This window comes from Euphorbia lathyris, chromosome 7 (genome assembly GCF_963576675.1).
Source record: "Euphorbia lathyris chromosome 7, ddEupLath1.1, whole genome shotgun sequence".
Taxonomy (NCBI): domain Eukaryota; kingdom Viridiplantae; phylum Streptophyta; class Magnoliopsida; order Malpighiales; family Euphorbiaceae; genus Euphorbia; species Euphorbia lathyris.
The window spans coordinates 59,510,022-59,582,110 of record NC_088916.1 but is presented as its reverse complement, the minus strand read 5'-3'; the positions used below and the strand labels follow the sequence as shown (position 1 = coordinate 59,582,110).

The following is a 72,089-nucleotide window of genomic DNA, read 5'->3' as shown; positions in this document are numbered from 1 at the left end:
TTCGTTTTACACAAAATAAAACACGAACTCTACAGAGTTCAAAGATACAGAAAACTTCCCGATTACAATTTTCATCTCGATTACACTTTCTTCTCTGGGCAATTAATTATTTTGTTGTTCCAAAGCTTCGCCCTAGAGTGCACTAGTGCGTCGCTCGCTGTGTAAACCTTGGTTGACGATCGGACTTCCAGATTGCACCAGAGTCTGTCGTAATCGTTTTCAACGCAGTGGTTCTGTCCACGACACAGCTTTTTCATTCTGATAAGTTATTTCGATTCCCTCTTTTGTACTTACAATTTGAAAACGATTATTTCTGTCTGTCATCATGTCTGCTCTAATCTCAAAAAATATTCCCGATCTCTCAAAATTAGAGCCCTTAGACGGTCTGAACTACAAAAGATGGTCTCAGAAAATGCTTATATTTTTTGAACAATTAGACCTTCATTTGTCGTCCTGTCTGATCCCCCTGCTATGTCGCTTATCGTTCAACAATACGATAATCAGTCTGCTAAATATGAAAAAGATAACAAAACTGTCAGAGGACATCTCCTTAATCATATGTCGAACCAACTGTTCGATATATTTGTCAACAAAAAGTCTGCTAAAGAAATTTGGGTCTCTTTAAAAGATAAATATGGGTCTGATGATGCTGGAAAAAGAAAATATGTTGTTGGCAGGTGGTTACATTATCAGATGGTTGATTAGAAACCAATCATTGATCAGATACACGAATATGAGAACCTTGTTGCTGAAGTTCTCAGTGAGGGGATGAATATGTGCGATATGCTTCAAGCCAATGTTCTGTTGGAGAAGTTCCCTCCTTCCTGGAGTGACTTCAGAAACCACCTGAAGCACAAAAAGAAAGATTTCAGCCTGCAAGAGCTTGTTAGTCATATGCGAACTGAAGAAGCAAATAGAATGAAAGATAAGCAACTTTCCTCTATTTCTGTTTCTATTAATGCTAATGTGGTTGAATCTGCTGTGATTCCAAAAGACAGATCAAAAGGGCATCCAAACAAGTCCCAAAAAGGCTTCAAACAGAATAAGTCTTTCAAGCATGGAAAGGTCCAAAAGCGAAAGGTTGAATGCTTTGTGTGTGGAAAACCCGGGCACAGAGCATTTCAATGTTTCCAAAGGAAGAACCAACAGAATTCAAATCAAAATGCTCACACAAAGCCTACCGGACAATCCAATTTGGTGGAGAACGATGAAATCATTGCTGCTGTGGTGGTAGAGTCGAACTTGGTGGAAAACAAAACTGACTGGGTGCTGGATACTGGAGCTACCAGACACTTATGTTCAAACAGGGAGCTGTTTCATCATTTTGAGGATGCTTCTGATGGAGAGTGCGTCTACATGGGTAACACCGCAACTGCTGGTGTTGTTGGTAAAGGAACAGTCTTACTCAAATTAACTTCTGGAAAAAGTTTATCATTGAATAATGTTCTGTATGTGCCTTCACTTCGTAGGAATCTTATTTCTGGTAGTTTATTAAATAAGGCTGGTTTAAAAATTACTTTTGAGGCTGATAAGGTGATTCTTACTAAAAATGGGACCTTTGTAGGGAAAGGGTATCTAGGTGATGGGATTTTTATCATGAACACTGTTGATGTTAACTCTGTTGGAATTAATGCAAGTTCTTCTGGTTCTGCTTATTTATGTGAGTCTTTGGATGTTTGGCATGGTAGATTAGGACATGTGAATTATGCTTCTATTAAAAGGTTGAAAAATATGCATGTTATTGATATTGTCAATTCTGAGCATGAAAGAAAATGTTCTATTTGTGTAGAAGCTAAATTTGCCAAAAAGCCTTTTCCATCTGTTACTAAGAGAAGTACTGAATTGCTTGAATTAATTCATTCTGATCTAGCTGACTTTAAGAATTCCATAAGTAGGGGTGGTAAAAGATGGTATATGGCCTTTGTTGATGACTTTTCGAGATACACCAAAGTATATCTTTTAAGATCAAAAGATGAGGCTGAAAGTATGTTTCTAAAATATAAAATGGAAGTAGAAAATCAGCTAGATAGAAAAATAAAAAGGCTTAGATCTGATAGAGGTGGAGAATACGGAACTAATTTCTTTAAAACATTTTGTGAGGAAAATGGCATTATACATGAAACTAGTGCGCCATATACACCTCAACAAAACGGTATAGCGGAAAGGAAAAATAGAACGCTTAAGAAAATGATGAATGCCATGTTAATTAGTTCTGGTATGCCTGATAATATGTGGGGGGAAGCTGTTTTATCTGCATGCTACATTTTAAATAGAGTTCCTCATAAAAAATTAGACAAAACTCCCTATGAGCTTTGGAAGGGGTATTCGCCTAATTTAAATTTCTTGAGGGTTTGGGATTGTCTTGCCAAAGTTGCTTTTCCATCTTTTAGAAAACCCAACATAGGGCCAAAAACCTTTGATTGTGTTTTTATTGGATATGCTTCTAATAGTGCTGCCTTTAGATTCATGGCACTAAATGACTATAGCATATGTGAATCTAGAGATGCAGAATTCTTCGAAAATGATTTTCCTTTAAAGAAAAATATTGTGAGTGATGATGTTGGTCCCTCTAATACTGTATCTGCTAGTGATTCTCTTGCTTCTAGTTCTTTGGAAAAACATGATGAATGTGAACATGAACCTAGAAGAAGTAAAAGAAGGAAAATAACTAATAGTTTTGGACCCGACTTTGTTTCCTCTTTTCTGCTAGAAAATTCAGATAGAATAGATGATGTTTTTATGTCTGCCTATCTAATAGAAGAAGATCCTAAGACATATAAGGAGGCCATGACCTCTGTAGATGCTAATTTTTGGAAAGAGGCAATAAAAAATGAATTAGACTCTATTATGGTCAATCACACTTGGGATCTAGTCTCCTTGCCTAAATGGTCCAAAGGATGATATGCTTATCTTAGGCACTAATTTAGAAGCAGTGAATAACACCAAAGCCTTCTTATCATCACAATTTGACATGAAAGACATGAGAAAAGCTGATGTAATTCTTGGTGTCAAAATTACAAAAACTGAAAATGGTTTTTCTTTAGGACAATCACATTATGTTGAGAAGTTATTGAAAAAGTTTGATAGCTTTGATGTAGTGCCAGCTAGAACACCCTATGATCCTAGCATATGTCTTACTAAATATAAAGGACATAGTGTTTCACAAGAAGAATATGCTAAGATTATTAGGAGTGTTATGTTCTTAATGACTCATACTAGACCTGACATTGCATATGCTGTAAATAGATTGAGTAGATATACTCACAATCCAAATGATGGACATTGGAATGCACTTCGTCGTTTACTTAAATACTTGAGAGGTACCATGAACTTTAATTTGCATTTTAATAAATTTCCTGCTGTTTTAGAAGGATATAGTGATGCAAACTGGTCATCCAAAAATGATTTGGTGTGTTCCACTAATGGTTATGTTTTCGTTTTGGGTGGTGGTGTCGTCTCTTGGAGATCATGTAAACAAACTTGTATTGCACGTTCAACCATGGAATCAGAATTTATAGCACTAGAACTAGCTAGTCAAGAAGCAGATTGGTTGAGAAGTTTATTGGCAGATGTCCCATTGTGGGGGAGATCTAATGCACCTATCTCACTTCATTGTGATTCACAGGCAGCCATGGGTACTGCAAAAAATAGTGTCTACAACGGAAAGAAAAGACACATTCGCATTAGACATAGTGCATTAAGACAACTCTTAAAACATGGGGTAATTGCCTTAGACTTTGTGAGATCAGAGAAGAATCTAGCTGATCCGTTCACCAAAGGGTTACCTAGAAGAATGGTTCTAGAAACGTCGAGGGGAATGGGCCTAAAGCCCGCTGATTAAAGAAAATATGGTGGATACCATACGTGGTCAAACGAAACCATACTATCTTTTTATACACTATATTTTACCCATTCCTATGACTTGTGATGGATGCTCCTTTTGAGGTTGAGTTATGAGAAACTCTTAATGGTCTCTTATAGAGATCACCTACATGTGTGTGAAGGTGGGCCGCCTTCTATGAAAGACATTGGGCTGTCTTTCTAGAGCACTCATGAGATCCAAGGTGTGCGCATGGCCATTAAAACCGCTATTGTTTTTATCGCGGAATAGCAAAATTTCGTTTAAAGGTTTTCTTTACGTGTTGTGAGGGTCTCAGTTAGAGTTGTAGAAGTTCAAGAGCAATTCACTTCTAAAACTATAACATGTTGCCTCACATCACTATGTATCAATTCAATCGAAAGACATTGATGCTTAAGTTTTTAAAATCTGTAACTTATTGCCCAGAAAAGATTTATTATTGTTTTTAAACAGTTTTGCTATAAAGCCATTTGTGGGGGATTGTTGGAGATTTTGGTAAAATGGCTCTTTAGCCTTTGCTTGTCTTTTGTGACTTTAAGTATCCCACATGGGAAACTTTTGAGATAGTTGAAGAGTTTATATTGGGTTGGGCCTAAGGAGTTATTAAATTGTGTTTAGTGGGTTTTACAAAATAAACCACAGGCACGCGCTCGCTCGTTCGTTCGCGCGACGCCCGACTGGACTGGACCCGATTTTTATTTAGCCATTAAATATTTTAAACCTTTTTGACTATTTCTTAACAAGTTAAAATCCTATCTCCACTATCCCTGATTTTACTCAACCATTACGTTTCTCTCTCCTAAAACGTTGTCCACTACAACGTTCGTTTTACACAAAATAAAACACGAACTCTACAGAGTTCAGAGATACAGAAAACTTCCTGATTACAATTTTCATCTCGATTACACTTTCTTCTCTGGGCAATTAATTATTTTGCTGTTCCAAAGCTTCGCCCTAGAGTGCACTAGTGCGTCGCTCGCTGTGTAAACCTTGGTTGACGATCGGACTTCATGGGCTTCTTTTTGAAAAAAAAATTAGTATGAACCATCTCGAGTTGCACGCATTTCAGTTGGCACATGTCAAATCCTAATAATCCCACCAAATGATTTACACTATCATTTTCTTACACGTGCCCGTAGTGTTAGGTAGGGCACAGAAATCGACATCTCCCCGAATTGCCACCAACAGCTTATTAATAGAATGATGCTAAGATATTGCATTATTAAACCCTAAAAATTCTCTTATTCATTATCTTCATCCTCTCAAACTCCTACTAATTTCGGCATTGGAGTAATGACGACGGTTCTCGACCATTCCTTTGACTCCTTTTATCTTATTGCATGAGATTGCAGGAAAAACCCTATTCTAGGAGTTCCTTCTCAAGATTTCTCACATCAGTAACCTAACACAAAGAGTATGTTGGATCTCACTATAGTCATCCTCAAAGATACACTCAATCCTAAATGTGAAAGATTTGACAGAACATGAACCATCAGAATAACATTTCATTTAATTAAAGATCAGGTGGAGACGACGCATTGTGAAGCTTAGAAGCTGGGTAAATTCTTTTCCTAAATTGTTGATGAAAATTGAGTAAATTCTTTTCCCTCAATCCACAACCTTCCACGACTCCGATAAGTCTGGCCAAAACTGGATTTGCTCCTCAAATCCATGAATGGTCTCTGTTACCACTCAAGTTTTAGTGTGAGATCTAAGACATTGGTGAATAGTAAGATCTGAGATATCATCATGAAAAGAAAAAACCAAAGGGAAAAAAATAGGGTGAGAAATGCGATCTGGGTATAGGGTTGACCTTGAGGGTATGTATGAAGTGTGACGGCACATGACTTCCAAATAGTAGGACCACTATAAAGATTCTTGGGATATTAATAGTCAAGATTTAAAAATTTACGAACTATTTTATTAGAAGGGGAAAAAAATATTATTGTGATATTGAGTTCTTTCAATCATTGATTGTTTTCCAAATGTATTTATGGTTTATAGGATATTATTTTCATATATAGAAAGAAGTTTTTAAAAATTAAAGTTACTTAAATCATATTTATGATCAACCATGTTATAAAAAAAATTAAATAGATTAACGTATTATCTATTGAATATGATTTGCGGAAAGATATTGATTATATGTAATTTTGTTTCATAAAATATATAAAAACTTCTTGTACTTTATTTTTTATGATTAAAAAAAATAGATCTAGCATATTGTATTTTTCATTTTATTAATTAAACACTTTACTTTATACATAACACACAAAATTTAAAAGGTTAAAAAATCCAAAGAGAATGAAAAGAAAAACACTCAAACTAGAGGGGGAAAAAAAACCACGATGCACACCAGATCTAAATCTGGAACCCTCGTCCCGGGTCACATTAAAAACACACACAAATCCAATTAATTATTATAATTGCATATATAGAGCAATATAATCAAATAAAGTCTCCTTGTTCATTATTGCCTATCAAAATTCAATATTCAAAAAGTTCAGTAATCAATAAAATAATGTACTCGATCAATAAAAATTCACTTAATCTAAATAAAGTAATCTAGTTTAGCAATACATTAAATCCTAATAAATGTCCATAAAATTTCTAATGAGAGTGGGACGCTTGTGTTGGCCAGCCTGAATGCAGGGTAAATCTGCAAATCTAGCAATTAGGAGAACCTCTGAACCTAGCCTGAAAATTTCAACGTGGCAAGGGGTGAGCTGCCTACTCAATAAACATAATTACCTATGTTTATATAAATACATATATATATAATTAATTTCATATATCTTAACATTTAATAAATCGAACAGTCAATCATCAATCAAGAATAAGATATAAATATATCATCTCGTATGTGACTCGATTCACTTCAAACAACAAAATTATAGTTTATTATCTTTATTATTAAGGGCCCAGCTAGACTTAAGTAAAATATACTCAATGGTCTCATGGTTAACAATAGTACATTATTTTAACCTCGTAATGATTTCTTTTTTTTTCTTTTTTTTTTCAATAATAAGGTACTGCTATCGCCCCCAGTTTCAGGACACAATATAAACTCAATTAGAGTAAAATAACACCCTACCCAGGTGCCTGTGATCACAGTATCAACAAACCTTCAGACCATTGAATATACTCACCGAAGCTAGCTATTTATGTTTTGTTCTAACTCAAACATAATCCAATACAATTTCGTAATTTATAAACTTCTAAACTCATATACATTCCAATTCTATCATGGTATGATTTCACAGCTAATACCTCAATAGGTAAATACATGAGCAACATGATTTTAAAAGGAACAAAGCCTTATTCCAATAAATTCAACCATGCAGAGAACATTTGAAACTTCACGTCTCAATTCATCATATATATAAATCAAGTACCAATTAAATAATAGCCCAAATACTCAGTATTCATTCAACATACATTTAATTATTCGATGACAAAGTATTAATAGACACTCACATAAACATATAAATAAATATATATAGACATATATATATATATATAAACGTAAGCAATTAAGTTTACCTCTCATCCCAAAATGCTAATTAATTTGTTCGGGTCCTAACTGACCCGTTAATGGCTCCCCGGAGTTTCGCCGGAGCGTGGTGGTCGGCCACCGGAGCTTCGCCGGAGATTCCGGAATTGCGAACCGAGACTATCACGAGATAGCCCACGATTAGGGGAGTCCAAAAGTACGCTCCTTTCACAAATGAAACCGCCTAAAATGTCGAGATCTAACATTTTCTCGGTGAAAAATACTCGCTCCGGTCATCATATTTTTCAGTCAGAAAAATATCAATAGTGGTCTCAAAATCTTGCTCACAAAATAAGGAATCTAATGGTATAATTTTTGTTTGAAAAGGTGGTCGGAATAAGAAGTTACGAACCAAATTAAGATAAAAAAAAAAAAGAAAAGAAATTGGAAGCTGCCTGCCGAATGAGGAACTTCTGTTCTGCACCAAAAAAAGAAAACCTTTTCTTCCCAACTCTTTCTAATTATAATGATATTAATAATAATAAACTTAAATGAGATCACTCAATAATAATAAGAATAATAATATATTAATAATAATAAAATAAAATAATAATAATAATATTATTATTATTACTATTATTTTTTTTGAAATATTATTATTATTACTATTATAAAACTTAAAAACAATAGTTAAGTAGTACTAGTTTATTATTAAAATTATAATTCTAATTACATAATATAATATAAAAATTATAAAATAATCACTATAAAATTACTGATGTTACAAAATCTATATGAGATTTCTTTCTCTAAATTTTAAAGAGGAATTCTCGACCTAGTACTCGTAGAGAGAATGTCTTGCCAATTTATCTTATATGGACTTGTTTACTTAATATTAGCTAAAATTTCTAATAATAACAATAATAGTAAGATTTTATTTATTTATTTTTCTAAATAGTTATAAACAATTGTGTTTTAATTTTAATCAAATATTTGTAAGTGGTCATTTAGTTCCAATTTTGAGAAGGCCTAATACATCACTAGCTTTTTGAACTTATCTATAATAGTAGATTGACTTTCTGAATTTTACAAGTATCTCACTAGTTCTCTAAATTTGTTTATTTCGTATCACCAGCTCCCTAAACTTGCTTATTCCGTAACAACTCAATATAAAAATCATAATACTAACTCGGATTCAGGTGCAAAAATACCTCTAACGTTTTAGACCAGGAGTATTTTTACCCCTAACGTCTAAAATGGAGTATTTTTTGTCCAATTCGTACAAAACTCAGTATATTTTATTTCACATCCCAACATATGTTTGTGATTTGTTACTGATAAAATGACGCACATGTGAAGTTTAGATGACAAGATTTATGACCGATAAGACAGTTTGATGAATTATTTCTTAAATTAACCCAATTTATCAATGTTAAGGGTAAAATTGCTCTTGGATTCCAATGTAAGGGGTAAAATTGCACCATTTTAGATGTTAGGGGTAAAATTACTCCTGACCCAAAACGTTAGGAGTATTTTTGCACCTTAATTCGAGTTAGTATTATGGATTTTATATTTAGTTGTTACAGAATAAGCAAGTTTAGAGAGCTGATGATACGAAATAAGCAAGTTTAGGGAGCTGGTGAGATATATGCAAAGTTCAGGGAGTCAATCTACTATTATAGACAAGTTCAGGGAGCTGGTGATGTATTAAGCCTTTTGAGAACTATTTTTTGATTTTTAATTATAAACAGAAGATGAAAAGTATTTGAAACAACTGTTTTTAGTAGAAAAACCAATTAATATCAACTATCTTTCTGCATCAGTTAATAGCAAACAACAATATATGAACTAAATTAGCGATTAGTTTGCTATTCATGCTTTTTAGAGTGAAATACCCTAGAAGTAGGATTATAATCGAGCCGACCCAGACCGAGTTTTAGTCTGCTCATACTCGACTTGCCAAAAAATTGACGAGCTTAATATTCTATTCGTGAGCTGTTCACGAGCTTTGTTCAGAAGCAGCTCGTTAATTCAGTTCATGAATTTCGTTCGCGAACAACTTATTATGTTCATTAATTATCATGATTTGAAATTTCTTTAATATAAAACTACATAGTTTGGAACTTGTAAAACTAAAGGCCAGTTTGGTTTAGCTATCGTTTGATGTTGGAAAAACCACTTTTCCAAAAAACAGATATTTTATGCTTTGTAAAAATCTGCTTTTTTATATATAAAAGGCAAACGTGATGTTACTAACCAAACACATAAAACTCTAATTTTCGGAATGAAAATGCAAACAGGAGGTGGAAAATGAGTAAACAAACACCCCCTAAATTTTACACAAAACTACGCTTGTGTTACATTTTTCTTTTTATAGAAATAATATTGTTAATATAAAAATCGAACCAAGCTTGATCATGAATGTATGCATGAACATTAATAAAGTTTGCTCATAAACCTGTTCATGAATCTATAATCGAATCTGATTACGAGTTTTCGTGCTGAATTTCACCATACTAAAGTTCGACTCATTTATAAATCGAGTCGAAAAACGAAATGTTTATGATCAAGCGAGCGGCGCGGCTCATTCACGGGCTATCCGGAAGTAACCAAAAAAAGAAAGATATCCTAGAAAACCCAATTCTCAAGGAAGATGAAGAAACAAAATCCCCAATTTAGGAAAGGAGGTGAAATTGATGGGTTGTGTGTTAACTCGGTGGCATACCATATAAAGACAAAACTAGATACTAGAAAGGAGTGAAACATCACTGCAGTTGCTCTTCTGTACATCCTTATCCGATCTTCGCTGTCCATTTCATTATTATTATTAAAGATTCATTATGTCTACTTCTACTACTTTCTTCTCTTCACTAACTAATTTTATTCCCTTTTTATAACTCAACCCATCATTCAATCATTCATTTCTTCTTTTCCCTACCATTTTAAGTCTTTCTTAAAAAGGGCATCCTCCATGTTTCCCAATTAAATCTAAATCATTACCATATACATTTGTTCTAAACAGTTAATCCATCAAATCCAGAATCTTTGGAATGAGAATGCAGTTGTGATTTATCAAATCCAGAATCTTTGAAATGAGAATACAGTTGTGATTTATCAATCCAGAATCTTTAAAATGAAAATACAGTTGTGATTTGAAAATACAGTGTTTTGTCTCTCTAGAAGAATAAGGACTATTGGTTTAGGGTTTTGTCTCTCTATAAGAGTAAGGATTATTGATTTAGGGTTTATGATTTAGGGTTTAGAATTGACCAAAAGTGAATACTAAAATATGACAATTGAAGCAGAAACAAGTACCACCAGATATATGATCCATGCAGTTAAGATATTGTGTCAGATTAACCATCCAATCAAAATTTGAGATGAGAAGCTGTGATTAAAATATTTAGTAAAAGATCTTTACCTTCTGAAAGGGGATCTACCTGATGATTCAATCATTCATCTCTTCTTTTGCCCTACAACCAAAGTCTTTCTTAAAAAAACCTCCTTCATATTTTCCAATTAAATCTAAATCATTACCATATAAATAGTTAATCTATCAAATCCAGAATTTCAAATGAAAATACTGTTGTGATTTATCAAATCCAGATTAATACAGTTGTGATTTGAAAATACAGTATTTTGTCTCTCTAGATGAGTAAGTACCAATGAATACTAAAAGATGACATCTGAGACAGAAACAAGTACCACCAAATATATGATCCATGCAGTTAAGATATTGTGTCAGATTAACCATCCAATCAAAATTTGAGATGAGAAACTGTGATTAAAATATTTAATAAAAGATCTTTACTTTCTGAAAGGGACTTACCTGACCCGAATCTGGATAATTCTAGACGGACGGTCGGTCGGCCAAAGATAATTAGTAATATGTTTATAATATTCGTGGACACATTTTAAGATGGTGAGGTTCAAGAATTATGATTTGAGTCAAAACCGACAATATCTACACTATATTTAGGTAGATTAGACTATTATAATTGATATAAAATCCGACTATCCACTTACTCCTAAACAAAAATGAATTCAATCCCATGTCCAAAATGGAACAATAGTTTATATTTAGTAAGGTAAGCTTCCAAGTATATGTATTCGTTTTAAAGTCGCAAAACCCAATAACTTCAAAATAGACCATATTTACATGTATCGGAACACGCTGTTACGGTTAATCTAAATCCGAATCATCGAAGAAAGAGAGAGAAAACACGAAAAAGCCCTTAATTCTTGATATTTACAGAGGAGAGGTCTACATTTTGCAAGTAATTAACAAAAACAACAGAAAATTACATCAAAAAAAAACTGGTTTTGACCAAGCTCAAAACCAGATCTAAAGATCCAAACTTAACTTAAAGTTGATCATACCAAAATCACAAAGCTTCAAGCTTTTTTTCTTTGGTCTTGATTATTACCAGTAGGACCTAACTCTCTTTGAACCAGAAGATGGATTCATCTGAGGAACAGTAAAAGCATCATCTGTCCATCTTCTGCTGTTATTTTTCATGTTTGTATTCTCTTTTGTCTCCTTCAACAACACCGGCGCCACCATTTGGAACGACGGATTTACAGCTGTCGGCGCTTGAGGAACCCATAACCCCATGTTTTCCGATGACAATGGATTGATCAGATCAGTACCAAATAGAGGCGATATCTCCTCATCAACCTACAAATATTCATCACCAGAATTCTCAGATCCAAGAAGATGACATTTTGATTCCTAATCAGTGTTAGAATTCAGTTCCGAATCCAGGATTCAGTGACGGAAAAAGTGTTTCCAGTGCTCTATAGTGATTTAGGAGTGTTCAATTGATATTTCTGGATGCTTTTGTATAAATTTTTTGATATTTTGATAGGCAATCAATCCCTGGCCTTCTTTGATCCGCGCAACGGATCCAAAAAGACCTGAAATTGAGCCGTTTTAAGTGAATTTTGGATCCGTCACTGATTTTCTATTGATTATTAGCTTGATTGTGTTCATCAAACTTACTAATCAACACTAATTCCAAAAATTTCTCAAAAAGTTGGATTGAGAATGACAAAATTTGGTTGGATCATCATCAATTCAGAAATGTTCAACACTTAATTATGCTACAAGCACGATATGATCCGCGGTTTCGGGGGCTTGAGTATCCAATAGTCGCCGGAAAACATCAAATGATATATAAAAAACTAAAAAATATATCAATTTAGAGCACTTCCTCTCACTGAATCCTAGATTCATCACCAGCTAGGAGAAGGGAAGAAGAAAAAGAAAGAACAGCCACAAACCTTATAGAAACCAAAAGGAGTAGACGGAAAATCAAGAAAATCCTCCACGCGCCACCCAGGCAAGGTTTCCATCAAGTACTCAGATATAGTACTGCTACCCAAATCAACACCTTCACTTAACACCAAATTATAATCCCCTCCCTTATTGTTCATCCCTGTATCTGAACTAACCACCAAGGGTTTAACAGCCGAATTCGAATCCAAATTCGAATTCGGAGCAGTAGAAATTGAGACACCTTTCTTATTAGATTGCTGAGATTTCAAATCAGGAACAGAATCACCAGCCTTACAGGACGAAGAAGAAGACGACGATGAATAAATAGCAGAGGTCGGAGAAAGCTTAACCCCAGTAAGAAGAAACCGATTATGCTTGAGAGTATGTTCATTCACTTTATGAATAGGACCATCACAATCTCTGCATAAAATCGCTCTATCTTGTTGACAAAACAAGAAAGCTCGTTTCTCCTACAAAAAGAGGGGAAAATCAAAATCAAAAAAGTTTCAATCTTGATCACAAATTTGGAAGAGGCAAATAAACAAACACCTGGCAGATATCACAAAGGGGGAAATCTTTAGAAGAAGGATGGAGAAGTGAGAATCGCTGATGCTTAGAAGCGAGCTTGTTGGCATGGTGGACACGGTGGTCACAGGCGTCGCATAGGGCTGCCTCGTCGGCAGTACAGTATACGGAGGCCTCGTCTTTGCTACAAACGTCGCACTGGAGCTTCATTTAGGACTTTTTGATGTTTGTTTGGAAAAAAGAGCTAAATATGGAGATGAAAAGGGTAAGAGTGGAATAAATAGTAAGAAGTGAATACTAGGAGACAAGACCAGATTTTACTTTATCCTTAAACAGTATAGTACAGTTAAGTTTATTACTACTAGTTCTAGTTTCTTGATCTGTCTGTCTGTAAGAGGGGATGTAGAGGGATATGGGAGTGGGGACATATGCTCTGTTGCCTGACCATTTCCATTTTTTATGGAGTGGTTCAAGTAAACATGGGTCAACATGGCCACTCTAGAGAAATATATATTTTTTAGTTTAAAGTATTTAAAGTGAATAATTAAAGCTTAATACATCACCATTTCTCTGAACTAGGGATGACAACGGGTAGTGTACCCGCGGGTACCCGGTACTATCCGACCCTAATAGGACTACACGTATCCTGTATAAAAGGGTATGAGAAGGGTATGAGATCAAAATAATTACCTGTTAGGGTAATGGGACTGGTATGGGAATACCCCCTAAGGTACCCGGCACCCGTTACCTGTCATAATTCTTTTATATATTAAAAAAATTATTGTTTTTTAGGTGTAATATTTGAGATTTTAAACCCCAACCTTTTGTTTTTCAACCATTGACTGATACCACTAAGCTACTTCTTCTTATTAATTAAGGTTCAATTTGTTCAATGTTTAGATAAATGATTTATTAAATTTATACTTTGTTAAATTTGTAATATTTTTTATTTTATTTATTGATTTTTAACGGGTAAGGGTACCCGTGGGTACCCGCGAATTAAATGGGAAGGGTATGGGATGCAAAAATATACCCGTTAGGGTAATGGGACGGGTACGGGTAATTAAAAAATAAACGGGTAAGGGTTTGGGATTGGCACTACCCGCGGGTACCCTACCCGTTGCCATCCCTATTCTGAACCTCTCTGAACTTGTTCAAAATAGTAGATTAGTTCCCTAAAAACTTTACAAGTGTCTCACTAACTCCCTAAATTTGCTTATTTCATATCACCAGCTTCCTAAATTTATCCATAAAAATATATTAGCTCCCTGAACTTTGTAAGTGTCTCACCAACTCCCTAAACTTGTTTATTCTGTAACAAATAAATACAAAAATTTATTAAACTAAATTCTAAAAATATGGCTTCATCTATTCGAGGGGTAATTTTTCGCTTCTCCTACCTTTCAACATATTATAAGAGTTAGTATTGCAGGTTTGAGAGATTAAATGAGTGAAGATCAAGAGTTAGTATTATGGTTTTTGTATTTAGCTGTTACATAATAAGCAAGTTTGAGGAGTTGATGAGACACTTACAAAGTTCAGGGAGCTAATCTACTTTTATGGACAAGTTTAGGGAGCTGGTGATACGAAATAAACAAGTTTAGAAAGCTGGCGAGACACTTACAAAGTTTGAAGAGTCAATCTACTATTTTGGATAAGTTTAGGGAGCTGTTGGTATATTAAACCTATTTAAAAATATATCTTCCATAATTTACAGTAAAGTTTTATAGCTTTTATATAATTATACTAGATGATGTGGCAAATCAGCTTAGTAAATTCACTTTGGATCACCATGACTCATCCAAGAGTAAAAGAGAAATTATTAAAAATATTTTTTCATGTATACATATTATAAACTATTTTATTTATTAAGTAGATCATAATACACATTTCCAACTGTGAATTGGGAGTCTCCAAGTGACGTGAAAAACCAGATGCTTAATATAAGAACAAATATTAACTCTAGAGTTAGAGCATCTTCAACACTAACTAATTATTTGACTATCTAAAATAATATAAAATATTAGTTTAGTCAAATTTAACTAATCAAACTTATGTTTTACTCCAGAAATGCTAGCTATTTGTCTCTATTTGATTATTTTATTATTAAAAGTGAATAAATTTAAAGAAAAAAAAGTAGTAAAAAGAAACAAAGAAAAAAAAAGAATGAATGAATAAAAATAGAAATAGCTAGCCAAAAAGGACTAGCCGAACTTAGCTAGTGAAAATTACTAGTTATATATTTTAAAGAGTCATGTCACTTTATTAGAGTGTTCCCTCTAAATAACTAGCAAAATTTCACAATTTAGATAGCATCTCACCCCATTGGAGATGCTCTTAATGTTTTAGTCTATGCAGATTTAGAGAATGAAGTTGAGACCCTGCTGCAAATTTAATAGAGACTATCTGGAGTTTTCAAGCCTTACAATTCTAATATGCTAAGATACAGAGGTAGGTTATTAAGACTCAAAAGGTGATCCGAAAGGATGACCAAGAACTATGAGAATTCCTCTTAGTAAAGAACTCGCCCAAACAATGAGGATTACCAGTTGAACCTAGGGAAACGACATACTCCCTATTGGAGCCAAGAACTTAGATAACACGCTACAGCAAGTGCTTGGAGCTCCAAAAAAGCAATCGGTCGACCAAAACGACACATAGGAAAATAAAGTTCCAAAGGTTCCTCGACAAGAAGGCCTTAAGTGTAGATGTGGAGCACGGCTGGCACATTTTTGCTAGCTGCAAATATGCAGAGGAGTGCTGGGATAGGGCTGGTTTACTGAAGTCGGATTCGGAGTGAGACTAGATTGAAGAATAGATATTGAAAGTTATGGTGCGGCTTGATAAGGGCTATGCGAGTAGAGCAGCAATGGTTTTATAGTGCGTCTAGCAGCAACGGAATCAGCTATTATGGACGGGTTCGTGTCAGACGTTGGGGGATGCGGTGGCTGGTGCATTCGGGTTGTTAGCAGAGTGGCGGGACTTGCGGCAGCAACAGTTGGGGCAGCGGGTTGCTGATGGTGCGGGCCGACTAGCTGTTAGGTGAGGCAGACCGAGGCAAGGCGAGATGAAATGTAATGTGGATGCTGCGATTTTCGTTGAGCAGAAGCAGTTTGGGGGTAGGCGTGGTTTTACGGAGACAGGAATGCGAATTTTTGCTAGTTCACTATCAAATGGAATTATATCGACCAAACTCGCGAAAGCTTTAGCATTGAGAGAGAGAGAGTATGCAATGGTTATTTTCACTTCTCCATGTCAATATTGTGTTTGAATGTGATTCGAATGTGGTGGTTAATGCATTCCACACTAGCCGCAAAAGATTTGACGGAGTTCAGATGTGTTATGGTAGATATTTAGTTTTTCTCTAACGTTTGTTGCACGGTTAGCGAATGAGACGGCTCATGTTATGGCTCGACATTCTCATTCCACTGCTAATCCGTTTATTTTTTTAGTAGCTCCTGAGTTTTTAAACTCTATTCTTTGTAAAGACATTGTTGCGAGTAGCTAATATATGAGTTCATTGGTTTGCAAAAAAAATATTTTCTTTATAAAAAAAAATTTACTAACCTAAAATTTTCCGTTAACTTATTTTTTTTATTTAAAAAATTAAAAAAAAAAATTCCTACATAATATTTTTCAATAACAAATAAGGTCTAAATAGTTAGGATTTGTAATTTTTTATTAATGAGACTAATTATTATGAATTTGATTCATGGATGTATGAATGAGTATTTTTCTGAAATTATAAGGACATGTTTCGTAATAGGGACTTCTTTTTTAATTAATTTGCAATATAATAAACCTTTGTACTTAATTAAATCTTAAAAAAAATATGTAATATATTATGACTTGCGGCAACAGCAGCTTACGAAGCTGCTACCCAGAAGCAGCTTACGAAGCTGCTGCATAAAGCAGCTTACGAAGCTGCTGCGCTTGGGCAACAACTGTAACGTTGCTGCCCAAGCTTAATTCGGATTTTGTCTTTTAGAATTTTATATATATTGAAGTTTTAAGATAAAATAATTCACATAAAGATTGGCTTGTTAATACTATCTTTTAATATAATATAAATAAATTTGAATGGTGTATATTTGATTTCAATAAATTAAAACGATTATATATGATATAAACATATTGTATTTAATTATTTATATAAGTTATAAATATATCTCATTAATTTATGGGGAAAAATGTAAAAATAAATTTTATAGTTATATTTGTTCTTGATCGGCACCTTTATGGTTTAAAAATTTACAAACTTGTACTTTGAGATTCATTCTGTTAGCAAACACGGGCCAAATTGACTAGCGATGTTAAAAAAAAGTCAAAAGTCAAAGGGAAAAAAGTTAATTTTATCATTATATTTATTTATTTTATAAATTAACTCCCTTTATTATCTAATTATCACAAAAAAAAACTTTAAAATAAAAAATAAAAATCAATTATACCATCTTTTTCCTCTTATTAATTTTTTATTTTTCTCTTTTTTCTTTATTAATTTTTTTCTCTCAAAAATCAATTGAACAAACAAACGTGGTACTTATATATAGAATTAAATAAGAAATGAAAAGAGAAATGGTACACAAAAGATTATTAAGACTTCATGGTTTCATCAAAAAAGGTATTACCATTACCACCTCAATTAAAGAGAAAGATGGCGTTGTTCTTGTCATTTACGGTCCGAAAAGAGAAAAATAAGAACAAAAATAAGAAATTAATGAGAGAAGAAGAAGATGGTTTAATTGATTTTTATTTTTTATTTTAGGATTTGTTTGTGATAATAAAGGGGTTAATTTATAAAATAAATAAATATAAGGATAAAATTAACTCTTTTCTCTTTGACTTTTAACTTTTTTTAACACAGTTAGTCAATTTGGCCCGTGTTTACTAACGGAATGAACCTCAAGATATCGGTTTGTAAATTTTTAAACTATAAGGGTGTCGATCGAAAACAGGTGTGACCACAAGGTTTATTTTTGTACTTTTTCCTAATTTATATGTGATATAATTAATTGAGCTATATTTTTCTTAAATGATACAAATAGATTAAACATGTTTGTATTTTTTTTTAGAAAAATTATGTTTGTATTTAATTATTTACATGAATTATAAATATATGTCTAATTTATTTATATATGATATAATTAAATTAGGATAGATATCATTATGAACTGTGTAATTGGTTCTGGCATGAGGGTGCTATGGAATAGGAAACCTCTACAGTCTTCTTTTCCATCTCGGGGTCTAAGACAAGGGGATCCGCTTTTCCTCTATCTTTTTGTTTTATGTTTGAAAAAACCTAGTCATCTAATCACGCATGCTGTCTGTGGGGGTGGCTAGACACCAGTTCGACTTTCTAAAGGAGGGCATGCGTTATCACATATTTTTTTCGCGGATGATATTGTGCTCTTGGTGGAAGCTTCAGTAGAGCAGGTTGTGCTTATTTGTCAGATTTTGGGTGATTTTTTTGACAGATCTAGGCAGCGGGCAAGCCTCACAAAATCAAGAGTTTTCTATTCAAGTAATGTTTCTGAAAATGTTAAACAATATGTTTGCCACACGCTAGGGATTTCTAGGATCGAGAACCTGGGAAACTATTTAGGAATGCAAGTTATTCATCAGAGAGTTAACAAGGAAATGTATGGTTCGGTTTTGGATAGGGTCCATACAAAGCTTGCGGGGTGGAAATCGAAATCTCTGAGTTTGGCAGGTCGACTAACACTTGTTAAATGTGTGATGATTGCAGTGTCGAGCTATGCGATGCAAACTATGATGCTACCCAGGGGTATTTATGATCACATTGATAAATACAATAGGGGTTTCCTTTCGGGGTTGGTTGGCCATGAGAGAAAGATTCACCTGATAAACTGAAAGATGGTTTGTAGAACAAAGAATGAGGGAGGGCTAGGCATTCGCAGCATGCAGAATTTTAATCTAGCAATGATTGCTCGGTTGAGTTGGGCAATTCTTACTGAACCTGATTCTCTTTGGGTGAAAGTGCTTCTGGAAAAATATGGAGGCAATCGAAATGGAATGGACGTCTTGCAATATAAACCTTTCCATTCGGTTACTTGGAGGAGTATTATGGAAGGGCGAGCAATTATGAATAAAGGGGCGGCAAAGCTGATTTTTAATGGTCGCGATACGATATTTTGGAAGGATATCTAGTGTGGTCCAAATTTATTGGTGCCGAGAAGTGCTATGGATATGGGAAATGAGGATTTGGAAAAATCAGTAAATGATTATTGGGATGAGGAGCGAAATTGTTGGGATTGGCAGAGCTTAAATGGTCGTCTAAACTCTTTGGAGCTACTCAAAATTACCACGTATGCGGTCTGTCCGTCTAGTTCAGTTGTAGATACATCTATTTAACATTGTTTCTATCTAATCGCAAATTTTCACGTGAAATTACAAATTCAACCCCATCAATAACTAATATTTCAAACTCTGGGGGCTATATTTCGGACTTACTTTGGCATGGAAAAAAAGGTACATAAGGGTTCAAGTGGAGCTGGACTCATAGACTGTCCTAGCAATGATGAATGGAGAGACTGACAGGTACCACCCACTAGTATGGCTGCTACTAAGGTGTCAGAAGTTGTTTCACCCATTTTTTAATTTAGGACAATTTCATAATTAATCTACTTAATTTGGCCCAAATAAAAATAATTAATGGAGTTGGGGGGTAATTAGGCAACTTTAATTTGGTTTGGATTTAGTATTATTTTGTCAATTGTATCTTTTTCATCAAAATGTGTGAGAAATTAGAAGTATTGGGCCGATTTGATAATTTACCAATTATTCTGGCTGAATTGGATAATTATCAACTGCTACAAATTTATGGAAGTTGGAAAGTGGAGATAGTGGGGAGTAGTGGAGCTGAAACGTGAGTTAGTTGGGGAAAGCAGTTATGGAACTTTCTTGCTGAGCAGTTACAGAACTTCTTTGCTGAAACGTGAAACTTTCTTGCTGGGCAGTTTCCAACATATTTTTTACAGCAGAAAAGTATAATTCGGCAGCAAAAAACAGTTAGTGGATGAGAGCAATTACAGAACTTATTGAAACTTCCTTGCTGAAACGTAGAACTTACTTGATGGACAGTTGCCTACTTCGTTCTACAGTATAAATACAAGTTTTGGCAATAGGAAACGAGATCCAACTCAATCAACAACCAAAACAATCAACAAAACAATGACTGAAAAGTCTTAGAAAAATCTCTACAACAATTGTTGTCAATCTCTTTCAATTTTCAATTGTCTTAGTTCTACACTTTCTTTCAATTGTTAATTCCAAGTTCTTTCAATTCAATTCCTATATCTGTAATCATTTCAATTTCAGAATCTCAATTCCAATTATTCAAGCATTCCTTTTTATTTTCAATTTCAAATTCGACATCTTTTCCTTCAATTAATCTCGATATCCGTAGATATAATTGACGAATTTTAAGCTTTTTTTATGTTCTTTAAGCTTTCACACAATCTTTTGACTTAGAAGTCAGATTTCCAACTTTTGTAAGTTTTCAACAAACTTCTTGGCACGCTCGCAATCCAATTCACTCAAAAAAGGCGTCAAATAGGAGTATAAAGATCGGGACTGGGAGCTGAGACTGGAGCACTCGTTTCGAGAAGGGAATCAGGCCGCTGACTGGATGACGAACTTCGTAGTAGACCTGTTCAAAAGCCCACTGGCCCGCCCAGCCCATTCAAGCCCGCTCTTCAAAGACTGGACTTCGACGTATATGTTTTGTAATAGGCCCGATCCGGTCCAAGCCCGCTTAGGCCCGTATATATAGTAGGTTGGGCTTGGGATTTGTCTCAAAACCCAAGCCCAGCCCGAAATTTTAATAATAATTTTAATTTAATAACTTTTATAGTTTAATAAACTTTATATTCCAAAAATAAAATTTTAAATTTCTTCAACATAAAAATTTCCAAACCGTATATTTTTTAGAATTGGTGAACATGTACAAATTTTGTTACTATTTTATTTATTACGATAAAAAAAAGTATTTTTTTATTTAGGATTGCATTAATTGATTTTTATTGAAATAATCCTCTAAAATTTAGTTTATTGTATTTTATTATTTATATTTATAGTATAATTTTTTAGTTTAATTTTAATTTTAAAAAATACAACGATATTAGTTGGGTCGGCCGGGTTGGGCTTGGGAATTAGTTCTTTTAGCTTGGTCCAGCCCGGCCCGAGCCCGATGTAAATATAGTGCGGGCTTGGTTGGGTTTGGACAAAGTAATTATGTGACAAGCCCGGTTAGACCCGGCCCAAGCCCAACCCGTCCCAGCCCATGAACAAGTCTACTTCGTAGTGTCATTTTTTTTGTCATTATGAGTGTGATGTGTTATCTGACCTCCAATCTATTCTTCACGAGGATCATTTAGGCCAACACTCGCATAGAATGAGCCGTTAATTTAGTTTGTTTTTGTGTCCTGGGTTTACACCCTCCTCTGATTAAAAAAAAAAAAAAAATTTAAGATTTTTATTATAGTATATTATTTGCAGATACCGAGACTAAGTATATTAATAAAAATTAAAATATATATATATTATTTATCGTGTAATTATTACTACTAATATTTAACATTATCAATATTTTCAAAATTTAATTTTGGCATACTTTATATTATTGATGCATCGGAAGATCTGGTAGCAGTCACTATCAATATACTACGAATTTTATATTGACTCAACTTGGCCATGCTTTATTCTTGGTAAAGCCTCCTCCACTCAAACTAACTCATTTGCCATTTACTTGCAACACAATTAATTAGGATAAAAGTAAGAAAAAATATACAATTAGTTAAACTTAAAATGTTTAAAAAAAAAGTTAAACTTAAAATATTAAATTATATTAAAGGGTTAATTTCAAATAAATGTTACGTGATTTCATATTTTTCAGATTGATATATACAGTTTTCTTTTACAAACCGAATCATTTTTTAATTAAAAGCGAGGTGGCGAAAAGAAGGAAACGAGACATCCCAACAAACACCCCTCACAACCCAAAAACCACGACCCAGAAGAGAATAAAAAATCATACAAAAAAAGCAAGGAAAAAAGAAATTAAGTGAATCGATATAAGATTCGACCACAGACATTATCACAAAGGAAACTAGAACAAAAATCTAGATGTAAATTCCATCATTGTTCAATGGGACCAGTGTGGCCAAAACAAGTAAGAGCATCTGCGGCCGACCTGATTTCCTTCACGAAAGACGTGGGAGATCACAGATTGCATACCAAGGAACCATGGGCGTAGATAGGAGGCCTGGGGGCTCGGGCCCCTCCGACCACCGGAATCACATTGACCCCGAGTAGTTTCGGCTCCCTGTCTTAAATTTTTTTATCGGAGTGTTGAATTAACCCCACCAAGATGGCCCATTAAAAGTTAGGCTTGTTCAATTTTTTTTTTTTTTTAATATTATGGGTCTATTAGGTATACTCCCTAAATCCAAATTTCTAATTTTTTTTAACCTGTTTGGTCCTCCATAAATCCAATTTTTTTTTTACATGTTAGAAATCTTAAACAAAATCTAGCTTAATTTTGAGAAATTGTATATTAATACTCAAAAGTTGGTTCTTGACCACTCAAATTATCACACGCATATATACAAAAAAAAAAATTGAGCAAATTCAATTTAGCAAAAAAAAAATCTCAACTGAGTAATCATGTATTCGCCACTGCAAGAAGCAGCATTAGACAATCTAGCCAATCCATTCTAAGTTGCCAAGGTACTAATCGTGTTTTCGAGCAGAAAACTATGACGAACAGCCGCAATGATATCTATTAGCTCATCCATGTGAGCAAACAACAGATGAGCAGGGAAATGAGAAATTTAATTTTGAGTAACTCTCATTAACAAATATTTGTACGAGTATACTTATGGTTAGGGGGTGTTTGATCACTAACAATAGTAAACTTGTTATTACAGCAAAAAAAAAAAAAAAAAAAAAAAAAAAAAAAAATATAACAATCACAGTAACAAAGATCAATAATTGAAGAAATCCTTTTCTTCTTGAAAAGGTGAAACACGAAAAATTCGAAAACGTTTTTTTCTTTTTTGTCTGAAAAATGGGGGCCATGGCGTCTAAATGGCTGGGGAGCATGGAAAAGTCTTACAATAAGTCAAACAATTATTAAGTTAATTAAGCAAATTGTTTGAAACTTTTTTTTTTTTTAAATTTCATTTCCCAAAATACTACTCCCTCCATTCTCAAATAAGTGTCGTTTTAGAGTTTTTCATACAAATTAAGAAACACAATTAATATACATTTAAATTAATAAATTTACATGGATTAACTAAATAAAAATTCTCTCTCCTATAATGGTTGGAGAAAAAACTTTGAAAGCTTAAAAAACACATAAATCAAGACAAAATTTAAATGCTTAGATCAAAAAATTATACTAAATTTTATTGAAAAACGAAAACGACACTTAAAAAAGAACAAAAACAATTATCTAAAACGACACTTATTTGAGAATGGAGGGAGTAACTCATAACTCATATCTCATTTCTTTCTTTTTTTTTAATTCTCAGCAAGGTTTGTTTCTTTGGGGGTTTTCGAACACTAAATTTAGCATGGTTGATCCTTTGATTGCGGAAAGCTTTAACGTTGAAGGAGGTTTTCTCTTGGATCATTTTTAAGCAATGTTCAAATGTTTTAATTGAGTCTGATTCTAGGCTCGTGGTGGAGGCTATGGCGAGCGATGAGGAGGGGTTTTCGGAGTTCGAGTTAGTGATCTCACATTGTAGGCTATTGATCCAACAGATTCCTGTTGCTAGTCTTTCTTTCATTTTTAGGCAAGCGAACAGTGTCGCTCATGCTTTGGCACGGGGTCACGTTCTTATGCTAGCCCTTATTCTTTTGTTCTTTCTCCGGATTTTATTCGGCCATTGTTGCGTTCTGATTGTTTGGTTTCTAATCCTTAATAAAGTGTTTCCTTTGCTTCAAAAAAAAAAAATAACAAATTAAATAATCTATTAAAAAGTTATTTTGATTACTATAAATATTCATTTAATCATTTCTTTCATCAAATTTCATTTGTGAATACCATTTAATTTATTATAGGTTTAGTTACAAATATTTCTATTTCTATTTATATTTATTTCATTAAAAGAACTTGAAAAGTTTATCCTTGCATTCACTCCTTCATTAATTCACCTAATTCTTTCTAAATAACTAGATATAATTTGAGAAGTAGATTAATCCCGGCTTTTAGGGGGTATTTGGTTGCTCATTTTCATGTTCTTATTTATATTTCCACTTCAAAATGGAGAGTGTTAGGTGTTTGGTTAGTTCTTTCTGTTTGTCTTTAACACTTGAAAAATGATCTTTTACAAAAAAAACAGAGAATCACTGTTTTTTGAAAAAACAGTTTTTTCCAACAGTAAATAGCAAACAGTAGGTAACACAAACAAGTCCTTAGAATTTTTAATGGTTTCCAAATTAATTAATCATTCAAGTACTCCAAAAAAATTTCATAATCTCATTTCAAAACTGTTTAGGATTTTAAAGGTTTATTTTGCAAGATTAGTCTTGCAGCTTAATAGACTAGTCCAAAAACATAAATAAAACAGGAATAAAATGCAATAAATCAGAAAAAAAATATTATTAATCTAAAATTACTTAAAAATTCAAATGAAATTATATAATTTTCTTAAACCTTTAAACGAATCGGAAGTCAAACGGAGTATTGTGGGGATTGATAATATCAGCTTTCTTAAGAGTGGTTTTTATTTTTATTTTTTTGATAAAGATGCCTTATTTCATTCCATGGAATCACAAAGTACAAATACAGCACGATAAAACTTCTCACCCATACAGGCAATAGCCAGTACAAGATCCATAATGGGAAGAAAATAGACTACAAAGAGCAAGAAAAAGACTACAAAGAGCAGTAAAAAGACTACAAAGAGCATATAAAAACCATAAAAAGTACAAATACAACAAAATAGAAATCATATACTCCTCGTAAGTCGAATCCCATTGAAAAACAGTTGTAATCCATTCTTCATCATTTAGTCTCTTCCGGACACTCGGATCTGATTCCTTTCTTTTTTTTTCTTTTTTTTTTGCAAAAAACAACAAGTAGTTGTGTGTAGAAATCATCAGCGAAATAAAAACACACATTGAACAGATGGGCAAATCAAAATTGCAATGCCTTATTATTTAATTGAACTTAAAGAATATTATAAAAAAATTTTAAAAAAATTGGTTCCATATCCATAACCCACCTAAAAGGAATGACGCATTTGGCTACTTGTTGTTTTTTTGCGAATACTTAAAACTCTGCCTTTTAAAATGAAAAGACAAACATGAGGTGAAAAGTAGGTAACCAAACACCCCCGAAATCCAAAAAACCAATTACATATGCAAAGTCAACGTTTCTAGAGTGTTGCAACATTTGGGATTAACTTCCAAATAAAGGCAACGGTTCTAAAGGTTTGTAACCGCTAGATTCCAACTTCCAAATAATGAACTCCTAAACAGAAAATGCAACGTGTTTTCAGACGAAGGCGGCACTTCTATAGTGTTGCAACTAATTGGATTCCAACTTCTAAGTAACTAACTCTGAAATCGGTTTTTGAATTTTGCTTTTAATAAAAAAATTGAAGTTAAAACAATTTTTATTTATATTTTTTCCAATATTTTGGCAAGAGACCGCTCCTAAAACTCAAACCCGTGACCTCTCAGTCACATGACAACATAGTTTACCGTTGCGCCAAAGCCCACCCCCTTATTTGAAAGATTTTAAATTATGTTTATAATTTCGTATTTATCAATCCATATTGTGTTATCATCTTAGTAATTATCTAGGATTGAAAATAGAAGTTGGAAATGATGAAAAAACCGATTAAATGATCTTTAATATATAAGTAGATGAGTGTTCTTGAACTCGTTTTTTGAATAGTATAATGGTTTCCTCTATGGCGTTTGTTGTATCGATTATTTCTGAAAACATCTGATGATTACTTTTATTACTCATCGAAAATGGACGTTCCAAAATCACCCCATTTTGTTCCAATACGCACCTATTTATCATTTTTTGTACGATGGTACAACTATCTATTTATGTCCTTTGAAATTAAGACAAACTCTAACTATGGATCCGACTCATCCAAATTACGGGCGGATAATACTTGACTGCATTGCTTAAAGTTTTGCTAATCTTAAAGATCTCGAATCTCCTTAAAGAAAGCAAAACATGTGTACTAGAATTATAATTTTATGCTAACATATAATAAAATTATATTTTATTAATTATTTAACTAGCAATTACCATCAAAAAGATATGAGGAGATTCTCAACTTGTTATTAGCTGGCCTCCCTAATTATATGGTTATTAAAAAATTAGAAGCATCTAAAAGTGTCACTTTCACACAACTAATAAAGATAAAGAATAAGGCAAATAATTTGTTCATCTCTCAGTTTTTTATTATTATTATTACTTACACTTACACATATCACTTTTTTTTTTAATTTAAAAAATACTGTACATTATAGAATCTGATTTTTGAAAATCAACTATCTAATCTTTTCGTATAAAATTAAATTATGGTAGGATTGAGGTGCAAAAATATCCTAACGTTTTGGATCAGAAGTAATTTTATCTTTAACATTTAAAATGGTATAATTTTACTCATAATGTTTATAGCCAAGAGCAATTTTATCCTAATGTTGGTAATTTGGGTCAATTTTAGATACTATTATAAAACACTGATATTTTTGTTCCTTATTTTGCACCAATTGAATATCAATTCGTTCTAAAAAAAGATTTCATATTATAATTTAATAATAGAATTGGAGATTAATATTTATAAATTCGTGAATTTTTTGGATTTTTTTTTGTCTGATTCGTACAAAAGACAATATATTTTTTTTCACATCTCAACATATGTTTGTGATTTATTATTAATAAAATGACGCACATGTGAAGTGTAAATGATAAGATTCATGACTGATAAGACAGTTTGATAAATTATTTCTCAAATTGACTCAATTTATCAATATTAGGGGTAAAATTGCTCTTGGCTTCCAACTTTAAGGCTACAATTGTACCATTTTAGACGTTATGGGTAAAATTACTCCTGACCCAAAACATTACGGTACTTTTGCACCTTAACCCATGATAGTACTATTAATCAAGTTAAGTTTTATATAAAATAAGAAATTCAGTTATTTATCATAAATTATTTTAATTGGGTAAATATTTGTAGAATCAAAATGTTTAGTATGTGGCCCAATAATAATAGACATCCTAAATAGAGGATGAGAGCATATCTAGTGGACTAGATATGGTGCAATTAATAATGTGAGGGGGGACAATCAAGAAACATAAATACACACATAAGCACCATGTTACACACATTATAAAGTAGTAGAAGCTCATTAAATTAAGGGGAAAATGTATCATTGGTCCTTTAATTTTTCCATTTCTATATATTGAGTCTCTGATCCTTTAGTTTAATAATATATTTAGGGAAAAGTACGAAAAAAAAATACATGTGATTTGTTCAATTTGCAAATAAAGACATGTGATTTAAAAGTTTACAAATAAAAGTCTGTAGTATATTCTATTTACAAAACAAAAAGTATTATAATTATACATTTAAGTTCTAATTACAACCAAAGATATTTTTATGTTAAAAAATTATTCTTACATATCAGTAAAACACAACCTCCGAAAAAAAATAACTTCCTAAATCGAAACAATAAATAATATGGTGGCATTTTAAGTTTTTTACTAATCTGAAAGTTTATGAACTAAATTGGTATTTAAATCCATTTTATACAGTTGCAATTTGATTTATAGATCTATGTTTTGTCAATATAAATGTACTTGGGAAAAAAATTTAAACATGCTTATTATTGTCATCAATTACTTAAAAGTTTAATTTTAAATACTTTGTTTTGTAAAAAAAGCATATAACATATCTCTATTTGTAAATTTTTAAACCACGAGTCTCTATTTGCAAATAAGACAAACTACGAGCATTTTTTTCGTACTTTGTCCATATATTTATCCCTCCCCATTTATTATGTGGAATTCAGTTCCTTCATATGCCTCATTATCATTTTTTAAGACCGATTTTTACTCACTCCTTCTATCTTAGCACCACTCACTTCATACTGAATCCTATAATCCAATACCATATAGATATTATCTTAGAGCTCATTTTAAAACTCATTTACACGTATTAGACACACATATTACTAATATATCATAATATTTCTTTCAGGATCGGTCCTAATATTTTATGGGCCCCAGACAATATAAGAGGTAAGGGACTCTTAATAAATAAAAAAATGTACTTAAAAGTTTAAAATATAAATTTGATCCCATTTTATGCTTAAAATATTATGTATTTGATTCCCTTTTAAACCTGAATTTATAATAAAAAAATTACTATATATATAAAAAAAAATTGGGTTCATTTTAGGCCAAAAATATTATATTATTTGGTCCATTTTAGAATTGAACGGGTATTATAACTACAATTATAATAAAAAAAATTAATATATATATATATATATATAGTATAAAAAAGGGACCCTTTTTGATTCTAGAAGGTCACACTTCGGGCCTATACCTAGGACCGACCCTTATTTCTCTACATTTCTTATGTGAGATTTAGTTTATTCTCTCCAATACCACCGTCCTTCAAGATCACTTCTTACTCAAGCCTTTCAGCCCAGTGCCACCTCCTGGGTCTAGATCATTATAGGCCCACCAGATTCTGCCTCATTCAATCTTGAAACAACACATCGTATGTGGAGAGTCGGCTTTAATATCAATTATGACATACCGATTCAATACCATGTAGATATTATGTGTTTTTATCCAACCTCATTCAATCTTGAAACAACACATCGTACGTGGAGAGTCAGCTTTAATATCAATTATGACAGACCGATTCAATACCATGTAGATATTATGTGTTTTGATCCAATCTCATTCCTTAGGTCTCATAGCTTTAAAAAAACGTCTACATATATTAGAAACGGACTCTATTAATAACACACAAGCACTTCCATTTCATTTCCAATTTGAGATTCAGTTCATTTTTTTTCTTTTTCCTCGTACTTTTTACCTAAGTGCCACCTACTCTAGCCTATTATAATAGTATTGTCGTCCAATACTACACACACACACACACATATATATATATATATATATATATATTGTTCTTTTTAGTCCCAGTCCTAATAATTTACGGGCCCTAAGCGGAATAATAAATAAGAGTCCTTTTAATTAAAACATTGTACGTAAAAGAATTTAAAACATATTTGAATACACGATAAACAAAAAATATATTTCATTAATAATTATACGGTATGTATTATTACTTTCACTAAATATCATTGTTTATCCAAAATCAAAAAGATGTTTCACAATTTCTTTAAATTAAGGATTAACCCCCTATTTTGTCATGTGGTATCCAAAATTTTATCATTTAGCTAATGTGGTATTATTTGATAATATTTGTCTCTTGGAGTATTTCCATTGGTGACATTTCACTCATTTTGAATAAAAAAAACCAACGATTTGTTAAATTTTTTGCCAATAATTTTTTTTTTCTATATAAAATTAATACGTGGATAAATAAGAAAAAAATTTAATTTTTTATTTATCTACATATTAAATCTATACGGTAAAAAATTAAATCAATTGTCATGTGTATATACCACGTGTCAAAAATTGTGTCGTGTGACAAAAAAAAAACTAACAAATTGATTAATTTTCCATCATGAATGGATTAAATGTCACGTATGGAAATACTTCAAACGGTAAATGACAAAATTTTGGATACCACATGAGTCAAATATGAGTTTAATTCTTAATTTAGCCCTCAACCAGATAGTTTTTTAAAGTGAATTTGTATGTAAATTTTTCTTTAAAAATATTAATTATTTGAACCATTTAAAACCTAAATAATATTAATATTTATATTATTTTTTTACTTTATATATACACATCTAATAAAAAAAAATTGAGATCTCTCCAACCTTGGATCCTAGGAAGAATACTCCTGGCCTAGATCCAAGGTCGACCTGTGTATGCAAGAATACTGACTTATAAAAACTGTACACGTATTTTTAATCAAGTTTGATTTCTACAATAAAACATCTATATAAGAATAACCTCTATTTTGTTATAAAAAAACTTGATCCCAACTTGGACTAATTATAAATAGGAATAGTCTCCCAAATGTTATTTGTTATACACTTTTGAAGTCTCACCTTTAGAAACTATGCCTCTATATAGTAATATATATATATATATATATATATATATATATATATATATATATATATATATATGTTAAGAATTCAAGTGAGCAACAAGTTACATATATTTTAAGTGAAGAAGAAATTGTTGGTGCAATTAGATAAAATGAGCAAGAAGATAATCATGCAGATGATGATAGTGTAGAAATAGAAAAGGTTATATGCCAAGAAGCTTTCAATATTCTTGAAATGTTAGAAACATTTTGGATTCAACAAAAAGGTGTTCATGCAAGTGAGTTACTAAGTACTCGCAAGTTCAAAGATTTAGTCGCAAATATAAAAACAAAATTAATGTGTCAAACAACTTTACATAAATATTTTTTGAATAATAATAATTAGAGAGTTCTTGTTATTGTTAAAAATTTAAAAATTTATGTGTTGAGAAATTTTATTATACAAAACTTTGTTTAGTAATAACCTTCCAATTGTTATACAAATAGTCTGATCCCAAATATATATTCCTATAGAGAGGTTTTACTGTATAAAGACTCAATAAATAGCAACTGATTAAAATGAGAGAAATCTCTTACCGACCTCTGGTCTAGTCCACCACATTAATTGTTCATTAAAAAAAACAATATCTTGAATAGTCCACTTTAGAATTTAGAGTTTATAAATTACTTATAAAATTTTATATAAATAATTTTTAAAATTATATAATTTATTAATTACATAAAATAAATATTTTGTTAATTGACATGTAACATGTGGTATAATATTATTGAATTCTATCATTTATTTCAATTGTCTAACAAAAATTTCTCACGCCTAAAAGTAGACGCTTATGTTGACTGATGTGATTTGGAGAGGTTTGAGCATGAGCCACCTTAATTTATTGTCTGGTTTGACTAATCATCATCATAACATAAGCTCATGGATAATAATGGTTGCTGCAAATGAGACCGATTCCGCTTTCGGTTTTCATCACATGGACTTTAATAATTATGTGGTATTTTGTCATTTACTGTTAGATCCAGGTTTATTAGAATCTTAGGGTGGAGATTCAGAACTGTTTTCAACCTTTCAAGACAGATGAAACTTTTGGAAGTCCTTATTTTCTTTTGACGAATGAAACACCTCCTATTTCACTGGTACCACACATTCTTACTAGACCTAATTATCACTAATGGTCAAGACCGGTGAATGTTGTATTGATGTCTAAAAATAAATTCTCTTTTGTTTATAGATGGCACGATAACAACATATGTCATTGATGGTCCCATCTATATGCAACTTTGGGTGAGATGCAATACAATGACGATCTCATGGTTACTTCATGTTGTTTCACAACCAATAGTGATACGGATTAATGACGTGTGAGTTAGTTTTGATTGTAAACTAACAAAGAGTTTCTTTTCTAACTAAATTAGAAGGAGTGAATCCCAAGATTTACGAGTTAAAACCCGTAGGTATCAAAGATCTTCACTGATAAAAGGGATGGATCTTAATACTTCTCAAAGAGAAATGGGCAAATGTATATAACTAAATACATAAAGTTTAAAGGGGTAAAATGTGGTAGAGATAAATGGATGGCATAGGTTATAAATAAGGGGTGATAAAGTTGTAATTGGAAGGGAGTTGAAGCGAGGGTCAAATCTGATCTATAAGGCTTTTTAAATAGCCTACACGGCGTGTGGATTATATTTTGAAAGTCCACGACGTGTGAGTTTGGTGTTGAGTCTCTAATGCTGAATCTTAACATCCACACGGCGTGTGGAATATATAATAGTCTTTTTTTTTTTTTTTGCTTTGTGATGCCCTTTTAATCCGGTTTCTTCTACCACTCGTCCTCTCTCGTCTAATCGACTAAATGCCCGCATCAAATAGCATAAAGCATCATTGGGTTGACAAATCATGTGATGTATGGACGGATGTACATGATTATTTTTTATAAGGAGATTCACTTAAAAACTCGGAGCTCAAAAAGGAGTTCCATAACTTCAAACAAGGTGAACTTGGAGTAACAAACTATTATACAAAATTGAAGATCACATATGATTGGGTAATTAATTTATTAGTCCCTATATTTAGACAAAACACACTGTTTAGTCCCTGTATTTTAAAAAACAAATGGTAAAGTCCCTGACCTTTTTCTCAATTAACTGTTTAGTCTCTAACGTTTTTCTCGGTGAATTGTTTAGTCCCTGTTATTAGACTCTCATGAAGATTCTGTTAGTCAATTTGGATTTGCGTTCTCCTTTTCCTTTATTTTCCTTTCCTTTAAACTCTACTGCATCTGAAATCAACTTTGAGTATTCTTCTTCTTGATTTTCTTCTTAATCGTTCAAATTCGTAAGCATTGGGTCTGTTCTTTTTCTTGTTCTCCATACAAATAGTTTCTTCTTCTAAATTGGATTTCCTCTTCTGAAATTCGAAGGTAAATAGTGAAGGGTAATTTAATCATTTCCGAATTCATAAACGGTAAAAAATCTAACAAACAGACGGAATTACTAAACAGTTCACTGAGAAAAAGTTAGGGACCTTACCATGTGTGTTGGAAAATACAGGGACTAAACAATGTGTTTTGTCAAAATATAGGGACTAATAAATTAATTACCCCATATGATTAATTGCTCAATCTTAAACCCACGCCCAAATGTAGCTATGATCCAGCTTGTAGATGTGGATCATTTAATACATTCCGGGATCAATTTAAAGTCCACACTGCGTGTGAGTTTTATTCTTAAAAAAAGCTTGTGAGTTTAAAGTCCACACAACATGCACCTCTGTTTTTCACATGAATAGTTTTCTCTTTTCCTTGATGTGTCGCTCCTTTGGCTTGGCTTCTCCAATCACTCATTTCCATACATTTAGTCACCTTGACGCCCTCATCAAATTTACTAACCTTCTAAGTTTGCTAAAACCCATACACACTTCAACTTGTAAGTAGATTTTTTTTTTTTTTGAAGCCTTAAGTAGATTTCTTGAACTTTCTTAAGATGATTTATTAACCGCTAAACTATCTTATAATAGTCTATTAACTTTTAAGTTAGCTAAAAGTGATACACACTTCAATTTATCCAAATCTAGATTTAGAGGATAAATTGGAAGTTGAACTTTAATATATAAAAATAAAATAACTCAATTTGTTTATTTTTATAAAGTTAAGGATAATAATTATTATAATATGTTTGTAAATATGAAAACAAATGAAGAATGGTAAGGTGGGGTGGGATTGATTAAACAATAATAATGGCCGAAATGATTGACAACTTCTTAATTAATAAAAATTAGCAACTTATTAATTGCAAATTAGACACCTGGAAAGTGTCACATACAATACAACAATAATTTATCACATATTTTTATCATGTGATTTGGTTCCTGACCTAAGCTAATTGTCATTCCATTGTTTTTTTATTAGGCAAAAAACACTAATTTTTGTTTAATTAATGGGTAAATTACATTTATGACCTCTTAACTTTGCTCTTATTTTTATTATAGTCCATGAACATCAAAACATAATATTATAACTCATGAACATTGCACTTTAATAACAAAATAACTCTTTTTATCGTTGATAAAGATGATCACTCTAATAGTATGTGATCATCTATTGTAAAAGTTGATGAAAATGTCATTTAAATGTTATTTGATCATAGAAAAAATAATTATTTAAAGTGAGAAAGTTCTGAAAATTGTGGGATAGAAAATTCTAAATTATTTTAATTTTTAAACTTTTTCATTTTTAAGATCGTTATCGATTATTTTAACATGGTCAACCGTAAAATGAGTCATAATGTTAGTAAAGTGAAAAGTTCAAAGTTAAAAAACATGATGAAAGTAAAAGTAAACTTGAAGGACCATGAATATAATTTACCTTATTTGAAACATTTCTTTTTTTCCTATATTAAGTTTTTTGTTATCCTATATTAAATTGGTATGAGTTCTCTCATAATCTTTTTGAGAAGTAAAAATCTACACACCGTTTTTTCTATCATACTAAACTTTTCATTTCAAACAAGTTCATTGTTTCTTATATTTTAATATGTTACTTATAACTGTATTAATAATGTGGTAAATATTTTGGACAGTGTTCTATAACTGTATTAATAATGTGACAAATTTAATTGTTGATTAGCAATTTTTGTTTGTAACAGTTAATATTTTATTCATAATACATGTTTCAAAGTATCAAAACTATAGAATTGAATTGAATCCAATCTTCACTACTCCAACTTGAGGGGGCAATAGGTTGAATCTAAGCAAAATGCACGGTTTCGCTAATTATAGGATGAAGTCAAACGCGTGGTCAATGTAACGACTAATTGAGAATTAGTTTAGATTGGACCTTTATAGGTTGAAGATAGAGAGTGTAGGTTATTATTGTTAATTTTTGAATTTTTTTTGTTTTGAGATCATATAGGTGTTGTTTGGTTAGGAAAAAGTCAATTCAACATTAATTCTTACATATCTTCATTTTGAGAGTTGTTAACGATCATTTTGAAAAGTTAGTTGAGTGACTTTTATGTCAAATTTTGAAGTTCAGTGACAATACCGTTAAAAAAAGCAAAGTCTAGCGGTCATGGATGTAATTTACCCTATCTATACGAGATAAGTAATCAAGAGTTTGAATCCGAACAAAACAATCTCATTTGTCGACTAAATTACATATAATATGACTCTATATTAAGCACGCTAAGCTTCGATCTCTGTGAACATTCACATGATATTTATATATATAAAAAAAAATTACATTGGACCAAAAATTGAGCAGCTGAGGTGGTCCCACAGCCACAGCCACACCACAAACCCCAAAATTTGCATCAAAGTTTTCAGCCCACAACATCTCTGACGGGAAAAGATGGGTTTGATTGGGAGAACACTTAATTTTACCATTGATAAATTGGATCAATTTGAAAAATAATTCATCAAATTATCTTCTCGGTCATAAATCTGTCATTTATATTTCACACGTGCATCATTTTATCAGTAACAAATCACAAACATATGTTGGGATGTGAAAAAATAAAAACAATAAAAAAAAAATATATTGAATCTCCAATTTTATTATTAAATTACAAAAAAAACCATGAAACATTCAGTAGTGTTCACATGGACCCTGATGACTAAATGAATTGTGATCATTCACGTTAGATTTAGGCTGACTAAATATGAGCTTTAGGATCCTTTGAATCTCAATCCCATATTTTTTATCAGCCTAGATCCAACAGTGAATGACCACAATTCATTTGGTCATCAGTGTCCATGTGAACACTACTGGTGTCGGAAATTGACCCAAATTATCAACGTTAGGGACACTTGAATATGAATAAAAATAATAACATAAACGTCTTAAATTTTGTGGTTTTACAAATGAAGATAATGAACATATTTATACTAATAGACTACGATCAATATATGATTCTAAATATGTTTATCTTTATAATTACATGTGTAGGATGCATCATAAATACATATATGTTAATGTGTGGACAATCCAGGAGGAGCTAGGGACACTTGAACATTCACCGGCTGCCGGAAAACACTGAAAATTCCATCGAAACTGTGTACAATACTTTAATTTTTTTTATATAAAAACACCTAAAAAAACATATTACCAAAGGAACTCATAAATATCGAGACTGCCACAAACACCCTCTATCAGTGACTCATGTATTCATCACTGTAGGTGGATATTCATTAAACAAAACTTATATTACATAATAATATATATTTTAATAATCTTAACATAATAATAATAATGGGGAAAAAGAAAAGTACCACAAAGTCCAACCCAACAAAATAGCGAGAGAATATAATGGGCCCGTATGATTCACTATTGTGCAACTTATCCAATATAACTTTTAGCAATTCAACCCAAACTAAATTAAGGATATGAATTTGTTCTTTAGCAATGAATGGAAAATCTGTACTTCTTTTCTTACTGTGTTTGTAGATCGGAGCTGAAAATTTCGAACCTATTCCTTTAGTTACCATTAGGTAAGGTTAGGTATGTTAGTTTGGGTCGAATTGCTAATTTTTGTTTAGTTTAGGGACTCAATTGTTGATTTTAGTAGTATAGAGTTGTAATTGACTTTGGACATTAGTTTGAAGGCCAAAATGGGTGTTATGCAACCTAAATAAGTAATTAATTGCATCCTTAACTAATATTTAAAATATAATATATTTGATAAAACTGATGCATGAATAAAAAAGAATTTATAGGAGTATTAAAGATTTATGAAGCCATCAAATAAAGTCAGGACAGAAGTTTTTATATTGAATCGATTTCCAAATCGTTGACCACCGAGACTCAGAATTTAATTAATTTTTTATTCAAAGAGAATCATAATCACTGCATCAAAGTTGGGAATTGAATTCAGTTGAATATTCTTTTTATTGGATCTATCTAACCTAATTTTTTATGCATGCAAATCTCTATACACATTAATCAAATCAAATCAAATCTTCAATCTCAACATTATCACAACCTCTGCTTTCTTTCACTAATTATACTAATAATAAGACTAATTTCCCTTTAAAGTAACACTAATTATACTAATAATAAGACTAATTTACCATTAATACTTTAAAGAAAGTAAGATGATCATGTTCGTTAAGGATGTGCAGGCCAAAAGCTCTTACAATCCACTAACGACTTCTGATCTCCACCTTGGCAAAAGAAATAGCTATCAGGGCATCTATATAAACAATTATCCACCAGGCTCACATTAGCACTACCTTGCTTCATAACCATTAGAGGACCCGGTATCGGTCCGAACAGGTAGTTCCCACCTAATAACAGTCTCTCGAACGACGACGTTTTACGCCTTCGAACTGCAGCTCTTAGTGCATACTGGGCCGGTATCATCCCTGTGAACCTGTTGTGCTCCAAGTTTAAAGAGGACAACTTTGGCATTGATCCTAGGAAAGACGGTAACAGTCCGCCTAGATTATTATAGCTCAGGTCAAGAGCTATTAGTTTACTGGTTAAACCCTGCGTTGCACCGGGAACTTGCAGGAATGACAAATTGTTGTAAGATAGAGTGAGTTGTTCAAGAGAAGGATGATCAAAGAGAACCGATAATACAGGGCCCGATAACAGGTTATGACTAAGATCCAAAACCTGTAAGTACTCTAAATCCCCAAAATTATGAGGTAAATTTCCCTCTAATTTGTTGTTTCGAATCGAAAGCTCGATGAGCGAGACTGGCATTTTTGACGGAAGTTGCCTAGAGAACTTGTTATCGTTGCCATTAATGAAGTACAAGTGTTTCAGTGAACTCAGATCAGGAAACTCCCCGGAAATATTGTTCTGCTGGATTTCGAGTCTTTCCAAGCTTAAAAGAGAAGTGAAGCTTGATGGTAGATGTCCATGAAGATAGTTATTGTCAAGGTAGAGTTCTTGGAGGCGAAATAGAGAACCTAAAGAAAATGGAATCTCTCCGGAGAGTGAATTCTGGGAAAGGCTAAGGCGACGAAGGCGGATAAGCTTGGCTAGAGAATTAGGAAGAGAGCCAGAGAAGGAGTTATCAGAAACGTCAAGGGTTTGTAAGTAAGGGAGGTCCCAAGTGATAGACGAAAGAGAACCAGAATAACCCACAGGGTCAAGGGTGATTTCAGTGACTCGGAATTCATCGGAAACAGCTCGGTCGCACCTGAAGCCACAGGTGAATCTATCACTGAAAATGTGATCACACGGGTCAAATGAGAAATCCCAGGAGCTAAGGCAAGATCCTGGAGGAACAGAATTTGAGTGAAGCCCATTCTTTAGATCCTCAAGCACTTGTACGTCACCCGGATACGTCTTTGAATCCACAACTCCAAGTCCGACCAGTACTTCTAGGAACGAAAATGTAAGCATAAAAGGCAGAGAAACATTGAAAATGCTTTGTTTTGACATTTTTCAGAAGGAAATATTGGATCTTGAAAAGAAAGAGGTTGCTTCCCAAGTAAGATGCTTAGATTGTCCCATACCATTAGGTTTATATATAAAAATCTGATAAAAAGCTCCATAAGGAGCATGTACTGAGAGACCCACGTGAGTTCAGAGACTCACAGATAAATACTGACAACTAAGTTCACTCTAATAATTTTTTATTCAAGTGCAGCACTAAAATATTAGAATCCTATCCAAGCCATTTAGTCACTAACTCTATGTTTTTTGATAAGTCTATCCTTATTAAGGTAACTTTCATGTTATTAAATTGGGCACCCAAAAAAAAAAATTGGAAAACGAGAACATATTCGATTACGAAGAATGCTAATTAGGTTTTGTATGGAAAAGGAAGATTTCATTAACCACCGATGATACAATTGCTTCTACAAACCCTAATTGCAAAGTGATGAAAATGCTTTCTGAGATGAGAAAACTTCACTTTCTAACTTCATAGCAGTCACATTTAACATTTTAACATGGGTTAAAAAGAAAGATAATAATATAGTAAAAAGACCCAGAAAGTGCAAGAAAAAATTTGAGCACCTTCTGATGGCATTGGGATTTTACGAAATTTACGAGACACTTCAAAATTGATGCTCCTAGGTTTGGTTCTGCTGTGTTATGCTATTAAGATACTGCTTCACACGAATATGGTTTGTCTCAAATATGAATGGCATCCCTCTGATCTGCAAAATGATCAATTCAACCTGAGTCATTAAGAAATTGCAGACTATTGCAGTAAAATACATTACTTCTTTTTCCCCGCTAAAACGGGTATTAGCACTACACCAAGAAGATTGAAGAGAACTTGACCAGGTTTAATAGCATGTGAAAACATCTGCTAGAAAATGCATGAAAAAACAAATGCTTAAGAAAGATCTACAGGAACAAACCTCAATTAAACAACTGGAAGGAAGGCTTAGACTCTGTCCATGGACTATCTCTTTGTCATTCACCAATATAGGACATTTGCCAAGATTTCTCAGATGGAAAGATCCACTTTTGTCCAAATTTATAGTTGCCTAATCAAATTGAAAAATAATAAATAAATAAATAAAGATGCACCTGAAATTAGAGGTGACAATTGCGTGTTATCGTGTTAAAATCATGTTATGTTATCTATATGTTTCATATGATTATAATATGATATGATTAAATGCAAGCAAAATGATACTCGTGTTGATTGTCTCTGTAATTCTTGTTATCATGTCAGAATACCCCTACCTGAAATCGCTCCATGATTTGTTTTGGATCTAGTCAGTGTCATACACCAACAAATAAAAGAAACACAAACAAAATAATAATTTAAGGCTCTGTTTGTTTCACGGAAAATACTCATCCCAAAAACATTTTTCCTCTTTTCTAACGTTTGGAATGCAAAAGGAAAATAAATAAGTCAATGGAAAACAAATTCCTAGTCAGAGGAAATTCTTCACAAAATAAAGGAAAACAACTTATAACAGTAAAAATAAAGAACAACTAATTAAAGAGAGAGAAAGCAAAAAATGAAGTATGCAGCCATCTTTAGTTCCTATTTTTTAACTCATTTTTCATGTAATAACCATTAATTTAAAGAGAGAGAAAGCAAAAAATTGAACCATACAGCCATCTTTATTTCCTATTTTTAACTCATTTTTCATGTAATAACCAAACAAGTGAAAATATTTTATTCTTCGAGAAATCAAGGGAAATGTTTTTTTGTGAAACAAACAAAGTCTTGGAGAGAAATGACAGAATAATGAACTGAAAAAATAGGATCAAAAGATACATGAAACACAACTAACAAATCCATGAAACTTCCAAAAGAGAAAATAATGTGAAATTAAAAATTAATCCTTGCAGTCCCCGAGTTTTATTTTGGTCAACTCGTGTAATATGTAAATCGGGACTAGTAAATTATTTAACCAAATAATAACAGTAAAAATGAAGAACAATTGATAGCACCACAGAGCAAGTAAACTGATGTGACCAAAACAAACCTCACCTGCCGACGAGATACTTTATTTCCACGCCCTTCCCTCCACAAGTCAACGTCAACAACTACATCTTCTGTTCCTCTACCAAGCAAAACCTGCATCCAAGAGATGTTACTTCAGATATTAAGCTCTGAAAGCAAAAGGAAAACACAGGAAATAACATCATAATCAGAAACTTCAAGAGTAACTAAAAATTAGCAGGGGCTACACGTTCTAATTAGATGTGCACTTAATCCAAATACTTGAAAGGAAACCAGGAAACCAGGTGAGGAGTAGAGAATTAAAATCCTCTATACCCAATTGGAAATAGATTAAACAATTATGTACATTTGTTGTCCTCATATACCTCAGGTTTCTTAATGTAATGCTTCGAATGTCTACCATATAGAACAGCAAACGCTCCTTGAGATCCAATGGCTCTTTGCATATAAGAATTAGCACCCTGCTCCAGCCTCATAATTACCCTCTTAGTATCCTCTTGCTGATATCTTAAGACTGCATTTATTTACTTAAAAGATTCACACAGATTTCGATGTGCTGAACTGTTGAAGTGCGTGTGAAAATTCATACCCACAGCTGGTATAATAATAAATAGACACTTACCTTCATCGCTGGAATATAAATCCTGGTCTTCTGGATCTAAGTCCATATCAAGAATCTAAGAAAAAGAACAAAAAAGTCAAGAGGAAAGGAACTGCAAAAAGAAAAATAATCTTCTTAAGAACACTAGAAGAATGTTTACCATTGCTTCAATATCTGAGAAATATGGCACATCATTATCACTCTCTAGAGGTGGCTCTTCTGCATCTGATACTTGATCATTTGGAATGTTCTCTGAGGCAGCAACATCTACAGACCCCAATTCTGCATGTGATGCCTGATATTGTAGAATTTGTTTAGCAGCATCAAGATCCTGTTTGACATCACTGGCATTTGTCTGAGACCATTTCTGGCCATCCAGACCAACAGCTGGCTTCTGCTTTGAACAATCAACTACATTATGACTAAAATGCTTCATAGCCACAACTTCTGGAGTTTCTTCCTTCATTTTAGGAGGTACAAGAGCTTCTGCATTAACATCTTTGGATGCATTACCCACACTCCTGTGATTAGATCTACTGGTGGGCAGGTCTACTTTAATCCCATTCCCATCAGCTGGACGAAGCGAGCCAGTTTCTGGAATTACCTGTGATTTTATAATCTGAGAGTATGCAGGAGGTTCTCGCTCTCTCTGTGTCAATGTCAGAACCCTTTCATTAGTGTTTAGATTGCTAGAAAATTCTTTAACTGTTGAAGGATTTAGTTTAGGAACATCATGGAAATTGCGACGTGCTACAGAGGAAAATGGCTTTGGACGCAAGTGGTTGGTAAAGACAACATCATCATTGCATGGGATTTCCGGATCTTCAGTGTTCAAGGTGCATATCATAAATTCACTCTCAATGCTCATTTCAGGAAGTTGAGTGTTTGAAGCTGAAGTAGTTGAAAGGAGCTGGACTTCTGAATTGACATCATTGCTGTGATGAGGTCCCTCATCTTGATCTATGCCTCCATGACTTACACCAGCTTGATCTTTGAGATGATCTAGATTTATATCTGGCTGAGTTATATCTACCATGTGATCTTGATTGGCATCTATTGGTGAACTCAATAATAGTGAACTAAGACCATCATAGTAAGACTTATCAATTGTATCTTTTCCGTCATCTGTGAATAGGAGTTCTTCCTCATTTGTGAAATTCAAAAGAGAATTGGAAAGTTCAGCCAGGTAAACTTCAGTGCTGTCAGCTACAGTTTTCATGTCCTCACTTGGTATATCTAGTTCTAAGTTGGAGTCTCCATGCATATCAAATTCTGACAGACATGTATTCTTTGTATCACCATCACAAGGAAGTGAATATGTGTCCCCTGCGTGCATATTAAGTGGAATAGTTGGTGGTGAAACACCCTCATCTGTCCTCCATATTGGCATCTCAGGGAGTGGAGATAAGTACTCTAAGTTATGAAATGACACATCACATCCAGACATTGGAGAACTGAAGTCATGTCCATCAAACTTAGAGCATCCATTTACTTGGTCAGCATTTGGTGGCAAGTCTTTCGGTGCCCCAAATTCCTCAATCGCAGTTCCATTTGCAGCTTGAGAGATATTCCCTTCACATATTTGTTGCATCTCTGTATGTACATTATCTTGCTCTACTGAATAATCCTGGACACAATTCTGAAATTCTGCATGAAAACCATTGGTATTAATATCATCCCTAATTTCTGGAAAAGCATGTTGCATGATATCCGCATTAGATTCCTGAAGCCCATATTGATCTGAAACCGGATCTCCAAGAATGCAATGCTCATTTCCCATGTAATTATCATCGGTGGGTGCAATGAGAAAAGTCAGATCCATGGAGTTAAATGGCTCGTTACGAATTCTTTTACGCAAGGCATAATAACAATTACGCACACTTTCAAGCTTCCTTTTCCCAGAACCATATTTATTTTCTTTTGAATTCCCAGCTCTACTAGCTTTTGATGGAAGGGCAGAACGCTCAAATTCAATCATGTGAAAAGAAGCCTCAGCAGATATAATTGGATCATACAGGAGAGAGCGCCACCGATCATGTAGTTCTTCAACAGTGAATTTTTGAGAAAATTGAACGGCACCTTTAGCAAGTGATTCCAATGAAGCACCAGCCTGACAACGGAAGAAAGAAAATTGTCAGCAGCAAACATTAAAACAAAAATTTAAATCAACAGCCTCCATACAACTAAACTGTTTTAGCTTTAATAGTTATCATTACTACAGTGATAGCAAACCACCCCCTTCCTCACAAAAAGGTCAAGAAGGAAAACAAAATAAAAGACATATTCTGCACCAATTATATTTAATTCACATATGGGAGTGGGCTAAATTCCATTTGCTAATAACTCTTAAAAGTTCATTAACCACAGAAATCGGTAAAAATTATAAAATCAGATACAGGAATTATATTGCCATGTAAACTAATTAGTTTTCAGCTGCCAATACACAAGTCATTTCAAGCTTCATTCACAAATTCCTATCTGTATACAGCCAATAGAACCATTGTGGATTCTCATTTAAATCGCTGATTCTGATGAGATAATGTAGTAGTAGAAAAACTCAAGAAGAAGAAATTGAGAGTACATCTACAAGTTTGGCAAAATGTCCTAGGCTGAATCCACCTATTTTCAACCAAGACAAAAATTACGAAATAGTCAGCTCTAGTCTACTATTATTATAGCATTCAAAACAACCTATTTTTCTCCATATTTTGCTGATAGCTTAAGCCAGTGGAAACTCATTAAATGATCTTTTTTTCCAATATTGTTGATATACAAGCACATGCCTATATCCATGTGACTAGAAAGGGATGCAAGCAACCTAATTTGTCCAGCATCCCTTGCTAAATTAAGATATCAAATGTAAGTTCGTGTTCACCCTACATCATCCTTCACTAAATCAAGTTGCTACATCATTTTCAGTTCAGCTCTCAAATATGAAATTCAGTGAATAAATAGGAAAAGAAAATTGTTAAAGTACTCAGTCAAGATGTTGAAACCATAGTTGTTAAATCAAGATTCGAGTCGTGCCTCAAAATCCTCATTTTGTGAATTGGGATCGTGAATCGAACCGAATCAAATTCAAAATATTACAAAAAATAAAACATTAACCATATTTAACTTTAAATATTAGTCTAAAAATGCAATTTTAATATCCAAATAGAAATTACCAAAAAAAAAAATCCAAATAGAAATTATATCAAGTTATCAACCAAGCACTTAAATTAAAATTCAAATCTAATGCAATCCTAATAAAACTAAGGGTAAATTTCAAATAAAACCCCTGTGGTTTCACTAATTTTCAGATAAAGGACTGTGGTTTACTTTTTGTCAAAACGAGGATTGAGGTTTTCAACTTTAGCAAAATAAGGACTTTTTCGATTCATACTATTAAAATCACCCTTGACGACTTCAAAAATGACATATTTTAAGAACTACTAATATTCTAAGAAACTTTAATTCTTCAATTTTTTTATTTTGAGATTATTTAGATGATGTTTGGTAAAGAGAGAGAAAGTTAATGTTTAGAGAGAGAAAGTTCCAAAAAAGATGATTTTCGAAAATCGAAAATGTAGTTCCATAGAAAATATGACATTGAACGACTTTAATTCTTGAAAATTTTCATTTTCAGGTCGTTAAAGATGGTTTTAATAACATTAATCCAAGTGCGAAACCTCAATCCTCGTTTTGACAAAAAGTAAACCACAATCCTTTATCTGAAAATTAGTGAAACCACAGGGATTTTATTTGAAATTTACCCTAAAACTAATTGCCAAAGAATTCTTAGAATGAGTCAAGGAAGAGAATGAGAAAAATAGAGTAGGAGGATTTTTTGTTGCAGAAAACCAAAAGAAAACAGAGAAAGCAAGTTTCCATAACTTTTTAAGTAGTTTCAGTTCTGCACACGTTTTTTATTCTTGTTAAATGAAAAACAGTCTCTTTTTCCTAATGGAGTTCATGAGTCGACTGAATCGGTGGACTCGGCCGATTCGGCCAATTCACCACCGATTCGGCCGATTCATGTCCGATTCGAATCGAAGACATATTCTTCGAGTGTGTTAACACACCGTACAACTGCACAACGACTATCCAATCCAATGGTTGCTAATGGAAAAAAAACAAAATCTTATTCTGAACCATAACGGAAAGACTCTTTTGCATTTAATCCACATTAACTCAAATGTGATATTAACACTTAAAATGCAGTGTACATCTGAGGGGGGGAAAGCCAGCAGTTCTTTTATGCTTCAACACAGCACAGGAGACCCAACATAAAACAATAATCAAGGCAGAAACAGATACAGTAAGCACCAAAGCTATAAAATTATACTCTGCATGTCCAGAAATTCGAATGCAGAAAAAAAAAAAAAAATCCCTAATTTTTCGGTGACCAAAGATAGAAGCAGGTGAGTAATAAGCCTAAGATTCTTTCCACATTAAAGCTTTACATAAAAAAATTAAATTAGAAAAAATGATGCAAAACCCTAATTTCATTCAGAAACTGGAATAAACAAAAGCAAGTCGGAGTGAAGTTAAGTTAGCTCAACAGCATTCTTTAACAAAAGATCATCCTCAGGTATCCAAGAAGAGAGAGGAGCAAGAGCTACCATGACTAGAAACTCAGCAACTTCACTCTCTCTCTATATTCACTCTCTCTCGAGTGTAATTTTCTCTGTTTACAACAAGAAGAAAAAGAAAGGAACAGAATGGGGTTGAAGGACAAGCAGGAAGAAAGAGAGGTTTTTAATAGGTAACGCGAAGAGGGAAGAGTACTGTGGCGGTCTGTACTAGCCTTAGGCTGAGTTATTTTTAGTATAAGCCCATTGAGCTCGATCGATGAACAAGTCTAATTGCTATCATACGAGGAAAGTCGCTATTACTTAGCAATATATAAAATAATTCAGCTCTGTTATCTTTTTGAACGGCCCAAAAAGTTAAGGGAGTTTTTCTCAATGGTTCAGGGATTTCAACAATGAAAATTAAGAATCAAATTCAGGTAAGAATGTCATAAGAGTTATTTCTTATTGTTGAACTCACCAAGGCATTTTGGAAGTATTACCAATTGATTCCGAAATCCGAAAATTTGAAATAGTTTGCGACCTATAAGAAACTGCATATATTATTAAGGCTTAATACATATGTTGTCATCTATACTTGGCCTACAACTCCAACTGCTCCCTTTGAACTTTTAAAAATCTTAAATGACTCATATTCTTGTCCAAATACATTTAATAACTTCTTATTCTTATCTAATTTCATTTAGTAACTCCATATTCTTGTCCAGTTGAATTCAATACCCCCTATTTTTATCAAATTGCATTGAATAACCCCATATTTTTATCAAATTGCATTGAATAACCCCATATTTTTGTCCAATTGCATTCAATAACTCCTATTCTTATTAATTTGCATTGATAAAAAAATAAATCAATACTTATTTATTCCTCTGATATTTTACTTATTATGTGTAATACACATAAAAGACAAAGTAACCATAGTCTCTACCTACCTCTTCCCATATATATTAATATACGTGCTAGATATGGTTAATTATTCTTTTTTTATATATCAAAATATGGTAAATTATTCTAATTTCAGTAAATCATGCATTCTAATTAATTAGACAATATCTGTATCCTTAACTCACAATAATTTCCTTATTCTCTTTAGCAAAAATCTCGACAAATTATTTATTCCCATTCTCTCTTCTTTCTATAAATCATTAGATCTTTGTCCGATAGAAGAGCATTTCCTTACTTCATCTTCATTCCCATTCTCTTCTCTTCTCTCTATATAGTTTCCTTACTTTTCTTCTCTGGATATGACTCTTGATGACATGATAAAGAAGAGCAGAAAGAGAGGTAGAGGCCGTGGTAGAGGACGTGATCTTCCAATGGTGGAAGAATGGCAGGAGCTATGCGTAACAAAGGTCCTCTTTCAGTGAATCCTGAGCCATCACAATACAAAACAGCCGAGCCTCCTCACAGAGATAGTATTGTTGATATACAAGCACATGCCTATATCCATGTGACTAGAAAGGGATGCAAGTAACCTAATTTGTCCAGCATCCCTTTTTAAATTAAAATATCAAATGTAAGTTCATCTTCACCCTACATCATCCTTCACTAAATCAAGTTGCTACATCATTTTCAGCTCTCTCAAATATGAAATTCAGTGAATAAATAGGAAAAGGAAATTGTTTAAGTACTCACTCAAGATGCTGAAACTAACAAAAAGTAATTCCAACCATAATCTTCAAGTGTGTTAACACACCATTAATGTGGATAACATTTCAGGAATATTTTCAGTGATATAATGCCATAATCGTACAACTGTACAACAACAACTATCCAACGGTTGCTAATGAAAAAAAAAAAATCTTATTCTGAACCGTAATGGCAAGAATCTGTTGCATTTAATCCACATTAACTCAAATGTGATATTAACAATTAAAATGCAGTCTACATTTCAGGAAAAAAAATAAAAGCCAGTAGTTCTTTTATGCTTCAACACAGGAGAACCAAATATAAAACGATAATCAAGCAAACAGCAGAAACAGATAAAGTAAGCACCAAAGCTATAAAAATACACTCTGCATGTCCAGAAATTCGAATGCAAAAGAAATGCAGAAAAACAAAAAAAGAAATCCCTAATTCTTCGGTTACCAAAGATTGAGTAATAAGCCTACGATACTTAACACATTAAACTAAACTAGAAAAAAAAATGATGCAAAACCACAATTTCATCAGAAACAGGAAAGAAGAAAAGCAAGTCGGAGTGAAGTTAAGTTACCTCAACAGCATTCTTTAACAAAAGATCATCCTCAGGTATCCAAGAAGAGAGAGGAGCAAGCGCTCCCATGACTAGATACTCAACAACTTCACTCTCTATATTCCCTCTCACTGAAGTAAAAGAAAGGAACAGAGTGGGGTTGAAGGACACGCAAGAAGAAAATGAGGTTTAACGCGGAGAGGGAAGAAGACGGTTGCGGTCTGAGAAAGGTGGCCAATGATTTCACGGCATGAAATTAGGGCACGTAGTGTAACTTAAACCCCAACTTGGAGTCCCTGATTTTCTCAGGTGAACTCTTGCTAGGTGTCGCAACCGGCTTCTTCTATTTTGACTGAAGAGTCCTTATCAAAATTGAACTTTCTTTTTCGAATTTCTATTTTCAGAGAATTAAAAAATCTAAAAATCACGTTTTCAAAAAAAAAAAAAAATCTAAAAATCATTCTATTTTCCTTTTCTTACGTTAAAAATATCCAAAATCTAAATTTTTTTCCATTTTCTTTTTTTAAGAAAATTCAAATCTATGTAATTTTTTCTGTTATGTTATTATTTTGGCCTAATACATCAGTTCCTTGAATTTATTCAAAATGGTAGGTTGGTTCCTGAACTTTGTAAATGTGTCATCAGCTCCCTAAACTTGCTTATTTCATATCACCAGTTCCTTAAACTTATCCATAAAAGTAGATTAATTCCCTCAACTTTGCAAGTGTCTCACCAACTCTCCAAACTTGCTTATTCTGTAACAACTAAATACAAAAACCATAATATTAACTCCCGATTCTCATTCATTCAATCTTTCAAACTTGCAACACTAACTCTTATAATAGGTTGAAAGATAGGAGAAGCGAAAAAATTACCTCTCGAATAGATAAAAACGTATTTTTAGAATTTAGATTTAATAAGTTTTTGTATTTAGTTGTTACTGAATAAGCAAGATTAGAGAATTAGTGAGACACTTGCAAAGTTCAGGGAGCTAATCTACTTTTATTGACAAGTTTAAGAAGTCGGTGCTACGAAATAAGCAAGTTTAGAGAGCTGGTGAAACACTTACAAAGTTCAGGGAACCAAACTACAATTTTAGACAAGTTCAGGGAGCTAGTAACGTATTAAACCTATTATTTTATTTATTGTAAATTACAGGTATTATATAATCCTTGAATTTTAGATTTATTTTAGAATTAACGCGTAGATAATTTAAGTAATTAATCTTGGGTAAATTACACTCATGGTCATTGAACTTCACCCATTTCAATATTATCGCCACTGAACTTTAATTCTTAACGGTATACTCACTTAATTTTAGGGTATTGCTATATACCACAATATGTTTTTCCAACCACCGCACTATTTTGACAATTATGCCCTCCTCATAATTTAAACTCAAAAACCAAAACTTTTTTTTCCTCTCTTTCTCTCCCAAGCCTAAAAACTCTAATTGGACGAAAATGGACCCGAGCATTCCCGAAGACCATGATTTCGTACACGAGGTAATCCTACGATATAAATGTAAATTAAAATTTCGTTTATTAAATTTTGAATTTCTTTTTAAATGGATTTGGCCTAAACGGGCAGCGCGCACCGTTCCACCGTAAGGTGGAACGGATGCTCTGCTCGTTCCACCGTACGGTGGAACGAGCATACCGTTCGTTCCACCGTACGGTGGAACGAGAGCGCCCTTCGTTCCACCGTACGGTGGAACGAACGGCGCGTGTCGTTTCCACCACGGGTGGAACGGGCAGTTCGTCCGTTCCACCCGTGGTGGAAACGGCACGGCCCGTCCGTTTAGGCTAAATTCATACGGGTTCCGCCTCCGATTCGGAGGCGGAACCCGTGATTTCGGAGTAATTTTTTAAAAAAAAACCTTACCGGAGCATTCATGAAGCCTTTACCCGGTCCTGCCTTTGGCGGCATGTCGTTTTAGGTCGGGTTTTTTGAAAATCCAAAAAGCTAGAGAGGATTTGAGATTTTTGATTTTTTGAGTTTAAATTATGAGGAGGGCATAATTGTCAAAATAGTGCGGTAGGTGGAAAAATATTGCGGTAAATAGCAGCCCACTAATTTTAATACCAATGGCCACCCAATTTTAACTCACTCCTTAAAATGACCGTTAACGATCTCAAAATAAAAATATTGAGAAATTAAAGTTGTTCAGAACGATATTTAACATGAAATGAAACCACATTTTTTATTTTTCAAATTACATTTTTTGGAGTTTTCCCTCTCTAAAAATTCACTCTCCCTCTTCTAACCAAACAACACCTAAATGATCTCAAAATGAAAATTTTCAAGAATTAAATATTATTAACTCTTCGAATTTTTTATTTTGAGACTGTCAACAGTCGTTTTAAGGCGTTGAATGGTCACCGATATTAAAATGTATAAAGTTCAATAAACATACCGTTAAAAATTAAAATTTAATGATCATAATGTTAAAATGAGTAAAGCTCAGTGGCCATAGGTGTAATTACCCAATTAATCTTCGTAGCATTAATAGACGACATTCCTTTCAATCAAATAATTAAAACCTCAAAAAAAAAAAACTTATTGTCAACCGACCGCGTCAATGAATATTGACTAAAATAATTATCAACCACTATGTTAGTTATGTTGAAATTAATTTAAATTTTAATAGACACCTCATTTCATGAATAGTCGTCTTTGTTTATTCATGAACAGTCGTATATGTTCGTGAACAGACATGTCCATTCGAGTTCTATTTATACAGAATCGAACTGTCAATTTTTATACTGAGAAAAAGAAAACACTGTGAAATTTTTATGATTATGTGCGTTCATATTGTTCTTGTCTTTTTTTCGATGATAACGAATTTACACACGGTAAGAATTCGTTTACGTAATTTATTGCGTTCGTTAATAACGACGAAATCTGTTTTAAAAAACCTGCTAATACATGGCTTAGATTCTCGCATCGCATTCTTCAAACTTTGACATTATAAGACAAAAAACGACGAAATCTGTTTTAAAATCTGTTTTATTATATTTCTCGAAAAACCTGCTAATAACTTAATTTCTGTTAGTCGAGTTTTATGATTTTTTATATATTTATATTTTCGTTTTATTTTTTTTATTAACCACTTCTAACATTCATAAGACATAGATTAATGCTTTCTGATTTTTTTCGAGAAATAAACCAATATATGACATTATGTTATTTTGTTTCAAGTAAGTTTCTCTTTTATTTTGGATTCTAAACTTTTTTATTATTATTTTCAAATAAGAGCCTCTCGAAGAGAGGTCAATTGATAGTATTTTTTTTTATAATGAACGAGTTTGGCCAAAGATATGATTTGTTTGATAAATTTGTCAAGAATATAAGATGAAGATAGAGATTTAAGGTAATTACACTTTTTATTTGATGATGTTTGAAGATGAGAGTTTGAGCGTAAAGAGTGAGAAAGAGAAAATTTAATTCGAGATAGCAATAGTAATTAACTAGGTTTATACGTGTGCTTTGCACGGTTTTTTGATTTCGTCACTATTATGTAGATGTCAAAAAATTCATTGATTAAAGTTACTTTAATGAATATATAAATATTAAAATTTAGTTTAATAACCTGAGCATGTCATGTCATGCACGGGATTTTTTTTTCACACAACTTGGAAACAATAAAACAGTCAATATATTAAAAATATTATTATGTCTAAATATATTTGAAATAAATAATGAAATAAAACAATTTAAATTTAATTTATTAAAAGTATATTACCATGTTAAGTGCATTTTAATTTGTCAAAACTTCTAACAACAAATATATATTTTATTTTTGATATAGCAAACATCAATTTGAAAACACAATTTTCAGCAACAGATATATATATACATATAATAGCTGTTTAAAGCAAACAACCTTGAAAATTGTTATTGTTATATATAATAAGACAACATATAATATTTTTTATGTTTTTAAATTTAATTATATTTCTGTTTTTCCAGTATAGTTTATAAATAGTATACAAATATATTTCACAATTGATAGATTGAAGAATAATTTAAATTGACAAATTATCCAAAAAGTTATTGCACATTCCATATAATGCAGAGCATTCACGCTTTTTTTTTTTTTTTTTTTTTGAAACATGCATTCACGCTAATACAATAATAAAACATAGTTGATTAACATTACTAAAATAATCAATTCAATACTATTGAATGAAAATGGTTGACAACGTCGAAGGTTTTCACTTTTTCTGCTCCCATCAATTGTCTTGAAGTCATCTTATGTTGAAATATGTCTACAACGGAAAAAAAAAAAAAAATCTGTTATCTCCTTTTATCGGTCTCCTTCTCTGTACCCCATTCATTTTTTGACACGTGTAAATTTAATCATAATTAATTTTAATTGATTTAAACTCTCCTAACTTTAGTTAACCTCTAAATAACTCTTCTGATTAAACAAATCTTCTTCTTCCGATTATCATTTTCTGGTTAAACGATTCTTCTTCGATAATTGTTTTCTGGTTAAACAACGATTCTTCTTTTACCATTAGCTTTCTCTTCCATTTCTCTTATGTCTCTGTTTGCTATCCACCTCTATTTTATTCCATTTTTTGCAATGATTCATGTATCTTCCATCTGGTCAGCCTCCTTCAGCAACAAAAATTAGTTGTTTCTCCAACAATCACTGACCCAAAAGCAAAGATATCGTCAAGTTCTATACAGAGGATTTGTATCGGAAATGTTCGTGTCGTACATGGACTTGAGCAACGATTGGTACTTTAGGGCTTTTTCTGATGCCGGTGAATTTGGGTATGATATGTGCGGTGTCGCATTGGAACCAAATAGGGGCTGTCCAGAAAATGATGTATATTCCTGGACGCTTATCTTGCTGCAGAAAATGGGATGCCTAATACTTTTTGTGTTTTTGAAAAGTATGGTGGAGATATTATGTGGCAACATACCGAAACTTCATTTCCCGGGCAACCGGTACTTGAAATAAATTTGTTTACTTTTGATATTGTTGATGTAGTTGTGGGTGGCAACTGAATTGGCATTTATGAATTTGCAGATAAGGGAGGTTAGGCCAGAAATCAAAAGCTTTCTAAGAACAAGATAATGCAATTTGTAATTGGATCTCGATTGTGTCACTTTCATTCTTCAGGTAATCAACACATTTGGTAAAAAAAATATACACAATTCTTATCTTTATAATTTGATCTTCTGTTCTGGCATCTTGAATTCATATAATTTTTGTTAGCTGTGTTTAAGTTTAATTTTTTTTGTAGCCTGAGCTGTTTTTACTTTACGATTCTAATTAATTATTTTAGAATCCTTGTTTTAACTAATAGTAAAAAGAGAATTTATATGAACAGATTCTAGAAGCGAATAAAATTGAGAATAAGATCATCAATTAAATGAAACTATGCTCTTACGGTATATTGATGATCTGGTTTATACAGATGAACACCAAAACTGGCCCGATTTATCATATTGAATAAAAGTTAATGATGAGAATTTGTTAGCAAGGTACTTAAATTCTCATAGGAAGATTGGACAAGTGTGTGATGCTTGATTAGAGATGGAGGAAGATCTGGGTTTTTTAACAGTGTTGAATTTTATTTAGAGCAGATCAGAAATTGCACTATTATTTATCATATTTGATAATAATAATAATAGCATTTATGAGAAATGCAATTGTTATATATTACTTGATATATAAGCCTCTCCATTCCATGTGATCATAATTGAAAATTAAAAGTCAAATAGTGTTAAGAAAATAAGAAATTAAGTAAAGGTATAAATTGAAATTCAAATTCAAATTCTTCAGAATTAAGTATGGAAATATATGGCTTAAATATATATTCAAAATAGAAAAATGACTAACTTTTAATGCAACTAAAATATGCCTTATAAAATTGCATAGGATGGCTTTTCTAGTCAAAATAGAAATGGCTTTTTTGGTCACATGGAAAAGCAGATCAGAAATAGTGTGATGTTTGATTTATTGTATTTGATATATATCATATATGACTAGCAGATACTTGGAATACTTTATGTCCTCACCATTTAATGTTAATTGCTCCAGATTTATCAAAATAACTAAAACTACTATTCTTTCGTTACAGCTAGCCTAGTATCTGAAGCCCAGTTACTAATTTCTTAGAGTTGTTGCCAGCTATGTCTTTCCTTGTTGGCTGATATGTTAGTTTTGCTGTAAATTACACCCGATACGATACGTTTATCAGTTGTAAATTATTTTGTTTACTGAAGTTGCTGAGAGAGGGCGAGCCTTGGCGCAACGGTAAAAACGTTGTTGCCGTGTGACCAGAGGTCACGGGTTCGAGTCTTAGGAGCGGCCTCTTGCCAATTAAATTGGCAAGGGAAGGCTTGCCCCCAATACACCCTTGTGGTGGGACCCCTCCCCGGACCCTCGCTCAGCGGGGACGCGTAATGCGACCGGGCCGCCCTTTACTGAAGTTGCTGAGAGGAAGATGTACTGAAGAACAAGAAAATGATCACTTCTGACTCAATATTTTAGTTTCTTTTTACATTTTATAGTTCAGTCAGTCACGTTTTACAACTAACTAATATCAGTAAATTCATATTGTGACTGCATGATTTGGCTTGTTGCAGTATTAATTAACATTGAAGCATCATCCCAAGGAGCATATCCAGGTGGAAGGGTATTCATTGAAGATGGGTAAGTCATGTTTGCTGCAAGTGGCACCAAGATTGCAAATATTGTTGCACCTAGTTCATTCCTTTTTACTTGTTGCTGATTTTTTATTTATTAATTTGTGTTAAAATTCTTATGATGGTGGTTAGACTTAGGAACTTCATTGAATGAGTTCATTTAGAAAAGTTTGAATAAATTAGTCATATATGATAAATTGAATCATTTTGTTTGTTTTGTTCCCATTTTAGTGGCTGTGTAATTAATTGAACTTCTCATGCTCTATGCTGTAAAAATTGGTCAATTTGCACACTACACTTGCAAGCTATTGCAGAACAACCAGTTAAAGAATTCTATCCCAGCAGAGATTGGAAAACTTTTAGAGTTTGAGAATCTTGACCTCTCACATAACCACTTACATGTCTTTTCAGAAGGCTTAGCATAAAACTTTATCAGGACAAATTTCATCATGCATTTTAGCTTATTAAAATTATTATTTAGTTTAAGCATGCAGTATAAGTGAAATTTCACTTTGGAACTTAATCTAACAGATAAGAAGGTAAAAAGGAAAAGCATACTTAATATAAGGGATTAAGTTCTTAAAACTTTCTTAAGAATGTCCTTTAAAAAAAACAATCTTAAAAATGCAAGAACTCTAGCATACTTCAACGCTCATTGTTAAAAAATGCAAACATTCATAGGAAAGTTTAAATTGGTGTCCTCTCGAGTATCTCTCCCTCACAATTCATCTTGCGTTATGTTCATCAAATCATGTTCTTCAGTAGAAATTGTGCCTGAATTCAAATTCCTTGAGAGAACTTGAAAATGTTGATAGGGTGAAGCGAATTGCATATTTGGGTCCAAAAAATGTGATGTAAATTGCGAAGGTGCCTTCTATGCTTACTTTGTTTTTGACAAAATAAGATTTACTTTGTTTTTTCTACCATTGGATGAGCTTACTTTGTCAAAGTTCATCACCATCCAATGGTGGAAAAAACAAAGTAAGACTTACTTTGTCAAAAACAAAGTAAGCGTAGCCTAACCCAATTGCGAATGTGGAGAGAAAACAACACAATTGAATTGTGGGTGCAAAGGTAAATCATTTGGCATTTAAATTCCATTCTGCAAGGTATATCGAGGTATCTGTTGAAATGGTGTAGCAAAACAAAAATAATTAAGCAAGTTAGCTATAAACAAGAAAAAAAGAACATAAAACCGAAACACTTTAATTAAGCAAGTTAACAAAATATAAATAAAAAAACTTCGGACCTAAAAAATGGTGTACCTATTCATTAATTGGATTTTGTGAAGCAGAAATCTTTATGGAATCATCACTTTGAGATGTCACCTTAATATATTTCTTAGATCTTTTGCTCATAGTAAGTTTCTCCAGTGCATTCTTTGGTCTTATAAAATCCTCTTTGCGAACAATTCTTTCTTTAACCTTGATTCCTCTCACTGTGTGATCACCAATCTCATCAGTCACAACCTCATATGTAGTATTATTAATCACTGAGATGTCTTCAGGAGGATTTTGATGGGTTCTTAAACATGTCTTTACATCAACTAATGTCTTGTGAAGAGCATTTGAAGCAATTTCATAAGCCTCGTCAGATTCAGCAGCAATTGTTGCCAGTTCTGTGTGTAATCGGGCTAAGTCTCTATAACGCCTTGCTATTTTACCCTTTCGATCATCGTTATCATTTCCATTTGGATAAGACACCTTTGGTCCTTGATCTCTAATATCTTTTCTCCATCTCTTTGAAATATACTAGCTAGGGATAGTCTTCACATCATTAGCTGAAAAAACCTTCAAAGCATGTGAACACAAAATTCCAGCAAATTCAAATTTATTGCAACTACATGTGACAGTATTATCAATTGAATCAAATGTGACAATATGATGAAAACACTTTCCATGATCGGTCACTTCATATATCTACATAGTTCTAATGTCGCTAAACAACTTAGAGGTGCAATCATGAGCTTTACATAACTCATTTTGGAACCATTTAAATATTGTAGGTGTATATACCTTCACTACATCCTTTAATGTCTGACAAGGGAATGATAATGCAGGGGTAGTATGACTTGCTTTAAAATCAGCTACTAACTCTTTATAACGACGATCATCTACTAACCGCTGAAAGTGGCGAAAAAATCGCAATAAATCATACTTGTAGCTCACATACTTCTTGATAGCATTATTCATGCTTTCTCTCTGTTGAGTAGTAGTAATATCTGCACTGAATGATTTACGCCTGTAGACTAAAGCCCATTTCTCCTTCACATAAAATAATCGTCTCAACCATATGTTATCTTCGAGTTTGTACTTTTCAAGCATCTTTTGCCAAGCTATTAAGAAGTCTTCAACATCTTCATAATCATATATTATACTGCTAAAGTCCTTAGCGAAATCCTTAAACTTCTCAAAGACACATTTAAGATGCTTAGCAGCATTTTGATATATGTGCCAAATGCATAACCGATGATGTGAATCCGGCCATTGAATGGCTAAAGCTTTAGCCATTGCAAGATCTTGGTCGATCAATATGCTTTTTGGTTTCTTCCCTGACATTGTATTCACAAAAGTGTCAAACAACCACACAAAAGTTTCAGCAGTCTCGTCATATAACAATGCAGCTCCAAAAATAAGTGTTTGCTTGTGATTATTAACACCAACAAACATTGCGAATGGTCTTCCTTCCTTGTTTTTTCTATAAGTGGTGTCAAAACACATTACATCACCAAAGTAATCATAATCTACCTTCATCTTTGTATCAACCTAGAAAATATTAGTTATCAAATCATCTGCATCAACTTGTATAGCATAGGTAAAACTAGGATCATTTGATTGCATTTTTTGTAGATATTCTAACACACCACCTATATCACCTGACTTCATCTCTCTTGTTCTCTTTGAACGTAAATAGTTCCTATAATCTTCTGCAATAAATCCAAGATTCTCACGTCCACCAGCTTGTCCACTCAATAACTCAATAGTTTCTTTTGGATCTAGTCCTGAGTCATCAGCCATATCAGCCATAACATTATGTGCTAGAGATATTTTTCTATGAGACCAAAACTGATGTGTCTTACTAGGAGTTGAAGTCAAATGAGTATGATTAGCAACAAATTTTGAAACAACATACTTTTTAGACAAAGAATCATACCTAATCTTCATTCTTGCTCCACAATCAAATATTGTCTCTGCAAGATGAATTTTTACATAGATGCTTCTTTTGTCTTTTCCACGTTTACCTTTAGCTGAGCAAACAAATATTCTGTCTCTCACAAAGCCATTGGATGATTTATGCGCTTTACTTAATCTAGTACCGAAACCGAATTTATATGCATATCGATTATAAAAATCATGTGCATTTTTTTCAGTTTCAAACTCCATACCAACAACGGGGGTTAATTCTTGAAGCATTCTTGAATGAATAGAATCAGTATCTTCTAGTCTGTCACCTTTATGTGATTCTTCTTCACTAGATATTGCATTGTCATTAGTATACGTAGCTTCAACTTTCTTTAAGAAATATAAAACTAACGTGTACTTTTTCCTCTTTAAATGATAAGCTATATATTCTGTACAAGTAATCAATAAAATTTTTAGCACTACAATTTAGCAAATTATACAACAAAGTAGAATGAGGAGTGATAATTAGATAAACAACATAATGATCAATCTATATATTTAGTCATTTTTTACATAATGAAATTTAAAAGAATCTTCAAATTAATATATATGCAAAGTGGTGTGAAATACTATAATATAATATGTAGAAACAAGCAAGAATCAGAAGAAGAAAAAAACTAGCATGAATGATAATAATAATAACACATAAATAGAGAAATGTTTGCATTAATAACTTCAAGCATTGTCTGTAACATTTCCTCTAAAATTTGATTACTGCTTTTTCTTTTATAATTTACCTATCCAATTAGCTACCTTCACAAACCATAATATTCTACTTGTTTTTTTAACAATGAAGGAATAGCCATAAGTTAACACGTTTTCTATGTGTAAAGGAAGCTAACAAGTTAACACCAATATTTAGTGCAAATCCTTAAATGGGAAAAGGTATGATTTGAACATGTAACTAGTCTATTAAAAACACCATTATTTAATGTAAATTTTGATATAATGAAATGAAGCCATTTGTTTACATGCTTGACCCAAAAATCTATATATCTCCTTATTCTCTTTCACATATTTAACCAATTTGAACTGCCAATATTATAATTACACAGTATCAATTTACACTAGAACATATTTTCTATTGTTTTAGATGGTGTCAATGATATAATTACACAGTGTCAGTTTACACTAGAACATATTTTCTAAATGTTGTCAATGATATAATTACATAGTATCATTTATACCAAACTATCTTTCTATTAAATCAAATGATGGATCCATTTCCTTGTGTAATGGTGAATTGAAGTTTTTAAATACTGTTTGTCAAATTATATTTTCAAGAGAGCAAGCTAAATCATCTTCAAACATATCTTATCCTTACTAATGGAAGATGATATTATGTTTTTTTTATTGTGGCAGGGGCCAAATTGATAATGGAAGATCATATTATTTGCAAACCTCAAATGTGTTGTATGGATAATCTAAAGAAGATACTTTTGCTTAATATAGAATACATGGGACTGCTGTTTTACAAGTCAAATTGAGTTAACTTGTAATAAATTTGAAATTCAAGCTTAAGTTTCTAATCAATGTTTATCAAGGGACTGTTGTTTTACAAGATTTGACGAAATAAATCAAAAAATTGATGTATTGTCATCTTTATAAGTACAAATTAAATGATATTTGTGAAGCCTAAACATATAATTATAGGATTAAGATATATGTACTGTTAAGATTTAATAGGAAATGACAGAGGAAAAAAAATGATATAAAGTAAGTTAATAGAGTTTGGGCAAAGTTGCCTTGTAAATACCTCCATTGATATTGGTTCATTGCTTGAATTTAATGACAGATAACTTTCACCTCCCATGAATTCTAAATTGTCTTTTTCACACCTCTCCATTAATAGAAAACAGCTGGTTCGAAACAATCGTCGCTTCCAATCTTGCTATTTCAGTAGAATTCAATTGGTCGGGTGAAATTAAAATAAAGGAAGAATGAAATTGGATTTGATGATTAGAAGAGAAAGAAAATTAGAATTGATACATCAATTATGGGAAGAGATTTTTATTTTTGATAAGATTGGATGAGAAAGAAATTGGATGAGGTTGAGGATTTGAAGAGAATCTCACTGACAGAGAAAACGATGATTGAGAGAAACTTGGTTGAAGAGAATTACATGAACAAATCCTTAAATTAGTAATTGAGATTGAAGAGAAAACCGTGAAACTTGCTACTTGAGGTTGAAATCGTGATTCTGTCCGTTGTGGAAGAAATTAAGTTAACAAAAAATAATCCCGTTAGCAGAGATTACGTTCTGTTAAAATGATTAGTGCGTTAACAAGAAGACATTCAAGTTAACTAGAGTTCTATTTAGTTAGAGTTAATTAAGGTTAACAGTTTTAAGTTCATTAAAATTAATTAGGATTAAATTTACATGTGTCAAAAAATGAATGGGGTACAGAGAAGGAGACAGATAAAAGGAGACAACAGATTTTTTTAGACACCTTTAAAAATGAAAAAGGAAAATATAAGAAAAGAAAAACCTTACAAAATTAAAAGATGATAATCTAATGAAAAACCCTTTGATCTAATAAAAACTTAGGGGAAAACCAACACAGAAAAAATTTCCATACAAACTGATAACAGAGTAAAACACAAATCATTTACATAACAGAATGAAATAAGCAAGTGAATTTGCATTTTCGATTTATACTTCAAAATTGGATATTCAAGAGATTCCAACGATTTAAGAGCAAGTTAATAATTAGGCCTAATACATTTCCAGCCTTCCAAATTGTCCAAAAACTATAACTTATCCTTGAATTTCAAAATATTACAACTAATCTCGTCAATTTTCTTATTTGAAACAAATAAACTCTCAAATACCACGTGGCAGTGTGTAATAGTAGAGAGTTAGTTATAATGTTTTGAAGTTCAAGGATCGGTTGTAACATCTCAATTTTGTGCATTCATGACATTTAGACACATGCATTACACGATATTAATTAGCAAATTTAGAAATAATTTTACATCTTACATATCATTCACCCCATGATAGATTCAAATAGATAGTAAAATCGGGATAACGTGTAAATGTAGAAAATAAAGATAAATGTGTATTCAAAGCACATAAACTAGGTGAATAGTTAATAAATACACAATTAGAATGATAAGTGATTAAATAGAGTCTTAGTTAACACTAATAAGAAGTGTAACAATAAAAGGGGATGTAGTTGGAAATACGAAAATTGGTTTGGGTAAATTTGTAACAATGGTAACCTAGATGGATAAACATAATGATTTAATAAATATAATAAAAAAACAAAGGATATAGTTCAGATTTATCCTGAACCTTTTGGGTAAGAACTCCTTGAAGAAACAAAAAGAGAAAAGGTAAGAGAAGAAGAAGGATAAGAAGAAGAGTTAGAAGAAGAAGAAGGTATGTTGTTCACTTGTTTTGTAAAATCAAGTTCGTGTCTTTAGATTCCGATTTTGAGAATCTTAAAGAAAAGAAAGTTGTAAGTTTATGTCTTAGTTAAATTCCAAAATTTGTTTCATGCTATTTGGGTAAGTATACTAGGATATATGATAGTATCAATTAGACTAGGTCTAATCTGCAATCTGTACTTGATTTGTTTCTTTTTGTATAGTTTGGGACATCTTAGGGTCCGAATTTGAGGAAGGTATAAAATTAAAATTGATCCTTTATATGTTGAGTAAGTCTCTGTGAAGTTTGTTTAGTATTGGATAAGTAAGTAGTGAGAAAATCACTAAGGAAGTGTAGGTGTGTTGTGTTGCATAGGTACTGAAACAGGGTCAGCTTGTAAATTTTACTGGCAATTATGTAGAGCTCCTAAAATTCTGATATTTGGATATGTTATACCTATGTATGTCTAGTTTTCTTACCAAAAAGAATCAGAGCAATAGAAGTTATACGTTTTAAGTTATGAGTAAATTAGCAAAACTGGTACAAGCGAGTTGATGCTGAGATAGGGCTTCAAAAGAAAGTGTGCCATAAATCGGGTGGTTCTGAAAAAATTATAAAATTTTAATATGATCTTCATAACTAAGTCAGGAGTACAGCAAAATAATAATTAGGTCAGTTGGTTTAGTACAGAGCGAGTTACAAGGTTTTTGGTGTTGACGGGTTATTGAGAAATATTATGTGATCTTGAAGTTTACGGAATAAAAGAAGAATAAGAAAATGAAATTTGGTAAATAAAGAATGATGTCTCTTTAATCATATGTTAAACTATACTTATAGGTACTCAAAACTTTGAAGACATTCCGGAGGAAGGTACAAGTCGCCGTCAAGGAAGCTAGCGGCTTAGTTGTGAGTATAAACATGATATGAATAATTTTGGTTTATGAAGTTGTGATTGAAATGTTGATATGAAATAATAATTTGTGATATTGTGAATTGTTTGGCTATGTTTGATGTGAATTGATACTTGATTGAATTACTTGTGATGGAATGACTTAAATGCAAAGTATGTGTACATGTTGCATAAAACGTAAATGGTGTTGTGGCATACCAGTTTAGGCACTTATGACTACTTGATTATATGGACTACTTGGACCTATATGGTCAAATATATGGACTACTTGAACCTATATGGTCACTTACATGGACTACTTGATTACATGGGCCGAAAGGTCGAATTATGAAATTACAAGGTTGTACAGCAATACGTGTTACTGTTTACCTGCTACTTGATCCCGGGAAGTGTCTAGCTGGTGGTGTCACAACAAAATTAATAAAAGGCTTATCATTTGCATATGCATGAATTTGTACATGTGTATGTGTATGTGCTTTATAATTTATTGATTGTTTATATTCACTGAGTGGCGACTCATATAAATCGCTAAATTTTTCAGTTGGTTGATGAAGTAGATGAACAAAAGTTTCTAGAAGGTTCAGATATTGTAGATAGCATAGATGAAAGGTCGGTTGGCTGTGTTCCATCTCGCGCTCTCTCCTCTCATTCCTAGCATGTAGAATATTTGAAGTTTGGGTGAAATACAAACATAGTCTGTAATATATGTAATCATAAATAAAGTCTGTAATATAAATGGTTACATATATGTATGTGTTTTTGAATGTTTTGAATGACTATGAGATATAGAATCAATATTGTCTGATATGTGTTAAAACTAAGTGATATACGGCTAGGGTGTTACATCGGTTGCAGTTTTTGGATAACCTAAATGTTGGTCCCTTATAACGTTACACGTATAGTTCCAAGGGGGGGTTAGGAACTATTTAAAAAATTTATGTTAGGGCAGACTTCTTTTTCGTGAGAAAAAGATTTCAACAGCGGCGCTGAGTGAATAGCAAGATACTGGCTTAGTCAACTAGTGACTAGGTCAGTTTCTTTACTTGAGTCAGGAGATAGCACTAAGAGTCTATTCTTGAGCTCAGATGCGCACAACTCAGCTTGACCTCTTTACTTGGTCAGTTTTTGTTTAAGCAAGCAATAAATATATAAAGGAGTTTAAGGTTAGAAATATGTTACTCAGCAGATTTATCCAGGTTCGGCCTCTAAGCCTACGTCCTGTCCCCGGAACACGTTCCGAGATTTCGAATTCTCTACTGAGCTCTTTAACGGTAAAGCATCAAACCTTTTACAATCTTAGCAACTGAGTATAACAAGAGTACCTTCCTCTATACCTCTACTCAATCCTAATCTCTCGCTGAGTACTATAACCGAGTACTCAGCCTCTCCTTTCTAATCTCTATAAATGATAAGTGTTTGTCCTAAACAATGATTGCTAAGACACCTTAGATGATTGAATAATCACTCTAGACTTTTACACAAAAGATATGAAATTTAGTGTAAGATTGCTTTGCTTCTTCTTGCAGAACTTTGCGTAGAGATTTGGTCAGCGTAATGGCTTGATCAAGTTCTGTGTCGAATGAAGCAACTGATGGCACTATTTATAGAGATGTCTGAGGTGTCGGTCATTTCGAATTTCGAAATAACCGTTGGAGGGAAACGGCTTCCTGTCGTTGTCATCCTGACTTGCTCAGAGCTCTCGGCCAATCAGATTTGAGTATCTTCTGTCCTCGATCAGCTTTTGGTCAGCTCGGCAGAGTGTCTCTCCATTTATGGTAAGGTCAACTGGACAGCATACTATGTCGTCTGAACTTTACCCAAAGTAGAAACACTTTGTCTGGAAGTTGTTCTTCGCCAGCTGCTGTCTTGTACGCTTTGTCGGATCAACTCAACAGCTTCGTCCCGAAGTTGTTCCACGAAGGTCTTCTAGATCCTTCTTCCGCTGAGTTGCGTTTTGTACATAACGACAGCGTTTTGACATACGCGGGCCGAGTTGCCTTAAGCTGTTTGACTTGGGCTTCGACTTCCGTATTGGGCTTGGGCCTTTTAAACTTTGTATCTTATAAACAATTTAACTCAACATTGAACAAACACATTAGTAGTATAAATCAAAGCATTTAAACTTAGTGTGTTTAGAATATGTTTTTAATTATACTTAAACAATTTTGTCAAATCAAAATTATGTGGAAAGGTGTTTCAACAAACTCCCCCATTTTGATGTTGGCAAAACTATTCAGCGAAGAACTCAGTATTGAGCTCCCCCATGATAGTTGACCTAATATGACTTAGCAAACTCCCCCGTCAGGGTTGAGCCACTGACTTAGTTTTACTCTAAACAGTTGAAGGTTTAATCGAATAATTCTAAGGTCAGTTTTCAGATATAGGTCAGCTCATGGAACATATTCTATTTTACTCAGTGTTTAAGCGGAAGTTATAGCATTCAGAGGGCGCTGAGTAATTTTTTGTTCAATGAGTCTTATAAGACAGTGTTATAAAAACATACAAGTCAATGTCAAACATGTTATCAGCATTAGGTTCAATCAATAAATTTTATAAGCATTAACCATAGCTGATGTAATTGAAGATACATAATAACTTAATACTCAGCATCGTATAAAATAACTCATAACTCAGTTTTAGGATAAAAAGATGCAAGTATTGATATTACTAGAAGTAGTCAGCATGTACAACAAAAGATAAGCATAAACATATAGACTACAAACTTAGCATAACAACTGAGCTAGCCTAATTTCTATTTCTTTTTCTTTTGCTTGGACTGACTATGCTCATGTTGTGTTCTAGCTTGTTCTTTCTCCCCCGTTTTGTCAGCATCGGGAGGAGGAATCCTAAAGGCGTCGGTTAAGACGGCTGTGGTCAGTTCCGTGGACAGCGCCTTAAGTCTATTGGCGCTTTCATTGACACCATAAAAAATAGCAACTCCGTCATCTGATACCTCGGCAGGTATATTAAGTTCAGCGGCGCTGATCATGCTTACTATGAAAGCCTGAGATTTTCTTATCCAGGTAAGTGCATCGGTCAGACCAGCAACGACTTGATGGAATGTCTTGAGTAAGGATGTGTCGTAGTATTGACGCTGAATATTGCTGTGACGTATGTGGTTGAAGGTTTGTCTGGTGATAGACAACATTTCATTTTGTTTCATAGCGTCAGTATCCATCTCCTGCTTGTTCAAGTTCAGCAATCGAACGGCCTCACCAATTTGCTCTACTGAGCACTGAGAATAGGAGACCATTTGCTCGTTGGTTTTGATTTGCTCAGTGTGAAGCTGAGCAAAAAGCATTTTGACTTCATCAGAAGTTGCATAGCGCGTGTTTGCAGCTGACAAAGTCTAAACTTGTTCTTGAAGAGTGTTGAGATGTTGAACTATTGTCAGCTGGATCTCAGCCAGCTTTGCGATAGAATCCTGCTTAGCTTGCTGTGCTTGAAAGGTAACGATGACACTCAGCAAGTCCTTGAATCCCTTGACTTCATTAAGAAGCTGAGTTACATGGGAGAGCTGAGTTGTCTCGGCAGTAGAAGACCCAACAGCAGGTTGAGTGGTTTGATGAAGGTCTTTGATTAGTGTTTGCACCGAGTCGATGATTCTTTTTCCAGACTCGGTGGCATGCAAGTAGCTAAGAGAGCCTTCATTAACTTGCCTTGTTTCCTTAGTATGACCGGTTGGAAGAGGAGTCAGAGGAATAACGTGGTCAGTGACTGGAAGTGTGCCTTCAATCTGCACTTGAGGTTCTGGTAGAACTGATTGATCGGCAGATGTGTTGATTGGAGAAGAGGTAATTTTAATGTTGTCTATGCTGACTGGAGCGGGAATGTCCTTAGTCAGCACAATGCTTGTAGTAGCAGCATTGACAGGAATTGACTCAACTTGACTTGTTGAGTTGGCGGAAGCATTCAAGTCGGCGTGTTCCTTTGGTGAAGAAACAGAGGCTTGCTTTTCAAGGGAAGCCGATGGAGTAGTAGATGGTTGTTTTCTAAAAAATTTCAGCTTGAGTTTAGAAGGGTCTTGGGTCGGCTTCTGAATGACAAAGTCAGGAACAGTTGGTATTTGGGCAGGAGGTTCAATGACCGACTTCTGACTTGCCTTGATTAATCTTCTTCTTCGAGGAGGTGTGTCAGCTTGGATAGATTCTCCTGAGTGAGAGGGAGAAGTTTCCTCTTGATCAGCATTAAGCTGGTCAGCTTGTTCTTGTACATTGCCAGCAGCTAACTCAGTATTTGTTGGCTCAGCTCCAACCTCACTAGTTGTCTCCTCTGTGTCCTCGGCGTCATCCTGACCGCTGGCTTCTTTTTGTTCTTCATCTTCTTCACTATCGCCATCTAACTCTTCCTCAACTTGTGCAATGAACTGATCATCCAGATGCACCTCATCTTTTTTATGCTCAGCTACAGTTCCTAGACACTGTGTGTAGTGAGAATCACCAGGCACAACGATGTCAGTAGGGATAGCATCAATAGGAGTCAGTGTAGAAGACTTCTGCTTCTTTTGAGGTTGCTCATCAGCATCTGTTCTTTCCTCAATTTCAGGCTCTTCTTGCCTGCTCCTTTTCTCAGCTGACATAGGTCTCTCCTGACCTGGTTCAGCAGCTGACTTAGGCTTCTTGGTCTGAGGCTCAGCCTTCTTTGAAGGAGTCCCAACAGCTTTCCTCTTGCGGTCAGCTGGAGCCTTTGTCCTTTTGCTTTGCTTTGGAGCTATTTCCTCAGCTTGTTGTTCAACAACAACTTTTCCTTTCTTTAGTGGCTGATTGAACTTCAAAGCCCTCAGCGAAGCTGCGGTTATCTCAGATCCTCTAGCTTTAACTTCATCAGTTAGGTCTATTTGATGATCAATGAGGATCCTGGTGATGAGCGAGCCCAGCCTGAGAGTTCCAGTGCTTCTTAGAAACCCAGCAATCAAGAATACTGGCATGTTGATAGGCGTGTATGTCATAAATCATTGCTCGAAATTTGTCGCTGAGCTGGTGCAGTTTATCTTTGGGTAAATAAAATAGGTCAGCAGGTAATAAGCCATCTTTTGGTGCTGACCCATGGATGAACTTGAGATTTCTCCAGAATGACCAGGGGGCTTGCAAAAGTTGACTTCGTAGTTAGTGTCATCCTGATCTCCAGTTCTTCTCAGTTTTGCTCCCTCATTTTTCAACTTTAGCAAATTCGCCAAGTAGGTGGGAATGATGAAAATCGTTTTCTCCTTTACCACTATTGTTAAGTAGTCCTGGTTATCGTCAGCGACTAGAAGATTGTGGTAGAACTCCCTGACTAGGTCAGGATAGGTGTGGTCTCTAATGGAGAACAGCTCTGTCCAACCATTCTTCGATATCCATTCGCAGAAGGGTTGTTCGGATGTCACGAAGGCCTCAGAAACCCATCGTGAGAAGTCTACTTTCCATTCGCTAATGTTATCAAATACCTTGGTATAGGTTCTGATTTTGGTCGGTTTTCCTTTGGAGGAGGTAGCTTGCCCAGTTTTGCCCTTGCTCGGCGTTGTGTTCTTGGTGGTTTCAGGCATAGTAGTTTGCCTGGAGGGTTCATCGGAGCTGGTTTTAGGGTGACCGGCACCGGAGATGTTGACGGAAACTCTTGTCATTGTCTCAGAAAAAGGTTGGGAAGCTTTGGGAGTTTTTAGAGAGAGAATGCTTTGCCAAAGAATTCGGTAAGTGTAAAGAAAATAAAAATGGGGATTTACCCATTATTTATAGCGGTGAAGAGTGGATCTTATCAAATCCATGTGTCAGTTTTGCCTTGGGATTGTCAACCGACAAAGATCCTGGCCTTTTATGACACATTCGGTGCATACGTCATTCTAGGTGGCTATTTGCGTGCTTTTGCATTTAATGCAACGGATCTAACACTCAGCGTTTAGAATACTAAGCGTTTTTATATTCTGAGTGGTCAGTAGCATATGAAAGGATGATTTTCTCAGTTTGAGATTACTACTCGGTGTGCATATTAACTCAGTATTGATATTTATTTTGCGTTAAGTACTCAACATAACAATCACTCAGCATGCATTTGCATAAATCATTCAGCACAGAAATTCACTCAGCATAAATTTTCATTTTAGAATAGGAATTTACTGAAGAGGATTAAACATACCAATGGCTTCTCTCAGTATGCTGAACTGTTCACGAGCCAGTGGCTTTGTGAAGATATCCGCAAGCTGCTCATCCGTTGGGACGTAGGTCAGCTTTATCTGACCCTTGAGTACATGGTCTCTAATGATGTGATGCCTTATGCTGACATGCTTCATTCTGCTGTGTTGAATTGAGTTCTTTGATAGATCAATTGCACTTTTGTTGTCGCATTTGACCTCAATTATCTTTGTTTGAACACCATAGTCTTCAAGCTGTTGCTTAATCCATAGGACTTGAGCAACACAGTGACCAGCAGCAATGTACTCAGCTTCAGTGGTAGACAAGGCTACTGACGCCTGCTTCTTGCTGAACCAGGATACAAGACAGCTTCCTAAGAAATGACATCCTCCAGAGGTGCTTTTCCTTTCTAGCTTGTCTCGACCATAGTCAGCGTCAGTGTATCCAACGAGTGTAAAGCCATGAGTGTTGGGATACCATAAACCTGCGTTCACTGAGCTTTGCAAATATCTAAGGATTCTTTTTACAGCTATGTAATGAGATTCCTTAGGGTTAGATTGATATCTAGCACAGTAGCATACTAAGAACTGAATGTCCGGTCTACTGGCTGTTAAGTAGAGTAGAGAGCCTATCATACCTCGATACAATTTGCTGTCTACTGACTTACCATTCTCGTCAGCGCAGAGGACAGTGTCAGTGCCCATAGGAGTGGATATTGACTTGCAATTTTCAAGATCATATTTCTTCAATATCTCCTTGGCATATTTAGCTTGACTGATGAAGATGCCATTCTTTCCTTGTTTGATTTGAAGTCCAAGGAAGAAGTTGAGTTCTCCCATCATAGACATTTCAAACTCAGTCTGCATTTGCTTGCTAAATTCCTTGCACATTGACTCATTAGTAGCATCGAAAATAATATCATCAACATATATTTGAGCCAGCAGGATATCTTTACCCTTTCTCTTAATGAATAAGGTTGTATCAGCTTTGCCCATGACATAGTTTCTAGTCAGCAGGAAACTGGTCAGCCTCTCATACCAAGCATGTGGTGCTTGCTTGAGGCCGTACAGAGCCTTTTTGAGTTTATAAACGTGGTTTGGGAATTTAGGATCCTCAAACCCTGGAGGTTGATTAACATAAACTTCCTCGTTTATAACTCCATTAAGAAATGCACTCTTAACATCCATTTGAAATAGTTTAAAGTTCATGTAAGATGCATATGCACATAAAATCCTAATAGCCTCTAGCCTTGCCACTGGGGCAAAGGTCTCACCATAGTCAATACCTTCTTGCTGACTGTAGCCCTGAGCTACAAGCCTTGCTTTGTTCCTGACTACGTTTCCTTGCTCATCCAGCTTGTTGCGGAAGACCCATCTTGTTCCAATGGTCTTCTGACTCCTTGGATGTGGCACTAGCTCCCATACATCGTTTCTTCTGAATTGGTCAAGTTCCTCTTGCATTGCGCTCATCCAGAATTCATCTTCCTCAGCATCAGCGAAGTTCTTAGGTTCCTGAACTGAGACGAAGGCTACATTGCTGAGGTACCTCCTGAGTTGGTTTCTTGTCATCAGGGTATTCTCAGCGGCATCAAGGATTGCACTCTCTGAGTGCCCTCTTGGAATCCTTATCTCTTTGGGTAGATTGATGTATTGTGCTCTCTGTGTTTCAACAATCTCTGCAGGTGAAGACTGGTCAGTGAAAACAATATTTGGTTCACTTTTACCTTTAGTCAGCCCTTGAGGGTATGACTCAGTGGCTGTATCTTGATCAGCGGGTGCTGAGTGTGGATCATCCTTGGTCAGCGGCAGATATCTTCCTGCAGGGTTAGTGTCGTCGAACTCAACATGTACTGACTCTTCTAAAACTTGAGTTCGTTTATTGAAAACTCTGTATGCTTTGCTGTTTGTTGAGTAGCCTAAAAAGATAGCTTCATCAGCTTTTGAGTCAATTTTAGCTAGGCTATCTTTAGTGTTTAAAATAAAACATTTACAGCCAAAGGCACGAAAGTATCCAATGTTGGGCTTTTGTCCTTTCCAAAGTTCGTAAGGGTTTTCTTTAGTATAGGTCTAACAAGAGCCCTATTAAGAATATAGCACGCTGTGTTAACAGCCTCTCCCCAAAAATACTTTGGAAGCCTATGCTCACTCAGCATTGTTTTGGCTATTTCAACCAATGTTCTGTTCTTCCTTTCAACAACCCCATTTTGTTGAGGCGTCCTAGGAGCAGAAAAATTATGGTTAATGTCGCTGGCTTCACAGAATTCAACAAACTGTTGGTTTTTGAATTCTCCACCATTATCACTTCGGATGTGAGCCAATTTTAGGTCTTTGTCATTTTCAAGTTTTCTAACCAAATTTGAAAATGTCTCAAAGGTCTCATCCTTGCTACTCAGCAAGATGACCCAAGTGTACCGAGAGAAGTCATCTACAATGACCAAGGAAAATCTTCTTCCACCCAGACTCAGCGGTTGGACTGGACCGAAGAGATCCAAGTGTAGTAATTCTAATGGACGCTTAGTTGAGACAATGTTTTTGCTATGAAAAGATTGTTTGGTTTGTTTTCCAGCTTGGCAAGCGTGGCATAATTGATCTTTTTCAAATCTAAGTTCAGGGAGTCCCTCAACCAATTGCTTTCTTGCTAATTTGGCCAGGAGGTCCATGCTTACATGACCAAGTCTCCTGTGCCATAGCCAAGAATTTTCTTCCTTTGAAACTAAGCATACAGTTTTTGAAAACTTTTTCTCTAAGTCTAGCATAAAGACATTATCAATCCGAGGGGCAGTTAAAATTAACTCATTTGTTTTTCCCTCGTATATTTTACATCCAGTAGCATCAAATATAACTTTTCTCCCATTATCACATAGCTGAGCTACGCTGAGTAAGTTATATTTGAGTCCGCTGACTAGGGAGACTGGCTCAATAGTAGGATTACCTCCGATGGTTCCCGACCCTACTATCTTACCCTTTTTGTTGTCTCCAAAACTTACGCTTCCTCCTCGTTTACGCTCGAATGTGATGAACTGAGTTTCATCACCAGTCATGTGCCTCGAGCATGCGCTGTCAATATACCACATCTTTGACTTCTCAGCACACCTCAGGCTTACCTGCATTGTAACTAGTTACTTTTAGGTACCCAATTCTTTTTGGGTCCTTGCTTGTTAGGTTCAACAGGTAAAGCATCATATTTTATTTTATGGCGGCATACTTGGACAGTATGGCCATTCTTTCCACAGAAGTCACAGCTGACCTTCCGTTTAGGATTTTTCACTGACTGTCAGCACCCCAGTGCTGAGCGTGCCAGCACACCTTAGTGGTGTGTCCTTTCTTCCCATAGAAGTCACACTAGACATTCCGCTGGGGATTCCATCTCTGCTGACCAGTACTTCGGTACTGAGCAATCAGAGGAATATTCCTTTTGTTTTGAACCTTTAGTTGGTTCTGGATATTTGTGACGTCCTTTCTCAGTTTCTTTGAATCTGATTGGACTTCAGAGACAGACTCATATATGATCTTCATGTTATCATGCAAAGTTGAGTTGTCCTGAAGAAGGTATCTGAGGTCACTTAGCTTGACCTCTTCAACCTCGTCACAGCGCATGCTGAGTGCTCTAATTTTCTTTTTACACTTTTTGACAAGTGTATAGAGATCACTCAGGGCATTACCCATTTCGTTTCTGAGTTGGGAAAGTGATATTACCTCATTTGATTGCTCCTCATCGTCAGATGCAACGGAGGGGTCAGCATGCTCAGAGACGCACGACTCAGCAAGTTCGTCAGCCATGAAGCATATCTTCGCTGACTCGGTGGCCTCAGCTTCTGTTGATGAAGACTCATCACTGTCGCTCCATGTAGCCACTATTGCCTTTTTGCCGTTCTTCTTATCTTTCCTCAGCGTGGGGCAGCTTGACTTTATATGGCCAGTTTGATGACATTCAAAGCATGTAATGGTCTTTGAGTTGTCTTTCTTGTATTTGCTGTTGCTGGACTCAGCTTTATACTTATCAAACTTTCTGTAAGGCTTCTTAGAATATTTGTCATTTTTCCTGAACAGCCTTTTCATCTTCCTTGTGAACATAGCCATCTCTTCATCATCTGTTGAGCTCCCATCAGTGGAGTCAGCTTTCATGACAAGAGATTTCTGCTTCTTGTCTTCAGACTTTTCCTTCACCTCGAAGTTTTT

General features: G+C 33.7%; 3 protein-coding genes and 1 long non-coding RNA gene across 7 annotated transcripts; 1 reads left to right on the top strand and 3 right to left on the bottom strand.

The window, feature by feature from the left end:
* Positions 1-11,569: 11,569 nt before the first annotated feature.
* On the bottom strand, positions 11,570-13,540 carry LOC136201471 (B-box zinc finger protein 21). The gene is made up of 3 exons (XM_065992150.1): positions 13,180-13,540; positions 12,636-13,100; positions 11,570-12,030 (listed from the first exon to the last, which is right to left on the bottom strand). Exons 1-3 carry the CDS (start codon positions 13,363-13,365, stop codon positions 11,776-11,778), a joined length of 906 nt encoding a protein of 301 aa, XP_065848222.1. The 5' UTR covers positions 13,366-13,540; the 3' UTR covers positions 11,570-11,775.
* A 22,212-nt stretch (positions 13,541-35,752) lies between these two features.
* LOC136235662 (uncharacterized) lies at positions 35,753-48,013 on the bottom strand. 4 transcript variants are annotated; one of them, XR_010691848.1, is made up of 8 exons: positions 47,692-48,013; positions 41,063-43,012; positions 40,924-40,978; positions 40,667-40,815; positions 40,329-40,415; positions 39,238-39,366; positions 38,888-39,030; positions 35,753-36,006 (listed from the first exon to the last, which is right to left on the bottom strand). XR_010691848.1 is itself a non-coding variant. In XM_066025498.1 (7 exons), the coding sequence occupies exons 1-7, from the start codon at positions 47,758-47,760 to the stop codon at positions 38,944-38,946; spliced, it is 2,526 nt and encodes an 841-aa protein (XP_065881570.1). In that variant the 5' UTR covers positions 47,761-48,013; the 3' UTR covers positions 38,678-38,943. The 4 variants fall into 4 exon arrangements, 1 of the variants encoding a protein (XP_065881570.1); XR_010691846.1 differs by having other exon boundaries at positions 35,753-35,968; XR_010691847.1 differs by having other exon boundaries at positions 35,753-35,950.
* LOC136235664 (receptor-like protein 30) lies at positions 36,047-38,541 on the bottom strand. Its single transcript, XM_066025499.1, has one exon. The coding sequence runs from the start codon at positions 38,306-38,308 to the stop codon at positions 37,022-37,024; it is 1,287 nt and encodes a 428-aa protein (XP_065881571.1). The 5' UTR covers positions 38,309-38,541; the 3' UTR covers positions 36,047-37,021.
* A 12,799-nt stretch (positions 48,014-60,812) lies between the features above and the next one.
* On the top strand, positions 60,813-62,527 carry LOC136235287 (uncharacterized). Its single transcript, XR_010691743.1, has 3 exons — positions 60,813-60,906; positions 61,732-61,800; positions 62,346-62,527. It is a non-coding gene; the product is annotated as an uncharacterized lncRNA (long non-coding RNA).
* The last annotated feature ends 9,562 nt before the right edge of the window (positions 62,528-72,089 follow it).

Excerpts from the sequence above, each read along its gene's own strand:
- LOC136235662 (XM_066025498.1), bottom strand. The coding sequence starts at position 47,760 with ATGGGAGCGCTTGCTCCTCTCTCTTCTTGGATACCTGAGGATGATCTT. Across the intron at positions 40,416-40,666 it reads ATTACATTAAGAAACCTGAG|GTTTTGCTTGGTAGAGGAAC; the intron begins GTATATGAGGAC and ends TCTTGGATGCAG. Across the intron at positions 39,031-39,237 it reads CTTCCAGTTGTTTAATTGAG|ATCAGAGGGATGCCATTCAT; the intron begins GTTTGTTCCTGT and ends ATCATTTTGCAG.
- LOC136201471 (XM_065992150.1), bottom strand. The coding sequence starts at position 13,365 with ATGAAGCTCCAGTGCGACGTTTGTAGCAAAGACGAGGCCTCCGTATAC. Across the intron at positions 13,101-13,179 it reads CCCTTTGTGATATCTGCCAG|GAGAAACGAGCTTTCTTGTT; the intron begins GTGTTTGTTTAT and ends CTCTTTTTGTAG. Across the intron at positions 12,031-12,635 it reads CTCCTTTTGGTTTCTATAAG|GTTGATGAGGAGATATCGCC; the intron begins GTTTGTGGCTGT and ends GAATATTTGTAG.
- LOC136235664 (XM_066025499.1), bottom strand. The coding sequence starts at position 38,308 with ATGTCAAAACAAAGCATTTTCAATGTTTCTCTGCCTTTTATGCTTACA.